We start from the raw sequence: 63,392 nt of genomic DNA, 5'->3' as shown, positions 1-63,392 counted from the left end.
CAGGATTGTGTCAAGGCACAGATCTGAGGAAGTGTACCAAAACATTTCTGCAGCATTGAAGGTCCCCAAGAACACAGTAGCCTCCATCATTCTTAAATGGAAGAAGTTTGGAACCACCAAGACTCTTCCTAGAGCTTACCACCTGGTCAAACTGAGCAATCGGGGGAGAAGGGCCTTGGTCAGGGAGGTGACCAAAAACCTGATTGTAACGGTTTTCTTGTGTTGAAGGAGAGGCGGACCAAAATGCAGCGTGGTTATTATTCATGGTTCTTTAATAAAGAAACTATACATGAATAGACTAACAAAACCAAGAAATGTGAAAAACCAAAACAGTCCTATCTTGTGCAAACACAGAGACAGGAACAATCACCCACAAACGCTAACACCAAACAGGCTACCTAAATATGGTTCCCAATCAGAGACAATGACTAACACCTGCCTCTGATTGAGAACCATATCAGGCCAAACACAGAAACAGACAAACTAGACACACAACATAGAATGCCCACTCAGATCACACCCTGACCAAACAAAACATAGAAACATACAAAGCAAACTATGGTCAGGGTGTGACACTGATGGTCTCTCTGACAGAGCTCCAGAGTTCCTTTGTGGAGATGGGAGAACCGTCCAGAAGGACAACAATCTCTGAAGCACTCCACCAATCAGGCCTCTACGGTAGAGTGGCCAGACGGCAGCCATTACTCAGTAAAAGGTACATGACAGCCCGCTTGGCACCTAAAGGACTCGCAGAGCATGAGAAACAAGATTGAACTCTGAATGCCAAGCGTCATGTCTGGAGGAAACCTGGCACCGTCCCTACGGTGAAGCATGATGTGAGGATGTTTTTCAGCAGCAAGGAATGGAATACCAGTCAGGATCAAGTGACAGATGAAAGGAGCAAAGGACAGAGAGATCCTTGATGAAAACCTGCTTCAGAGTACTCAGGACCTCAGACTAAGGCAAAGGTTCACCTTCCAACAGAACAATGACCCTAAGCACACAGCCAAGACGATGCAGGACTGGCTTCGGGACAAGTGAATGTCCTTGAGTGGCCCAGCCAGAGCCCTGACTTGAACACGATTGAGCATCTCTGGATTGACCTGGAAATAGCTGTGCAGTGACGCTCCCCATCCAACCTGACAGAGTGTGAGAGAATCTGCAGAGAAGAATGGGAGAAAATCCCCAAATACAGGTGTGCCAAGCTTGTAGTTTCATAACCAAGAAGACTCGAGGCTGTAATCACTGCCAAAGGTGCTTCAACAAAGTACTGAGTAAAGCTTCTGAATACTTATGTAAATGAGGTATTTCAGTTTTTGCTTATTCGTTATGGGATATTGTGTGTAGATTGATGGGGTAAAAAAACATTTTAGAATATTGCTGTAATTGATCAAAATATGGAAAAAGTCAAGGGGTCTGAATACTTTCCGAATGCACTGTATCCTGAACAAAAATATAAACGCAACATGCAACAATTTCAACAAAGCCGGTTGTGGATGTCCTGGGCTTGCGTAGTTACAAGTGGTCTGCGGTTGTGAGGCCGGTTGTACGTACTGCCAAATTCTCTAAAATGATGTTGGAGGCGGCTTATGGTAGAGAAAGTAACATTCAATCCTCTGGCAACAGCCTTGGTTTCTCAAATGATTGCCTCGCCTGGTTCACCAACTACTTCTCTGATAGATTTCAGTGTGTCAAATCAGAGGGCCTCTTGTCCGGGCCTCTGGCAGCCTCTATGGGTGTGCCTTAGGGTGCCTTCAATTCTTTAACCGACTCTCTTCTCTATATACACCAATGATGTCGCTCTTGCTGCTGGTGAGTCTCTGATCCACCTCTACGTAGACGACACCATTCTGTATACTTTTGGCCCTTCTTTGGACACTGTGCTAACAACCATCCAGACGATTTTCAATGCCATACAACTCTCCTTTTGTGGCCTCCAATTGCTCTTAAATTACAAGTAAAACTAAATGAATGCTCTTCAACCGATCGCTGCCTGCACATGCCCACCCGTCCAACATCACTACTCTGGACGGTTCTGACTTAGAATATGTGGACAACTACAAATACCTAGGTGTCTGGTTAGACTGTAAACTCTCCTTCCAGACTCACATCAAACATTTCTTAGTTAAATCTAGAATTGGCTTCCTATTTTGCAACAAAGCATCCTTCACTCATGCTGCCAAACATACCGTTGTAAAACTGACCATCCTACTGATCCTCGACTTCAGCAATGTCATTTACAAAATAGCCTCCAATACCCTACTCAATAAATTGGATACAGTCTATCACAGTGCCATCCGTTTTGTCACCAAAACCCCATATACACTGCTCAAAAAAATAAAGGGAACACTTAAACAACACAATGTAACTCCAAGTCAATCACACTTCTGTGAAATCAAACTGTCCACTTAGGAAGCAACAAAGATTGATAATAAATGGCACATGCTGTTGTGCAAATGGTATAGACAACAGGTGGAAATTATAGGCAATTAGCAAGACACCCCCAATAAAGGAGTGGTTCTGCAGGTGGGGACCACAGAACACTTCTCAGTTCCTATGCTTCCTGGCTGATGTTTTGGTCACGTTTGAATGCTGGCGGTGCTTTCACTCTAGTGGTAGCATGAGACGAAGTCTACAACCCACACAAGTGGCTCAGGTAGTGCAGCTCATCCAGGATGACACATCAATGCGAGCTGTGGCAAGAAGGTTTGCTGTGTCTGTCAGCATAGTGTACAGTGGGTCAATCATGGTGTGGGGTGGCATTTCTTTTGGTGGCCGCACAGCCCTCCATGTGCTCGCCAGAGGTAGCCTGACTGACATTAGGTACCGAGATGAGATCCTCAGACCCCTTGTGAGACCATATGCTGGTGCGGTTGGCCCTGGTTTCCTCCTAATGCAAGACAATGCTAGACCTCATGTGGCTGGAGTGTGTCAGGAGTTCCTGCAAGAGGAAGGCATTGATGCTATGGACTGGCCCGCCCGTTCCCCAGACCTGGATCCAATTGAGCACATCTGGGACATCATGTCTCGCTCCATCCGGATGCTTTAGTCCAGGTCTGGGAGGAGATCCCTCAGGAGACCATCCGCCACCTCATCAGGAGCATGCCCAGGCGTTGTAGGGAGGTCATACAGGCACGTGGAGGCCACACACACTACTGAGCCTAATTTTGACTTGTTTTAAGGACATTACATCAAATTTGGATCAGCCTGTAGTGTGGTTTTCCACTTTAATTTTGAGTGTGACTCCAAAACCAGACCTCCATGGGTTGATAAATTTGATTTCCATTGATCATTTTTGTGTGATTTTGTTGTCAGCACATTCAACTATGTAAAGAAAAAAGTATTTAATAAGAATATTTCATTCATTCAGATCTAGGATGTGTTATTTTAGTGTTCCCTTTATTTTTTTTGAGCAGTGTACTACACACCAATGCGACCTGTACGCTCTCGTTGGCTGGCCCTCGCTTCATACTCGTCGCCAAACCCACTGGCTCCAGGTCATCTATAAGACCCTGCTAGATAAAGTCCCCCCTTATCTCAGCTCGCTGGTCACCATAGAAGCACCCACCTGTAGCACGCGCTCCAGCAGGTATATCTCTCTGGTCACCCCCAAAACCAATTCTTCCTTTGGCTGACTCTCCTTCCAGTTCTCTGCTGCCAATGACTGGAGCGAACTAAAAAAATCTCTGAAACTGGAAACACTTATCTCCCTCACTTGCTTTAAGCACCAACTGTCAGCGCATCTCACAGATTACTGCACCTGTACATTGCCCGTCTATAATTTAGCCCAAACAACTACCTCTTTCCCTACTGTATTTATTTACCTCCTTTGCACACCATTATTTCTCTCTCTACTTTGCACATTCTTCCAATGTTTTACTTGCTGTGTTGTATTTACTTCGCCACCATGGCCTTTTTTTTGCCTTTACCTCCCTTATCTCACCTCATTTGATTCACATTGTATATAGACTATTTTTTTCTACTGTATTATTGACTGTATGTTTGTTTTACTCCATGTGTAACTCTGTGTTGTTGTATGTGTCGAACTGCTTTGCTTTATCTTGACCAGGTCGCAATTGTAAATGACTATTGTTCTCAACTTGCCTACCTGGTTAAATAAAGGTGAAAAAAAAAAAAAAAAAAAACAGCTCTGGTGGACAATCCTGCAGTCAGCATGCCAATGGCACGCTCCCTCAAAAATTGAGACGTCTGAGGCATTGTGTTGTGTGACAAAACTGCCTATTTTAGAGTGTGCTTTTATTATCCTGAGCACAAGATGCACCTGTGTAACGATCATGCTGTTTAATCAGCGTCTAGATATGCCACATCTGTCAGGTGGTTGGATGATCTTGGCAGAAGAAGAAATGTTCACGAACAGGGATGTAGACAAATTTGTGCACACAATTTGAGAGAAATTAGCTTTTTGTGGGTGTTGTTAGCAGTTGATGTTATTCTTCAATAACACAGACACCAAAGCAAATCAAGGGGAGGAAAATAGGTTTATTCAAAGAGAACAAATCATGCAGGGCAGTAGCTGTTCATGCTCCCCTGTCCTCAGTGACTCTCTCCACAGAACAAAGGAACCGGATGTAGTTTTATAACCCAGCCATAGCCTGTGGTTGACCAATTACAATTCCTTGCAATAAAACTGGGCCAGTGGCCAAATAACAAGTATCCTATTTCAGGTTCAATGTATAAACAATTTGGACCAATGAGAACTTGCCATGTAGCTATGAGTCCCGGTCTGAAATTACTCACATGTCTCTGACCCATTGATATTACAGAAAAAACACTATTTCCATTGATTAGTACTCTATTGACCTCACGTCCTCTGCGTTGTGTATTTATCCTCAAAATATTCTTACAGTGTGGACAAATTCTGATTTCAAATTCTGATTCTGATATTTGATTTCAGCTCCTGAGACAAGGGACCAACACTTTATATTGTTGTTCAGTATATTTGCACATTCTGATCACTGTTGGTTTGGGGATCATTAACCTACCTTTACATCCCCCCCTATACAAGAATAAAGACAGTACTGAAATCTGATATTAAAATGTAATTGTCAATGCATTGCTCAAAAGAACAGCAAACCTGGTTTCAAAAAACAGATTAAGCAACACCTCAAGGCATAACACCTCTCCCCTATTTGACCTAGATAGTTTGTGTGTATGTATTGGTATTGATATGTAGGCTACGTGTGCCTTGTTTTTTAGTTGATGTAGTTCTGTCCTTGAGTTGTTCTTGTCTAATAATGTTCTTTATTATGTAATGTTTTATGTGTCCCCGGAAAGAGTAGCTTCTGCTTTTGCAACAGCTAATGGGATCCTAATAAAATGCCAAATACCATCCAAGTCAAGTGCATTAGGTTTGCTTTTACTACATCAAAGTCGAAATAGTTGAAGAACTAGGATTGTGAACTTGGTCAAGGAAATAGGAATTATACATAAACACAAGGACCGAAACTGCACGAGCAAAGGCAGTATTGTAAATGCTACTGTACAATGATCGAAGTGGGAAGAACTATATTGCCGCACAGTGGGCGGCGGAAAGATATACCAAATAAACATTGCAAGTTTGAAATGCGGTCTTCCTGTGTGGGCGGGGTTAAGATTTGTATACGTAGACATTTGCGCTGCTGTTATTCTTCCTTTTTAAAAAGTGGGCACTCTAGACTAGAGCCAGCAGTACATAACTGAGCCATAATAACCATATCACTCACATTCCAAACTTATTGTAAAAATAATTAATAACCTACTTATTTGGAAGATGGTCGCCAAACAGAGGATTCGTATGGCCAACGAAAAACACAGCAAGAATATCACGCAAAGAGGCAACGTATCCAAATCCACGGTAACATTTTTTTTAACTATTTAAAAAAAATGTATTTCGGTTTGCGAACGAGTTAAGGAATATGTTAACGCTGCGTAAATTAGTCAAAGGCAAACGCTTAATTGTTTGATTGTTTGCTAGCGTTTTATTTTTATATTCACATATATCAATGTTTCTAACCCAGGTATCAACAGCTCATGCTGTCAATCTTTGGTCAGCTGTAACGTTAATAGTATCCATGAAAGTACATTTTTACATCATGCCAAATTGAGTTACATTTTTATTTAAACCGCTGTATGTTTCTGATTACGGTTTTTAGAGGTATGCATGTTTGACCAATATGATACAGTAGAGTGACTGCAGCCAAAGTGCAGTTTAACAGCAGTATGCTGCAAATATATATTTTTAATACTGTCATTTTGTAGTGTTACAGTTACAGTGTAGTACAACTGCAGTTACTACGTCCAAAATACCACAGTCGACTGCAGTTACTGCACTTTTACTGCAGTTTCAAAACGTTTTTGTAATGATTACTTTTGACACGATAGCATGACGTGTACTGTATTTGGTTCCACAGAGAAACCCTCAGGATGATAAGGTAGCGGTGGGACCCTGGCTGTTGGCGCTCTTCATCTTTGTTGTGTGTGGATCAGGTGAGTTGTGTTGACTTTTACTAATTTGCCAGTGAAAATGAATAGCTCTGAAATTGATCCCCATATTTTCCCCCTGTCCCACATTGCAAACAAAACATTTGAATGGCTCCCCTCTCTTGACAGCGGAGAGGAATTTGGGGTGTAGAGAAGATTGAAGTTTTAAATAATCTATGCTGCAATTCTACACATTTTGCCATAGGGTGGAGAGCTGTTTTTAATATGATATCTGAGTGAGACTGACTAACAAAATCAATGAGGACCTGCCACGATAACAAGTATAGATAGCTGGTTCAAAACTAACTTGGCAATCTAAAAAAAAAGTGTAGCTGACATGGGCTAATTGACTGACTTATCAGTGACTGATTTAACAAGAGAGAAACTGCTGATACACAACCAAATTTGAAATTGCACCGTGGGCCGCCATTTGCCCATCCCATGTCCTAGACACATTTGTTGATCTAAAAGGATTGGATGGGTGTATCCAACATTTTACTGAGCTTGTCATAAGGCCAGATGAAACCCTATTGCTTACCTATCTGATCCTTGTAGTCCCCAAATCTTTCTGAGATTAGATGACTTTCTGAGTCAAAATGAAGGCAGAGATCTACCGCTCAGATCTTTTTATTTATTTATTTATTTATTTTTTACACATGACTTAAACACAAGCCTATGTAACAGTAACCTATTAAAAACAGTTATGTAGCAATGAGGTTGTTTGCGGCTATATGCCCAATACATTATTGGCTATGCTTGAATTCTTCTTCTCAAATAATTTAAAAAAATTGTATTTCAACTTGAGGTATAGGATCATTTGTTGTATTACTTGTGAGGCACAGCTGAGAGTGCATAAATTAAATTAATGTGTTTTCTTTATTTTACTGGACTGACTGTGCCAGCATCTGATGATCAGTCTCAGCGGAGGGAGAGCATCGGAGGGCCCGCTTCTCACTGTCGGACCATCCCTCAGCTCTGCCCCCTCCGCTAAGAGTAAAACTGACCAAAAAGGTGACACCATCTTCGAGCTGATGGCGAGTCTAAAAAAAGATTTAATAACTTTACTGTACAAAGTTTTTGCAGTATTTAAACCAAGAAGTGGTCCCTTGAGGGGTTTGTTAGTCTCTTGTAACAGCCCTAGGGTTTTGTCAGCCTTTTTACACATCATTTTGTCAATGTTTGCCTTTAAAAGGCAATATCAACGTGCTTGTTGCCCACCTCTGCTAATAATGGGAAAGGACACAAGTTTTGATAAGTGTTCTAGGACCTCTGCCAGCTCACTGTTGAAGACTGTTTCTCTTTTATCCTGGGTCAGATAATCTGTTTGTTCTGTTTCTGTGTGGTCCGGTTTGACATTTTGCTTTACTACCTCCCACTGTTTGTCCAATCCAAGCTTTTAGTAGTCAGTGGGTTTGGCAACCCTTTCAGAGATTCCATCAGAACATAATTGAGCAATTGCATTAGTCACCTTGGAAATCTAAATTAATACGTTGCAGGAAAGGAGAGATATAGTCACACTGGCGAGTTAGAAGAAAATGGGTGAAGTAGACAATTCTGGTGGAACATTCTGGTCACTTCCCAACTGTGTTCTGAGCTACAATAACGACTGCTGTCATCAGTGAATTAAAACCCATTAAAACACTTTTTTTCCAGGTCAGGGTTTTCCAGTGTCATTCAAGAGATTCTTTGACTCGCCAAGTTTCTTTGACCATGAACTCCAGTGATTTTATTTTCTTAACATTTCAATTTCTCTCCACAGCTATCTTCCAGATCATTCAGAGCATTCGGATGGGCATGTAGAATGACATGTCCAACCCATCCATTCCACTCAGTATCTGGCCAACCAAGAAACACCTCTTGTCTCTGCTCTGTGACATCCCATTATCCTTCACTCAACATTCTCAGTCTTCTTAAGCTGCACAAAGCTAGGCCAAGGAGGATGAGCCACTATCTTGCACTTTTTGTGACTTTTTGTTCTTAATTTCTCTTATTTTATTTGGCCTTTTCTATATTATTTGTCTCGCTGGTTACTTTTGGCAAGCTCTATCAAGTCATTCCTTCCTTGTGCCTTAAATGATAAAGGTGAAAACTTTACAGCACACAAAAGCCATAAGCTGCATTCCAGTAGTGGGTTTTCTGAAATAATAAGGTAATGTGTTCTGTCAATCTCAGACAAGTTGACCATCTTGTGGAATCATGAGCTTTGTTTCTGTTTTCGGTTGTCCTTTTTGGAAGTCTTATTTGCCTCCACTTTATTATAATTTTTGTGTAATATGAACTATACAATTTCCACTTTAATTTAGTATGTTGAAAGAAATGTTGTGTTTGCTTTGAAAATGTTCCGTTTTGGTAGTACGACCAAATGCCTTGGTTGGACTGGGAAGACGTTCAACACAAGTCTAGGCAACAGATATGAAACCGGATATAATTCTCATGGCAAAAGAATAACTCAATAGTAGAAACTAGTGGTACATAATGATAATAAGCAGTCCTATTTTTTGCATCTTCAGTTTGCTGTCTAGTCCTCATCTACTTTATCTCAATTGTGTGTCTATTGATTTGCCCTGCCTTTTCTTGAGGCTTTGGTGTCATCTGGTCCACAGTTTAATATGGATCAGAAAAAGTTAGATGAGGTCATCTTCATACTTAGATAGTTGATCTGACATTGTCCTGTCCTCAAGTTGACAGAAATTAATAAGGCTCACGCTTACTGGATAAAATGTAATTATCTTTGCTAAACCAGTGTTTTAGAAGTAAAGATTAAGGGATGGATGTAAATGACCACCTGGTTGCTTGACTGCATAAAATATGCTGGCAATGTATGAGAGAAATTAATAAAAGATAATTGGTACATTATTTTGTGTTCATTTCTTATGCATGATACATATCACCCAGAATAAATGCACATCTTTGCATGTGTGTAGTATACTAGCTAGTGTAGTGTCCTGAAAATGTATTTGCCTGAGTAGAGAATAAACTCTTTAGCCTCATCCACTCCCAGTTCGTTGCCACCAGTAATGTGTATAAACCCTGGATTGTATCCATGTATTGGCCATATTGGCATGAATGGAATTCTTGCATCAATTAAATGTTTAAAAGACCAAATTAAATATAAATTATTTATTTGTTGTAGTGGGGACCGTAACATTAGTAATCTATACAAACTGTAAATGTTTTATATTTTTTGTTTAGCTGACATAATATAGTTTAAAAGTATGCATTAAGGTGTCTGTACATTAATAAATGCATTTCTAATAAATGCATTTCTATAGCTTTCAAAATATTGTTTTAAACACATCACAACTCGGGTCTAGTGTGTACAAATCATTGGTTGCTACACGGTGGTCCGTTCTCTACACCGCAGAGGGAGAGTTCGTTTTTCATGGCCTGTTGTCCCGGGTGAGTGGAGTTGAATTATTTTAGACCATTATGTTGTTCATTAAGCGAAATCTTCACTCAACCGGGGCATCGGGCCATGCAAAAAAATAAACAGAAATCTGTATATAATGACGAGATGCTGATGTCTCCGCCCCAACATTGGGAGTCGTCCCAAAGGCAGAAAGATAAGGGAGTAAGTGCGTCCCAATCTATACCTCAGTGGTCCCCATTTGGCGACCGGAGTATGGGCACAGATAGAACAATGAGAAATATTTCACCGGATGTATAAATGTGAAGCATCCGCTTGGCGTTTCCATTCACTATCCAAATGTGGTAGTGAGAGGAAGGCCGGTTGCCGGCAGTGGGAGAATTCTACTAAATTGTCTCATCGATAAAACATTTAATCTCAATAAAGTTATCTGTTCCCCAAACTAGTATCTGTTACGAACAGAGTGACTGAGGTTTTGTATAATTTCCCTTATGCCAAGGTGTTAAAAAAGTGCGTTGTTTAGAAAGAGTGTAAAGGCAAATTGAGTTTATTGCACACGCGCACTTCACAGAGTAGGCGTTAACTGACGGAAACATGTAAATGCAGCTAGAACGCGCCAGTAGGATCTCGCTAATTCGTATTTAACTCTGCCCACTAGGACTAATTTGTTCTCATTTGAAATGACAGGCTGTGGTCTAGCAAATTCAATTGTATTTGTCACATGCGACGAATACCACAGGTGTAGACCTTAACAGTGAAACACTTATTCACAAGCTGTTAATTAACCAACAATGCAGTTTTAAGGAAAGAAAAGTGTTAAAGTATTTACTCAAATAAACGGAAGTAAATAAATATATGAGTTTAGTTGTAAATGGGTGTATGGAAATGGGAATGGTTGTATGGAAAGGAGTTGGCGTTTCGAAATCAAGCAGCACCCCCTTTGACACACTCACTAATCTGAGACCAGTCTGGTCTGGGACGCTTTTACCTATATTTGGGCGGGAAGGCAGGCGACAAGTTTAGGTTAATAAAAAAAAGCCCATGTAGGCATTGGGCTTATTTTTGCCAGGTTTTGGCGAGAGTAACATCTCGCTTCGCATCTTCCTCTCTGACTGAAGAGATTTTACCGGAAATGTCAGGCACCCTTTAAAATTTACGTCATTTCCTGGAAACGTGTCCCGGTTGTTGTAGTTCCTGTGGAGTAAACTGTCATTCCGAGGACTGCATTAGTTAGCTAGAAATACTCTGTTGATAATCCATCTGTTAGTCTACTCCCTAACCAATGCGCGTCCTCTTCCTATCGAGCTGGTGGCACAGTTCGAGACATTGGACTAACATTACCTGAGTGTTAGGTGCACTGTTCTAGCTAGCTAGTTCATGAATTTAGCGTTATTAACCAACAGTTAGCAAGCAACAGAGAACAAACCAACTTGGCAGTAACGTTAGGTAGCTATAAAATATTTCCTTAGCACATTGTCTATGAGCTAGATAGCTTTCAGCAGTAACGTTAGCTACTTCTACACTGCAAATCCCAAGCACAGAAGGGTAAGTACGTGAATGATGTCTTTTTTAGTTATCTGAGTATAATGCCGCGTTCAAAATAACTGGGAACTTGGAAATCTCTGATTTCAGTGCGTTCACGACAACCGGGAACTCGGGAAAAAAACGAACTCCGAATGGGAAGAATAGTTTAAACTGTCACCCAACGCGTAATTCCTAGTCGGGAACCCGGGCCTACTTTTTAGGACAGATTTTCCGTCCTGAAGATCACTGACGTCATGATTGGTATTTTTTTCTCCCGGTTGTCTTGAAAGCACCATGACTGTTGGGCCCGCACGCCCTCTTTTGCTCGTTCACGTTACGGGCAATGGAGCAGTGCCCCGCTCCTCAGCATAATCGAATCCGCCCACTGATTTAGTTTCCAGAGGGTTGTACTTGTCAAGTACAGCTGGTTACTTATCTGCATACTTTGTTGGCTTGTCAAATCTGAGTCAGAGAAGGAATCTGTCTGCATGGTGAATCATGGCAACCTAAGAGATGAACGTCTGTTTGCTAAGACTACAGCTGCCCTATGAGGTCACTATCAGCTAAACTAAAGCTTCGTGTGAAAACCCCTAGCCACCTTTCTCTCTTGTATCACTGACAATCAATTGGTGTAGATCAGTGAGCCTTCCATGGGATCAGTTAGTAGCTAGTGGTTAGTGACTTAACAAACATTATTTCCCAGTCTACAGACCAGAGACCATCTTCTACCAAAGTGTGTGAAACAGATGAAGGTAACTGCCAAAATAAAGGGAACACTAACAGTGCCTTAATAGGGTGTTAAGCCACCAGAACGGGCGGTCTTTCTATAAAAAACCCAATGAAGCCTTGCGGTTCTATTTTTTTTTTATTAGTCTCGGGCTGTTGGTGGTAGGTGTAGCCAATTCAGCTGCCCTGGATGCCGGGTAGGCAAGCTGTTGCCATTTCATGTGTCTGAAGGTACAAACTCTGCCTTCCCAGTGGGCCTGGAGAGGATATCAAGTGCACTATGCTACCGCTGGCCAATTGGATTGTTCAGATGACTGAGTCTGCAGTAATGTAGCAGGCATAAAAGAAAGCTATGGCAAAATGGATACTGGGAGATTTCAAAACGTTTAAACCATGACTAGAGAGCGACTGTCAATGAATACAGCAAAGAGCTGTTGCTTTTATGAGGTGAGGGAGGGAGTTTGTGAGAGTTCTTACTCAGCACTGTCAACACTTTGTATTCAAGCCATAAAATGCAAGTTCTTCCTATTTCCACTCAGCGCTACAACAAGCACAGTAAACAGTAACGAATGAGTAGGAAAGTGTATCGATAGGCTTGCGTTGTTATTATTAGCAGCTTGGGTCTTTAAAAAAAATATTGAACAATATTTCACTTTCTCTGTTCATAGGAGTAAAAACATGAATTTGTGCATGAGGCAGAAATAATGCAGTGCGACTAGAGTTTCGCCATCAGCTGGAAGACCGTGTCCCTTTTTGGTCAGTGTCAGTGGAGGAAAGGGAGAGTGTAGGGATGTTGAGACGGACACTCAGTCTGCTGTTCTCTCCCTCCGCTAAGACTGACCATCAGATGCAGGCACCATCAGCCCAGTAAAATAAAAAGCAAATAATTTAAATGTATGCTCACTCAGCTGTGCCTAACAAGTAATACAACAATGGATCTATTACCGGTGTGATCATATAGCCTACCTCAAATTTTGGAATATATATATTTTAAATGTCCCCGAACAACAATGCATTGGCAGGTAAATTCAAGCAAAGCCAGTATGCAGTAATAATGTATTGGGCATATAGCTTACTGCACAAACCTCATTGCTACAGTACTGTTTTTAATTGGTTAATGTTGCATAGGCTTACATTTTAAGTCATTTTAATAAAATAAATCAGAGCGGCAGATCTCGGCATGCATTTTGACTCAAAAGGTTGGTGACCACTGATATAGAGTCTACAAGTGCCTGTAACTCCATTGGAGGGATGCAACACCATTCTTCCATGAGAAATGACACAATTTGGTGTTTTGTTGATGGTGGTGCGACACGTTGTCTCAGGCACTGCTCCAGAATCTCCCATGAGTGTTCAATTGAGATCTGGTGACTGACACACGTTTAACACCCCCCTCTTCCCCTGAGATCTCTTCTTCTAGCCAAAAACAATGGGCAACTGGGCATTTTTAGACATGATCCTAAGCATGAAGGGATGTGAATTGTTTAATTAACTCTAGGACTACACCTGTGTGTGTACACATACAGCGTGACACACACACACACTTTGCTAGAAGATAATGTCTGTAGACTGGAATAGAATAATACTAGTACTCCAAAGTAACTGAATCCGTGGAAGACACACACGGGTAAAGAGTTATGGGAACATTGTGTTTAAGCCATTGCAGCTTGGCACCAGCTAACATTACAAATAGCCTATGACTTTTGCAAACTGCATGTGGGGATTTCAATCTGAAAGGATCCATGAGCACCAACATGTGAACTTCATAAAAGCATGTCAAATTGGGTGTCAAATGAAAGATGAGTCTCTTTAATTAAGGCATATTATATACATTTTTCAATAAGCAATGGCTTTGATTTCTGGTATAACAGATTGAAAATGGGTCTTAGAAAACATCTACCAGAAAAAGTCTTACACGGTATTAGAAATGCATCATAACACAATCATGTTGAAGTAAAGACCCCTGCCCACTAATATTGTCACATTTTGTTTGAGAAATGATTTGCTTTCTGTAAGTTTAAGAAACTTTTCCTTGTAATTTTGTTACCAAAAAAACCCACATACTGTATCTTTAAGATATTTTATAATTTCTGAAATGAAAGTTTATAAAGTAACAAGTAAAGGTAGCTCTACCAATTAGTTTGTGTTTTTACTGATTTCAAGTTTGTTTATTAATTAGTAACATAATTACTGCAATTTAATTGGCAACAATGATTTCCCATAGTTCACCTTCTTTACTGTCCTCCCTTCCACTGGCATACTGTTATGTTCAGCTCAGAACTGTTTTTGTTCTTTTCTTCTTCTGACTGTTGTCTGGTGGTCAAAGCATAACTGAACAGTCTGGACAACCCCTCCCTCTCCTTCTTCCCCTCTCTCTCTCCAGTTCAGTTAATGTCACCTCTCCCGGCTCTTACTGACATTTACCATGACACCTACCCTCTTTCCATTTACTGTAACCAGCATCCTCACCCACTGAGCACCGAGCGACACCGAACCTCCATGGAAGTTGAAAAGTAGCTGAAATTTGGTCAGTCCGCCCTGACCGGGCCAAATCGTAACCAATCATAGATGTCTGTTTCACAAGTTTGGACAGTACAGTAAAAAAAAGGTAGAGTACAGTATACTGTACTGAACATACAATATCTACTATGCTGAACATATTTACTGTACTCCTACTCTACTGAGCTGTATACTGAGCTATGCTGTGATGTCCAAACTTGTGAAACATAGACATCTATGATTGTTTCAGATTTGGTCTGGTCGGTACCAACCAAATGTGATCTTGTTTGGAGGCGGAACTCATTACAATGATAGCAAGTGTGTAGAATAATACTCAAATATGCAAAATAAGGATATTGCATATTTTTATGTTCTGTGTAGCTATGTAGAATAGTGAAATTCATATCCATAATAACTCATTTTTGTATAGTACAGATTAGGGACAAATGATGGAATTCCGTTACCAGATGTAAATCAATTTCAATTGACAAAATATTTGTCATGTCATAGCTGACACCCCATTCTTTCTGCAGACAACTTTAAATCATCATTTGGAGCAGATATTTGGAAAACGTGGTTCCAGATTTTTTCCGCGGGATATTTTACCTTAATTGTTTTACCAAATGTTGCATCTGCACAGTTCTTCCAGTAAATATGTTTTTGTGAACTATTATGTTTAAATCGTTCGAAGTAGTCCTTGTTAATAGTTTTATGATTAAAAAAAAACAACAACTTTGAAATCAATGTTTTTTTGTTTGGCATACATCTCAAAGTGAAACGTCGGAGTGAAAGCGTACTTCCGGTACCATGGAATTGCCAGAGTATCGCCCTTGATCAAATAGCTACTAATTTCAGACATGACATGCAAATGTAAATCTCTGAAACACTGTGCCAGCTATCCAGTAAAGGTTGAGCCGCAAAGGTATGCAACCACACTGTTGATTGTGAAACTATAGCCTAATACATGCACACCAGCTACCTAATCCAGCAGTACTTTTTGACTAAAGATTATTAAAGCCGACGGTCAAACTTTTTTTTTAACCCTCAAATGTTATTGCGAAGGAATTTCCGGAATGAGGAGGGGCTAAGCTATTTCCTTTAAAAAAAGTCATTTCTTATTTCAACATAAATCCGAGCATTAAACCTGAACAGAGGCAAGTGTCGATTTGAAAGTGTGGTGATTTTAAATCCAAGTGAATGTGTTCACCGACAACATGCACAGGTTATTAGGTAACGGTACCATTCGATGCGGCAAACGCAGAAACACACCACCTGACCTGCCTGCCCCCGGGTCGTGGATTAACGCCGCCCTGTGGCCAATAATTTAATGGAATTCACCAAAGTAATTCGATGAAGACTCGCTGCAGAAAGAATAGTCTATTTTATAATTTGTACGAAATAAGCCTATGTGACCTTCAGTAGAGTCAAGATGACTTATTTGCACATCCTGGTACTGGTTGATGTTGTTCTTCCACGTAGACAACTCATTCTGTTTGAGAGTATCAAAACGGCAAGTGATTACTTTTGCTCTCTAAGCAAGATGATGGTTGGTGTGTGACCGTGACTTTTGCCCTTTCAGCCCTTGGATGGAGGCCCACAGCTCAAGCCGGTCAAGCCTGTCCAGGAAGAGGAGGAGAGATGGATCCAAGGGAGAATCCGAGGAGGTAGAGCGGCCAGGGAAAGTCCCAAAATCCACCGTGGTGAGTGAGGAAGAGGCTTTGGGTCTGTGTGTGTGCGCACAGACTTTGTTTATGGGGAGTTGCTATGTGTTGGGTAAGAGAGGCAAGTGAGTCAAATGATTCGTATGAAGGAAAACCTCATTGTAGTAATGTGTGTTCCTATACTAGGGTTTAAAAGATCCCGCCTCCTTTGCTGATGAGCTGGAGTCGGCTGAGGACACTCCATACCTGCGAGTCAGCATGGAGGAGGCCAAGAGGGGAACTCCATGTGAGTCGTGCGCACACTCACGGTCTTATACTCACTCAAAAACAACCTCTCACCCCAAATGTACCGTTCCGAAAATGTAGGGGTATTCAACTCTTACAGGAGTATTCAACTCTTACCCCACGGGGTCGGGAGCCTGCTGCTTTTCTGTTCCCAGTGGTGTAAAGTATTCAAGTAGTACTTTTAATTTTGGGGGAATCTGTACTTTACTATTTATTTTTGACTACTTTTACTTCACTACATTCCTAAAGAAAATGATGTACTTTTTACTCCATACATTTTCCCTGACACCCAAAAGTACTTGTTATATTTTGAATGCTTAGCAGGAAAATATTCAAATTAACACACTTATCAAGAGAACATCCCTAGTCATCCCTACTTCCTCTGATCTGGCGGACTCGTTTGTAAATCACGTGTTGAGTTTTGGAGCGTGCTTCAGGCTATCCGTAAATACATTTGAAAAAAGAAAGAAAATGGTGCCATCTGGTTTGCTTATGTAAGGAATTAGAAAAAGTGTACTTTTACTTTTAATACTTAATTACATTTAATTTTGATACAAGTATATTTAAAATCAAATACTTTGACTTTTACTCAAGTAGGATTACACTGGGTGACTTTCACCTCTACTTGAGTCATTTTCTATTAAGCTACTTTTTCCTCCACTGTCTGTTCTGCTGGATAATTAATTGCATACACCTGGTCTCCCAGGTCTAAATCAGTCCCTGATTAGAAGGGAACAATGAAAAAAATGTAGTGGAACTGGCTTCAAGGTCCAGACTCAAGTTGAGTTTGAGGGGTATAGAATGTTGCGCTAATGAAGTGACTTGTGATTGACTGTCATCACCAGCACATCCCTCCTTTCTCCCACAGTTCATAGGCCAGTGCGGGTCTATGCAGATGGCATCTTTGATGTGTTCCACTCAGGCCACGCCCGGGCACTCATGCAGGCCAAGGGCCTCTTCCCCAACACGTACCTCATTGTGGGCGGTGAGTGTCTCACTCTGGCTGTGTGCGTGTCAACCTTTCCTTTTAACATGTCACTGTCTGTCCATTTGGTTCTTCAGCATAATTTCTTTTTCAGATAATTAACTTTACATAGATGGTGCTTAATTAAGTACTAGGACTAATTGTGTATTTGATTTCCCTGAACCTCTGTGCTTCTCTTCAACCCGTCTCAGTGTGTAGTGACGACCTGACGCACAAGTTCAAGGGGTTCACAGTGATGAACGAGGATGAGCGCTACGATGCAGTCAGCCACTGCCGCTACGTGGACGAAGTCGTCAGGAACGCGCCCTGGACGCTAACGCCCGAATTCCTCGCCAAGCACCGAGTGAGTGAGCACGAGAGAGGGAAAAAAAGTTAGAGGGATGGAGGGGAGAATGGAAAGCATTGACATGCTGATTGGTCTGAGAGTATGTACACTGACCAAAAATATATTATGCAACAATTTCAATGATTTTACTGAGTTACAGTTCATAAATTCAAATGAAATAAATTCATTAGGCCCTAATCTATGGATTTCACATGACTGGAAATACAGATTATGTATCTGTTTGTCACAGATACATAAACGGTAGGGGCGTGGATCAGAGAACCAGTCAGTATCTGGTGTGACCACCATTTGCCTCATGCAGCATCTCCTTCACATAGAGTTGATCAGGCTGCTGATTGTGGCCTGTGGAATGTTGTCTCACTCCTCCTCTGGCTGTGCGAAGTTGCTGGATATTGGTGGTAACTGGAACATGCTGTCGTACACGTTGACCCAGAGCATCCCAAACAGGCTCAATGGGTTACATGTCTGGTGAGTATGCAGGCAGAGGATGAACCGGGACATTTTCAGCTTCCAGGAATTGCGTACAGCTCCTTAGGACATGGGGCCATGCATTATCATGCTGAAAAATGAGGTGATGGCGGCAGATGAATGGCACGACACTGCCCCTCAGGAATTTGTCACAGTATCTCTGTGCATTAAAATTGCCATCGATAAAATGCAATTGTGTTCGTTGTCCGCAGCTTATACCTGCACATACCATAACCCCACCACCACGATGGACAAACAACTCGCCCACGCGACACCATACATACTGTCTGCCAGGTACAATTGAAACCGGGATTCATCCGTGAAGAGCACACTTCTCCAATGTGCCAGTGGCCATTGAAGGTGAGCATGTGCCCACTGAAGTCGGCTTTGACACCAAACTGCAGTCAGGTCAAGACCCTGGTGAGTACAACGAGCACGCAGATGAGCTTCTCTGAGACGGTTTCTGACAGTTTGTACAGAAATTATTTGGTTGTGCAAACCCATCAGCTGTCCGGGTGGCTTCTTCTGAGACTATCCTGCAGGTGAAGAAGCTGGATGTGGAGGTCCTGGGCTGGTGTGGTTGCACGTGGTCGGTCTGCAGTTGAGGCCGGTTGGACATACTGACAAATTCTCTAAAACAACTTTTGGAGGTGGGTTATGGTAGAGAAACTAACATTCAACTCTGGCCACAGCTCTGGTGTTCCTGCGGTTAGCATGCCAGATGCACGCTCCCTCAACTGGAGACGTATGTGGTATTGTGATGCACATTTTAGTGGACTTTTTCCCCCAGCACAAGATGCACCTGTGTAATGATCATGTTTAATCAGCTTCTTCATATGCCACACCAGTCAGGGTGGATGGATTATCTTGGCAAAGGCTCACTAACAGGAATGTAAACATTTGTGCACAAAATTTGAGAAGCTTTTTGTGCGTATGGAACATTTTGGAGATCTTTTTATTTTAGCTCATGAAACATGGGACCAACATGTTAACTGTGGTTTATATTTTTTCTGTGTATATTTGTGTGTGTGATGTCATCCGTCTCTCATTCATCCCGATAACCCACCAGATCGACTTTGTTGCCCATGACGACATCCCATATACATCAGCAGGCCAGGATGACGTTTACAAGCACATCAAGGAGGCGGGTGGGTACCATAACAACCAGCAGGAATGACAAACATGAACGTCCTGGTACCCTGTGTCTGTCACGATGACCCTTTTGACCCCTTGTGCCTACAGGCATGTTTGCGCCCACCCAGCGGACGGAGGGCATCTCCACCTCGGACATCATCACACGCATCGTCCGCGACTACGACGTGTACGTGAGACGCAACCTGCAACGCGGCTACACTGCAAAAGAGCTCAACGTCAGCTTCATAAATGTGCGTTAACACTTCATGTTGCTATCATTCTTATTAGTTGTGATCATGTGATAACTATTGCTAGTTATGACTCAAGTTGAGGTAGACATCGGTCTATTTGTCAGAGGACAGTAGAAGCAGAATTAATGTAAGTAGTTGAATGAAAGCTGCTAAGACATTTTTACTAGTCTAGTGCAGCCTTGCTCGCCAAGGTCTGGATTTGACACTGTGCCCCTGTTTTTCAGGAGAAGAAGTACCACCTGCAGGAGCGTGTGGACAAGGTGAAGAGGAAGGTGCGTGACGTGGAGGAGAAGAGTAAAGAGTTTGTGCAGAAGGTGGAGAACAAGAGCATCGACCTCATCCAGAGGTGGGAGGAGAAGTCCCGGGAGTTTATCGGCAACTTCCTGCAGATGTTCGGCCCCGAGGGAGCACTGGTGAGAGAGCTTCTGTTCTCTCTCTGTGTGGTGTAAAGTAGACTGGTGTATTTTGTGGCAATCCTAATTTCCTGCTCTGGGCAATAATATAGTGATGAGTGTGGTTTTCCATGGAAGATTTTGTATCGTGCTATAGATCAGTGTGCACGGCCTAATTTGTTCTATAGCCTAAGAACAACCAATGAACTTGTAATGTTGACTGACATGCCACCTTCTCTTTCTCTGTAGAAGCACATGTTGAAGGAGGGCAGGGGCCGGATGCTGCAGGCCATCAGCCCAAGACAGAGTCCCAGCAGCAGTCCCACCCGTGAGCGCTCTCCCTCCCCCGTCTTCCGCATGCCCTTCTTAAACAAGGCCTTGGCCTCACCCCACCACAGTGCTGCACGGGGATATACCGTCAGTGAGGATGATGACGAGTCCTACGAAGGTTAGGGCTCCCATTTCTCACGTTTGTTAATCCTGCTCTTCGGTCCACCGACAGTATCAGCGTTCAAGCCCCTCCAACCAATCATCAGTATAGCGTTGTCCCTCACTTCATTTTTTCACTCCTTTTAAATTGCTGGTGTCCATTTAATTTGTACTGTACCACATCAGTCAGAGGGGGGTTAATGCAGAATTATTTTTTGACAGCCGATGTTGCATTTCTCACCGATAGGAACATTTTATAGATATTATTTTGATGCACGCTTCCTACTCAGGATGTTATAACCTTAGTGGGTAGATTTTTAGTTACCCATGAGTTTAGTGGGATATTCAGTGTTGTCTTCGGTGCACTGTTGCATTCCTCCACAGATTATCTGAATATAGTAACCATCAGTCCCTTGAGGATTCCCCCTCTGAGTGTTTGTTTGCTTCTGTGAGTGTGTAAACTGCAGGTATGTGTAGGCATTTCAATGTCCTCCATCCATGGACTCAGCTTGACCTTTTTGCACATTATAATAATACTAATAGTTGGTCTCACTCGAGGTCAGTCGTTGGACAGAGGTTTTCAAAGCATAGTGTCCAGCATTTAACTAAAGAACTGGATCTTGTTCAGTAGGGCTCAAGATAACTTGTTTTCAGGAGGTTCTAGCTGAACCCAAACACTTGTGTGCAATAACGAGACCTCGTTTTAAAAATGACTACATACGTAATACAATTTTATCCGTTACATATCTCCCTCCTGTAGTTGGGATCCCTTGATTTTGGCTGTTGACCCAACCCTTGCTAGTCTTTGTGGCAGCAAAGCAGGTAGTTTTATTTCCTATATAATTATTTTAAGCATATTATTGTAACCATGTTGGATTGTCTATACAGTATAAGGGATTATATAATCCATTAAAATACTGCTTCTCATTAGGGCATGTCTATATATATATCTCTCTTGGTAGCAAGAGTTTTCTGAAGCCAGTACTAACCTTTAACATCTGTCAGATACAAAATGTACCTGGCTTTAAGTACATTGTTTTAAACATTTGATTGTTTGGGTTGAGTTTGTTTAGCTCCTGAATGTGCAGGCATGAGATCCCAGGGAACATGTCAATGGAATAAAAAAATAAAAAACTTTCAACCATAACCTTGTGGAATTTGTCAAATCCATGGATGATATTAATCTTAAATTCTGTTTCTTCTCAAATCGAACAGTAATCGCCGTCGCCAGGTTGTTAACAAGGCGGCATGGTGCCTTTTCCATAATGTATACAAACATTTCCTAGGGAAGGCAGATGCAGCACTTGGTGGGTCAAAAAAGTATTTAGTCAGCCACCAATTGTGCAAGTTCTCCCACTTAAAGAGGCCTGTAATTTATCATAGGTACACTTCAACTATGACAGACACGAGGGAAAAAAATCCAGAAAATCACATTGTAGGATTTTTAATGAATTTATTTGCAAATTATGGTGGAAAATAAGTATTTGGTCACCTACAAGCAAGATTTCTGGCTCTCACAGACCTGTAACTTCTTTAAGATGCTCCTCTGTCCTCCACTTGTTAATGGCACCTGTTTGAACTTATCAGTATAAAAGACACCTGTCCACAACCTCAAACAGTCACACTCCAAACTCCACTATGGCCAAGACCAAAGAGCTGTCAAACGACACCAGAAACAAAATTGTAGACCTACACCAGGCTGGGAAGACTGAATCTGCAATAGATAAGCAGCTTGGTTTGAAGAAATCAACTGTGGGAGCAATTATTAGGAAATGGAAGACATACAAGACCACTGATAATCTCCCTCGATCTGGGGCTCCACGCAAAATCTCACCCCGTGGGGTCAAAATGATCACAAGAACTGTGAGTAAAAATCCCAGAACCACACGGGGGGACCTAGTGAATGACCTGCAAAGAGCTGGGCAACGAAGGAGTGGCTTCATAAGAAGCATTTCAAGGTCCTGGAGTGGCCTAGCCAGTCTCCAGATCTCAACCCCATAGAAAATCTTTGGAGGGAGTTGAAAGTAGTCAGTGTTGCCCAGCAACAGCCCCAAAACGTCACTGCTCTAGAGGAGATCTGCATGGAGGAATGGGCCAAAATACCAGCGGTGTGTGAAAACCTTAAGACATACAGAAAACGTTTGACCTCTGTCATTGCCAACAAAGGGTATATAGTTAGTTTCAACTGACCTGAGCCCTAGGACCATGCCCCAGGACTACCTGACATGACTCCTTGCTGTCCCCAGTCCACGTGACTGTGCTGCTGCTCCAGTTTAAACTGTTCTGCCTTATATGACCATCTTGGCCATGTTCTGTTATCTCCACCTGGCACAGCCAGAAGAGGACTGGCCACCCCACAGCCTGGTTCCTTTCTAGGTTTGTTCCTAGGATTTTGCCTTTCTAGGGAGTTTCCTAGCCACCGTGCTTCTACACCTGCATTGCTTGCTGTTTGGGGTTTTAGGCTGGGTTTCTGTACAGCACTTTGAGATATCAGCTGATGTACAAAGGGCTATACTTGTATATCAAATCAAATTTGAGAAACTTGACCAAATACTTATTTTCCATCAATTTGCAAATAAATTCATTAAATCCTACAATATGATTTTCATTGTCTGTCATAGTTGAAGTGTACCTATGATGAAAATTACAGGCCTCATCTTTAAGTGGGAGAACTTGCACAATTGGTGGCTGACTAAATACTTTTGCCCCACTGTATATCAAGGTTTCTCATAAGTCATTACTCAAAGTGCTTGACATACGTCGCTTTGAACGGGGCACCCGGTGCCAGCTTAATCAGATCCCCTCATGGCTTGATTTCACATGCCTAGATAGGTGTTTATCACCTCCGGTAACCACATATAGCAATCTGATCCGACTGCGCATGACATGGCATAACCTTTGGTTGATGCAATGCAACGACAACAATGCAGTCGGCCTGGAACACAACCAATCCTTCACTAGCACGTGTTCATGTACATTGCAACCCAACAGAGAAAGTGCGTGTACAAATCCCAAGTAGTCAAGTGAAAACAAAGATGAGAGGTGGTGCTCGTTACATGATCGGATTTGACAAACAAGGAGCCAGTTAAGGCAAGGTGACCTTACCACAAGGGCAGGTCAGAGCTAAGCCACTTGTGGTCAGGATGAGTCCCACTCACCGAAACAGTGAATTCTCAATAAGCTCACATGCGATCAGACAGAGCAGTTCAAAGGAGAGAAAGGAACTAGTTAGCTAAAAGAAGATGGACCCGAAAAACAACAGGTCACTTCAAAGACCTTGACCCTATAACTGCAGACTGGACCTTAACACGGACCTGGCGAAGATCTGTTTCAGAGCAATACGCTGTCATTAAAGCAGTGAAATGGGAGCATAGACAGTGTGCAGGTCTTTCTGTATTATGTGTGTATGACCACAAACTGACAGGACCACTTAGTTTTAAAAAAACAACGTTTCACATCTGTGCGTTATAAAAACATTTTTATTCATCCCCAACATTGAGTGGAGGACAGAGGAACAGAGGGAGATTGTTTGGTATACCGCTTGCTAACATTAGCAGCGAGTCTCGTAGATGCCACTTCGGCCAATGTAGCGCACCCATTTGATAACATCATGGTCACTGTAGTTCAGCTTGGACTCAAACACCTTCAAGTAGCGCACCTTCAGCCCAGAGGGGGCAAAAGGAACCTGAGGGGGACAAAGATATCCAGGTTAGGAGTTGTATGCAACTGCAATTTTAATACGGTAAGCTGAAATGCTCAAAAGTATCATTGCGTGTGCCTGCAGCCATACCTCAAAGTTCATGGAGATGGGAGGACGAGCCCACTTCTTCTTATCGTTGGTGGGCAGCAGCTCGATTTCAGCACTGATCTGAGACTCCTTCATCCCAGCCATGTGCTTAATCCTCCATGTAGGAAACAGACATTCAACATCGGAAGGGGCCATTCAAAATTGAAAAGGGTGTACTGTGATGGAGATGATTGACATAACTCACTTCCATACGATGGCGTTCTCGCTGGCCTTGTACTTGGCCTTACCCTTCATGCAGATCACCTGGACACCGCTGGTGTTGAGCGGCGTGGGAATGCGCACCTGGAGCAACGGTAAACAAGTCATAACATGATAAAGTCTCATGCAGCAGACTAAACGTGAACTTGTAAGAACAACTACAATTAACAGACCGAACATAAACAAAGGGTTGATACAAAACATACTAACTTAAAAAAAAAAATTAAAAAAAAGAGTACAATTTACCCCAAGATCGCATGAAAGACCAGTTTCAAACAAAGTGACAGAACACCACAATCAAAAAATAATAATTGAAGAGGCCGAATAACTACCTCAATTTTCTGGGCCAGTAGCGAGGGTTTGAAGTTGGACTTGATGACCACTTTGACCTCCAGCTTGGTGCGGCCCACCTCCCGGACCAGCGGAATGACTCGGAAAGGTAGGATGATGTCTTTAGTGGTTCGGTATCTAGACACAGGGGTAAAACCACACAAATTGTGTCAAACAGACACACGCAGGGGGGAATGGCTCAATCATTGGACACAATGCATACAGACAAATACAAAACATGTGAGCACATGCACAGGGTCAATATAGTTTTGAAGCTTAGCCTGTGACACACTTACCTCATGAGCTCATACTCTCCATCCGGAGGGATGAAGCTGATGCTGCGCTCAGAGTCAAACTTACTGAGACGCACACACTGGTTGAACGTACAGTCGTCGATGGCTATAGATTGCTTTCCACTGGTACTACAGGGGCAGAGGGAGAAGAGAGTTGAACGTCTATCCACGCATACCCACCCGGTCATACTGACACACTCAAACGAACACACAAACCAAACATAAATGCACTGCTCTACATGCCCCACATCCTAATACAACACCACAGAAACACACACATAAAAAGGGACACCGTGGCTACCACAACACAGCAACCCTGTGGATGCTAACCATTTCCATCACTGTCAAAGACGGGTTAAGGGTCAAGCGGGTAAACAAACAACACTCTCAGTAATGACTAAGAAATAAACAACCAATTGAGCAGTCCACTAAAGATTTGAAGAGGCGAGTCAGATTTGTATCAATTAGCAGTCACACGAGTTGACTGCCGAAGCACAAATGAATATAGTAATACCAGTAAATATTGGAGCCTCCTCAAATGCTTAATAAAGCAGTCACCATAAATGACACGATAGCCAAGACAGCGGAACATATGGAGGTAAGGCTAGACATCAATACAGTACCTTCCTCCTCCCTCTAAATCACTGAGGTACAGCACAGAAAGAGAAAGAAAGGAGACACACTGAAAGGAAAACTAATTGTAAGCCTCAAGCAAAGCTGTAAATAGAAGTCTTAGTCCAGGGACTGACAGTTTGGGCAGTAAACTGTCTGAAACAACATTCTACTGTACACAGAAGGTTAAGTCAGAATCAACACAATTGCCCATCAGTCTGAGTTGAAAAAGTTGAAACTCAATACAAGACATTCTTTATCCAATTCTGCAGCACAAGTCTTATATTTAGCCCCAGCCCTTTAATGTCAAGCTCTGTCCAGGGTTGGAGTGAATTGCTTTTCAACTCAGAAACTAAAGCAAATTTCTAATTCTCCTCATGAAATGTGCAATTTCAGTATACTTCCTGAAACTAAATGGAATCTACCCCCAACCCTGGCTGTCCAAACAGCCACTCTTACCTCTTTCCCGCCTCATTAGTGACCCCGCCTTTACCCGCCTTATCAATTATAATTTTGTCGTTCATGCCAAATTTGCACTCTGGCATTCCGCTCAGGTAGCTCTTCATTACCACACGGCCGGACACGTGGGCGCTCAGGACCTGACCTGGATGGGGTACAATTGAAAGGGTCAATCACGAGGAAACAACATTACTCCTACAACTAGATACTTTTCCTCTTAGCATATTCAACAGGACAACTGTGTAGGCCGTTTACGTTCAAGCGTTATGACCATCATTCACCTTGAGGCGACATGAGCAGGTTGACACTTTCCAGCACATCCAAGAAGAGCTCATTGCGTCGATACTTGATGCCTTCGCGACGCCAGCCAATCTGCCCGGTCACCTGACTAGTGATCTGAGACTGCTCTTCCTTTGTCTGGAAAAGGAGAGAGAAAGATCAACAGGATATCAAGTGAAAGAAAACAGTGTATGGTTGCAACCAGGCCTAATGTCCCAAATAGAACAGCCCAAACCAAATGAGGCTCATCATTACCTGATGCTGCATCCAGCCCGTGTCCACAATCCCAGAGAAAGAAAAAGAAGAGAGTCAAAAAACAGATGGCCCACAGTTCTGCTAAAGAGCCCATCGCAGAGCGTTACGGCAGTGACACGGAGATACTCGTCATCCTCACCTGGCCTTTGATGCCCTGCTGAGTGATGAAGGTCTTCAGTGATCCCGTCTCAGAGTTCTGGGGATACCCGAAATCCAGGATCTCTGCACAAAACAAAGAAACCAAATGATGAAGAGGGTAAGAGAGGAACCGAACAGGAAAAATAGATATCAAATGGCATAAGAGTAAGAAATTTGGTCAGCCACAGTTACCGTCGAGCAGCTCGTAGATCAGCACAAAGTTGTTCTTGATGTTCTCCTCGCTGATCTTGCCAAAGTAGGAAGCCATGACATCGCACATCTTGTAGAGGAACTCAAACACCATGGCGGCGTTGACGTTCTGCTTGGTAACCGCTGCCAGCCAGATGTTGGAACGCTTGACATGGAAGAAGCTGGTACGTGCAATGTTGGTCACTGGAGAGCGCACCTGCTGCCGGGCATGGATCACATTCACACGGAACGCGTCCACCGCGTTGCGCCTGAGAAAAGAATGTAGAGCAAGTTGTGATGCCAATTTAGCAATTTTGTTGATAGATTTTGCAACTTTTGAAAAGTGACTCAAATGCTAAAATGCACGCATTCTCCGTCTAAATGACACAAAAACGTTTCTCTGTCACAACACACGTGCCTGGCTGCAAAAATGTGTTGCGAGTGACGTCAGCAGCAGGCGCTCAGCTCGTGCACAGGCAGCAGCAGGCCAGCAGCAATTTCAGCAAATTGCAAATCATTGTTGGCTGACTGCAGCAGTAGTACGGGTTCGACGAGCCAAACCTAATGAATATAGATGGTCACGAATGTTTGATCTTAAACAGAACTTACAACATCAATCAACATGTCTCAATCAATATTGTACAGCCAGAAGTACAGAAAAGAGTGGGAGTCTGTACCTGAACAAATGTCAAATCATATTTTTTGCAGAGATGGCCAGTCAATTTGCGTAACGTTATTGTGTATTCTACGTAATGACGCAGTTTTACGTTATCACGTAATGACATCACAAAGTAATTTAGCAACAAATCAACCTGCCTCTAGCAACTTACCCTGAAAATTTGTTGGCAACGCAGAGCAAGGAAGAGAAGCAGTGCTTTCATGTTATGAGTAAATGTGGAAGAGGATGTACCTCCATCTGCAGTTGATCACAACAAAAGCAAACTCAATACGCTCTTGGTTAATAGTACACACACACACACCAGTAGTGTGTATAAAGTACAACTGTCTCCCTGGGACTTTCAGAGGAATAGTCAACTGTCAAACATTTGTCAACTACACTACCTAACATATTCTTTATTCCAGACCTTCTACTTGACATTCAAGTTCCTGGTAGAATATTAAAGACTATTGCCCCCCCACCCTCCCAAAAAAACTAGTAACCCTCCGAACATCCTAATATTACGCTTTGCTGAGGCCAGCACATATGAACTTGTCTGTGGCGCGATGGGTAACGATGCTTCGTGGGTGACTGTTGTCTGTGTGCAGAGGTTCCCTGGTTCAAGCCCGGGTAGCTATGCTGTTACAGTTAGAGTGCTTTAGAGATCTGGTGTGGATGTATAAATAACTGAAGGGTTTACTACAGATGAGGCAGCATGTCCAGACAAGACTGCGGAGTCCCAATCAGTGATGTTCAAGATTCAGGAATACACTCCCAGGTGCAGGGTCCACAACTTCTGTGAGCTTGACAGTGAAACTGACATTGATCATAAAGCTACTGCCTCGTAGTTTATCATACCTTTATTCATTTGAAACCAGTACAGATTCTGAGAACTAGTTCCCAGAAATACAAATCTCTAGAAACAATTTTAGATGAGGGACTCTGCAGCCAGACTCAGCACTAGCCAGCCTCTCCCCGTGAGAGTGGACAAAGAGAGATAGAGATAGGGACGGAAGGGTCACTGGTACCATACATGATCATTTAACAGGATCTGTTTTTTAGAAAGCAATGTCGAGTAAGGAGGGAAGAGATACTAGTGGGTATGGGGAGGACAGTAGATGCACATCAGAGGCATTAGTTGGTTGCAGTAATTGAGTTTGTGTTCTTTGGTCACTGATATGTCAAGTGACATGATGAAAGGGTCATCAGGTAGTTGCTGTGGGTCAGAGGACATGCATTGGGAGTCACTGATTGGTTGCCTTGGGTCAGGGGACATGCTTGATAGGCTGGTGCATCGCTTACCTATTTCTACAGTGGCCAAGATGGAGGAAAATGACAGAAGGATAAAGAGGTAGAGGGATGATATAAAGGAGAGGAAAGAGACAAAAATGTACAAAGACATTTGTGCATGTACACAGATAGAGTAACATGGTGTTTAAAAGGCCATACCACTGTAGTAAACCGACAAATGCAGTCTAAATGAGTTAAATTAATTACTTTTCCCACCAATAGTGGTTGAATTTAAGAGAGTGTGGAGTCTAATCTAAGGCAATTTGAATGCGTCAACAAATCTTGTGTCTGGAAAATCTTGGCATTATTTTTGTAGTGCCAAGCAAGATCATCAACCCGAGATGTATTGGTGGGGTTAGATAGCTGGGTGAGAAAATCTAATCAAATGTTCAAATATGCTTCCTAAACTGACAGTGAAATGCTTACTTACTGGCCCTTCCCAACAACAGAGGGGGAAAAAGGGGAAATGATTATAACGAGATGAATAAATACACAACGACTAACCATAACTTGTCTAAATACACAGGGTACCAGTACCAAGTTGATGTGCAGGGGTACGAGGTAATTGAGATATATGTACATACTGTATCTAGGTAGGGATATAAAGTGACTAGGCAACAGTATAGACAAACAGTAACAGCAGCGTATATGATGAGTCAAAAGAGTTCATGCAAAAAAGGGTTCACTCATTGGCTACTGCAGAAATATTGCATTGTCTAAGACCTGATACAACAGCCATTATCTCCAAGATGATTATAGCCTAGCTATTAGCTCAGTAATTTTGTTTGGTGCACTGTGCTAATGACCTAAGGAGTAAGTTCAATACCTACGTAGTTTTTTATTTTAATTTTACCTTTATTTTACTAGGCAAGTCAGTTAAGAACAAATTCTTATTTTCAATGACGGCTTGGGTTAACTGCCTGTTCAGGGGCAGAACGACAGATATGTACCTTGTTAGCTCGGGGATTACATTGAACCCCTAACAGAATCATCTCCAACTTACTTCAGGCCAACCAGGTGGACACCACCTCCCATCTCAGTCTTCCCTTATGAACCTCCTTAAAAACTCCCCAAACCAGTTACCACCTCACTTACCCTATATCATCGCGGTAGACACGGGAGATAAGGACCTCCCCTTTGTGGTTGTAAATGAACAGTCCTCCGATCATCGTGGCTGTTCCTTAGTCCAAACTGGCCATGGTGAAAACGAACTCCGTCTGATTGAGAGGGTCCTATTACATTCCACCGGGTCAAATTCCCAGTACATGCAAATGTAGAATAAAGAGGATTCTGAATTACCCAGATATCAAGGATCCCACAGTAGTGAATAAGTTAGTCACAGCAGTGATGTACACACACAAATCCTAAAGTAGTCATGCTGGGTAGGTTAGATGTATAATTGTAACTATTAAAGCTAGTAAATGTTACAAAACTCCAGTAGTAGCTAGCTATGACTATGGGTGTGGTTTCAGGTTCATTGTGGAGGGTTTCTGGTATTGGGAAAATGAATAGACAATGTCCTGATTATGCCAAATAATGTATTATTCATTTGTTATAGTTTATAATATGATGAGGCGTATTAACACTATGAAATGAAAGACATGCCTGGAATTCTATCTGTGTGTGACTTCCTGGTATAGAACAGTAGAACAGAAAGCAAGAGTTTCCCTATTCCAGCACAACATGGCTTTACTTATTAACTGGACACACACATAGCTGGATTAGCAAATTCATTTCCCATCCACGAGAGTGGAATGTTGTTGGTGTTCCCTGACATAGTCTGTCACTTAACAGGTTTAATTGCTATTTTATTGCCCCAAGATGTCTGCCTGCCTGACCGGAAAAGATAGCTAACCATCTTGACAAGTTCATACATTGTTGCTATTCTCCTTAACGTTAGTTATGGTTTCAGAAGTAACTTTGATGGGTGGTTGACTTTCGCCCTGGGGCAAAAAATACGATGGGGAGCTAACCAACTATTGAGCTGCAGAACTAGGAGAACTAGTTAGCAAGGTAATTAACTAGCAAAATAGACAGAACCTAGTCAGCCTAATTGGCTAACTATTGCCTAGCTTGTATAAACACTCAACTAGTTATACCGTTTTTACTGTTAAATATGCTGAGAATTGTCTTCAATATAATTATCATCTTACCGGAGTCTTCTCTCACACCTAGGTTCACGGCCCTTTATTCTCGGAGATATTTCTGGGTCACACACACCAGGTAATTCTGCTGTTCACACTCATCTACATCAGCTGACCACCGTCTAGGAACATACAGAAAAGGATCTGATAATAGCCCGGAAGTAAATCCGCACTTAACAGCCACATTTCAAAATGTTGCACATTGAATACATGGAGCAGGGAGGGAAAACGCATTAAAAAACTATTTAAATCACCTTTCGTTATGGCTGTGGTCGCAACCATTCAATAAATGTGTCTCATTAAAGTGGGTACCTAATTGTTTTATCACAGGTCCAATTCCCCCCCATTTATGTCACTCTTACAGCAACCATATTATTGGCAGCCCTGGTGTGAAGGGGAGGAATGACCGTAATATGACGCTAACTATTTTGATGTGTAACTTGGCATCCCATGTTAAATAAACGGAAATAAAAGATCGCAGAAATGTTCCATATGCACAAAAAACGTATTTCGCTCACATTTGCTTACTTCCCAGTTAGTGAGCATGTCTCATTTGCCACGATAATCCATCCACTTGACAGGTGTGGCATATTAAGAAACTGATGAAAGAGCATAATCATACACAGGTGCACCTTGTGCTGGGGACACAAAAACGCTACTAGCATGTGCAGTTGTAACAAAATATCCCAAGTTTTGAGGGGGCATGCTGACTGCAGGAATGTCAACCAAACTGTTGCAAGAAAAATTCATGTTTATCACTCTACCATAAGCAGCATCCAATGTCGTTTTAGAGAATTCGGAAGTATGCCTAACCGGCCTCAACCGCAGATCACGTGTAACCACACCAGCTCATGACCTCAACATCTGGCTTCTTCACCTGCGGGATCGTCTGAGACCAGCTGATGAAACTGGGTTTGCATAACCGAAGTGTTTCTGCACAAACTGTCAGAAACCGTCTCAGGGAAACTCATCTTTATGCTTGTCTTCCTCACAAGGGTCTCGACCTGCGGTTCAGGGTCGTAACCGACTTCAGTGGGCCAATGTTCACCTTCGATGGCCACTGGCATGCTGGAGAAGTGTGGTCTTCATGTGTGAATCCTGGTTTCAACTGTACGGTGCAGATGGCAGACAGTGTGTATGGCGTAGTGTGGGCGAGCGGTTTGCTGATGTCAATGTTGTGAACAGAGTGCCCAATGGTGGGGTTATGGTATGGGCAGACTTAAGCTACGACAACGAACAATTGAATTTTAGCAATGACAATTTGAATGCACAGAGATACCGTGGCGAGATATAGTGAGACCCACTGTCGTGCCATTCATCCGCCGCCACCACCTCCACATAATGCAAGGATCTGTACACAATTCCTGGAAGCAGTCCCAGTTCTTCCATGGCCTGCATACTCACCAAACATGTCACCCATTGAGCATGTTTGGAATACTCTGAGACAGCGTGTTCCAGTTCCCACCAATATCCAGCAACTTTGCACAGTGGGACAACATTTACACAGGCCACGATCAACACTTTTTATCAACTATGTGAAGGTGATGTGTCGTGCTGCATGAGGCAAATTGAGGTCACACCAGATACTGACTAGTTCTTATACACACCCCTACTTTTTTCTTTCTATTTTCCCTAAAGTATCTGTGACCAACAAATATTCCCAGTCATGTGAAATCCATAGATTAGGGCCTAATGAATTTAATTGACTAATTTTCATTATACAATCTAAGTAAAATGTGAAATTGTTGCATGTTACGTTTGTTTTTGTTCAGTGTACAATTTAAGAGTATACTTCGATTGGATCCCCCTCATCTACTGTACGAACGTTCTACACAGCGATAAAAAACGCAACAATCTCCAACCCCAGACCCCCCACCACTGCTTTGATCTCCCATCAGGTCAGAGAAAGCAGACAATGAAATGCCTCGCACTTCGGGAGGAGTTTATTTATTATTATGGACAACTCCTTCTTTATATGTTCCTAGACCACTGTCACGACTGACAAAAGTCAGGGTCGAAACAAGGAAAAAGGCTAGTTTATGTAGGATTCCTGGCAATGTAAAAAGTTTGTATGTACGCATTCCTCTGTTTGTTAATAAAATAAAAGATATGGTGGGTGGGTTTAAACTGAACTGGGAATGGGCAGACCGCACCCTGAAGATAAGCACATTGGTCATTTATTTTTGCCTACTGCAGCAGGATATCAACAAATATTTCATTTCCTGCACATTCAATTGTATCTCTACATAATATAGGAATTCCACATCAGATTCATGTATGATGCACACCTACCAAATTAATCTCAAAATACTTCAAGTTATGCTCCCATATCATATTCCCCTCATTAAAAAAAATGTCCTCAAATCTAGAGCTCTACATTTGGGAACTTTTTGATGATGCAGCAGGTCACCCAGTTCAAAGGAAGCTTGAACATACAAAAAAATAATAGACATGGTCAGGTCAAGCCTACGCACACATCTGCAAGCTATATTGCCTTCACATTCCTTCTCAGACTGAAATTCCTTGCTTGTGCAAATAATGTCCCTACGCCCACCTGGAAAACTCCAGGTTTCTTACGCGTACACACACACAAAAACACAACAACCAACTTAAAGTCATAAAACTATATTTATAAATAAAAATACATTTTCTCATAGTAGTGCAGTGTTTCCCAAACTCAATCCTGGGGACCCCCAAGTGGTGCAGTGTTTTTGCCGTAGCACTACACTGCTGATTCAAATGATCAAAGCTCGATGATACATTGATTATTTGAATCAGCTGTGTACTGCTAGGGCAAAAAGCTAATTGTGCACCCTTTAGGGCCCTCAGGACCGAGTTTGGGAAACACTGGAGTAGTGTGAAAGAGTTGGTAAGAAAACTTAAGACGAAAATGTACTTTTAAAATCAGTCTAAGCTGGAAGCTCATGTTAAGTGTTGAAAAAGAAACTACATGTATCGGCGACCAGCTATGATAAAAACATAAGAACAGAAAGGGCCTCAATTCTTTTGCACTACATTATTTAACTTTTCATTCTTTTTCATAGTCATACAAACAAACAAACAAAAGTACACGTAAGGTTCAAAGGTTAGTGTTCATTTTCAAATTTTAGGTGAAAGGATGTATGGAGAGGAGTTTTTTTAATACATTTTTTTACTTTGTCTCTGGCGGACTAAGGTTGGGGAGGACAGGACGTGGAGCTAGAGAAAAGAACAAATGAAAAACATCCACGTAGAAAAGCGCCAAGTCATCCCCAGCTGTTCCCCAGGCCTCCCTCCCTGTCACGACCCAAGCACAACTCGTCTCACAGGGAGGAAACTGAGAAAAGGCGCTTTGATTCCATCTGTGAGGGTGGGGGTTCTTCACTGAAGAAAGTATAGCGAATCAGATACACCCTCAGGAGCACAAGAGCAAGAGGACATTTCTAGCAGGGTTGGGCTCAATTCCATTTCAATTCTGGCAATTCAAAAGGAAATGACATTGACCCCAACTGTGATTTTCTAGAGACTTCCTCCTCCTGTCTGTCCCCCTCAGCACTAAACAAAAAAAATCCCTAACCACCATTATGTGGTGCGCCTATGACATAACCTGCGTCACATGACGTCGACAAAGAACTCGCCGCGGTTGCCTACGGCCATGCGCAGGGACTGGCGGGAGCCGGTGAGCTCTGGGGGAGCGTTGGCCAGCTGTCGGCCTGGTGGGGCTCCTGGAGCAGCTGTGGCCAGGTGGGGGGGGTTAGGAGGCAGGCCTGGGGGGGCCGTAGACCAAGCCAGGGCTGTAGGCCAGTGAGTGGGACGAGTGTGCGCTTCGATGACTGTAGGAACTGCGGATGCTGCGCTCGCTAGGGGCCGCAGAGCGCTCGCTGGGGACCCGATGGCTCCTGATCTCTGATTCGCTGCCACTCCCACCAGACTTGTTGGAGCCCCCGGCACCGCCTCGGCCCTCAGTCTTACTGCAGTTGGAGCCGCTGCTCCCTGGAGACGGGAGCAAAACAAAGAAAGTGTGTTAGTATCCAACTACACTGCATAACCAAAAGTAGCTCGTCAGACATCTCATTCCAAAATCAAGGGCATTATGCTATAACAGCCTTTACTCTTCTGGTTTACTTTTATGGTAAGGCTTTCCACTAGATGGTGGAACATTGCTGCAAGACTTGCTTTCATTCAGCCACAAGAGCATTAGTGAGGAGATGTTGGGTGATTAGGCCTAGCTTGCAGTCTGCGTTCCAATTCATCCCAAAGGATTTCGATGGGGTCGAGGTCAGGGCTCTGTGCAAGTTCTTCCACACCGATCTCAATAAACCATTTCTGTATGGACCTCATTTGTGCACAGGGGCATTGTCATGCTGAAACAGGAAATGCTTTCCCCAAACTGTTGCCACAAAGTTGGAAGCACAGAATCGTCTAGAATGTCATTGTATGCTGTATCATTAGATTTCCCTTCACTGGAACTAAGAGGCCTAGCCCAAACCATGAAAAAACAGCCCCAGACCATTATTCCTCCTCCACTAAACTTTACAGTTGGGACTATGCATTGGGGCAGGTAGTGTTCTCTTGGCATCCGCCACACCCAGATTCGTCTGTCGGACTGCCAAATGGTGAAGCGTGATTCATCACTCCAGAGAACGCGTTTCCACTGCTCCAATGGCGGCGAGCTTTACACCACTCCAGCCGAAGCTTGGCATGGCGCATGGTAATCTTAGGCTTGTGTGAGGCTGCTCGGCCATGGAAACACATTTCATGAAGCTCCTGTCAAAATGTATTGTGCTGACGTGGCTTCCAGAGGCAGTTTGGAATGCTGTAGTGAGTGTTGCAACTGAGGACAGATGATTTTTACGAGCTACGCCCTTCAGCACTCGGCAGTCCCGTTCTGTGAGCTTGTGTGGCCTACCACTTCGCGCCTGAGCCATTGTTATGCCTAGACGTTTTCACTTCACTATAACAGCACTTACAGTTGACTGGGGAAGCTCTAGCAGGGCAGAAATTTGAAGAACTGACTTGTTGGAAAGGTAGCATACTATGACGGTGCCACATTGAAAGTCAGAGCTCTTCAGTAAGGCCATTCCACTGCCAATGTTTGTCTATGGAGATTGCATGGCGGCGTGCTAGATTTTATACACCCGTCAGCAACGGGTGTTGGCTGAAATAGCTGGATACACTAATTTGAAGGGGTGTCCACATATATATATATACACATACATACACACACACACACACACACACACACACACACACACACACACACACACACACACACACACACACACACACACACACTAAAGTATTTATCCTTCATACATAACTGCAAGTGTTTTATGAATGACTGGGTGTATGTTCTGGCTTTGCTGTGTGCATTACTGTACATGTTGAGTGAAGACAAACATTAAAATTACATAATCTATTACTGCAATTCTCCTGTCATTAATCTTATCTTTTTCTATATCATCATTTTACACTGTGAGCTCTGTCAGGCATGCTAGTGCAGTGATGTAAGAAGCAGTGACTCCGTTTTGGGGTAGGCTCATGGGAGAGATTTATGATTTATGCCTGGGCCAACAGATTCATTGATATTTACTGGCCAACAAATTAGAAAATATTGTTACAATAGTATTATGATAGATTTTTTTTGTTAAAAAAAAAATCATTTTATACTTTCTTTTTACAAAGTGGCAGTGGTGTTGGTTAATTCAAACTAGTTCCCCCTCTCTTAATGTCTGGGTATGATTGAATACCGCTGGTGAGTCCCAGCTCTCCTCACCTTCGCTGTGTTGGCTGCCAGCACTGCCCGCCCCTACTCCTGGGAAGCCCTGGGGCAGGTCGTGTTGGGGCTGGGGGTTGTAGGGCTGGGCGAGGGAAAACTGGTAGGGCAGGGACATGGGCCAGGGGGCAGCACCAGGGTGGGGCAGAGGGGGCAGGGTGTCCTGGTCCGACGCCCCGCCGCTGGAGCCATCATGGTCGTGCAGAGAGAGGTGGGTCATGTCTGAGAGAGAGAGAGAGAGAGAGAGAGATCGAGTTATCATGAATATCAATGTTGCCGTTTTGTCTGCAAACACAGAAGGGCTAGGGACTGGGCTTTTGTTTTCAAACCATGAAATACAATGAGGATCTAGTGAAAACGCTCACTGCCACAGAGGTCTCCGAAGGTGTAGTAGCATTGCTCAGAGAAGGTGATCTTGTTGACGGTGTGGCGGATGTAGCCGGCCTTGAGCAGGTTACTGGCGTACTTCCTTGCCTCCCGTCGGTCCGAGAATCCCTCCATGTGATGAAAGAGCCAGTCCACCACATCTGAGCCTTTGGATACAGAAACACAAAACATACGAGTCTAGACACAAAATACACATTCCATGGCAATTAACTCACAAACTAGGTAGAAAAGGCAAAGACAGGCATAAAATGGGGGCATTATAGAAAGACAACTAGACAAAAAGGAGAAAGTGAAAAACCAGAGGACAGGAAGACAGACGTGAGAGAGAGGTAGAGCGAGACCGAGAGGAAAAGGAGAGTGAGCATACCTATGAAGGCGTTGGCGATGGTGATCTTCAGCCACATCCTGTCTCGCACCTCCAGGCCTGACTCAGGGGAAGCCATGGCCTTGGCAACAGTTGACATGTCACTGTGGATGGACAGGTGGAAATCGTCGAAGCCTGCGAGGAGCAAAATCGGGAGGTGGGTTACTGGGCTTAGCGAAGGTAGGTATCGTGGTTTACAACGGGACAGTGCGGCAGTTTTGATAGGATGGAGGTCTTCCAGTGTATGACAGTTTTGTGGGACTTTCAAATATTAGCTGAACTTGTGACAGACATTATATCATGTGCTCCGTCGCATACTAGCCTGTCCTCAACTGTAGATTTCATGGCACAATAAAGCAAGATTGAGTGTTTTAAATACAGTTTAACTGGGTCAGTTTTGACAGGACCCAGGTGTGGGACTCACGTTCAGTCTCGGGGACGGAGCTGCCGATGGAGGAGCTGGTGGAGGTGACCGTGCTCATCGATGGGCTCATGCCATAAGCAGGGTACACCCCTGTCATTGCCGCAGTGTGGGACACCCAGGCAGCAGGGTCAATGGGCCGGATCGGCTCACCTGTAGGGGGAGAAAAAAAACGGGGGGTTTGACATAGTACATCGACTTCACAAAACACACACATAAAAATAAAATAAAAAGTCTTACATTTGTGGGTGTGTTGTGAAGAAGCACGGCAGGTGAATACTCACTTCTTGGCAGAGCAAAGCAGCTCCGAGGGTTAGGGTCCCAGCACTTAGCCACAGTCAGAGTGATGGGGCTGTAAACAGAGTTTACACACACAGTTAACACAGAGCTGGCAATGCTCACAATGCCATGTTTATACAGCTTAGGCAAAGTGGCAAAACTTGCACCTGTCTTTTTACAGATGAAATACAACACCAAAAGATAGTGAAAGCTAAAAAGGTTTAATAAGTCCTAAGACTTGTGGCAACTTGAGTGTGTTTGCTGGTGTGTGACTCACCCTGGCTTGTGTACGATGTCTCTCAGCACTCGAACCGCGTCGTCGTTGTTCATGTTCTCAAAGTTGATGTCGTTCACCTGTTAGGAGGGCGGAGAGAGTCTCTCAGTCAATCTATGGCATTGTTCTGGGTAATTGTGGGCTGTTCTGGGTGCTGAAATCAGTCGTTTTTGATAATAACGTCATTTTATGTGACGTCAGCGCTCCAGTCCGCCCACAGTAGTTGCCCGCTCAACTCCATCGTAAATTGTGGGGTCGAGTTTAGCCGGGCTAAAGTGGGTCGTATTCACTAGGGTTCACCATAGAAAAATGCTTTGAAACTGGAAACAAAAACAAGCATTTTCTTATTGGACATATTTAGGTAGATTCCTTCGTTTCAGTCGATTTTCTTCCATTTGGTACTTCGTGAACACAACCCTGCTGTTATGTCCAATGAGGGCCACTTAATTCACTCTGGTTTCAAGGCTGCGACAAAGAGTCCCAAACCCTCAAACATACGAGCACGCACCTGCAGTAGCATGTCTCCAGGCTCAATGCGGCCATCTGCGGCCACCGCCCCTCCCTTCATGATGGAGCCGATGTAGATGCCCCCGTCGCCCCTCTCATTGCTCTGCCCCACGATGCTGATGCCCAGGAAGTTATACTTCTCTACAGAGGGGGGAGAGAGATACAGAGAGAGGAAGAGGAAGAGAGAGAGGGGCAGAGCGAGAGCGAAAGACAATGAAAAAGAATGCGTGGTCAGGAGGTCTATGTAAAGCTTTATTGCAAGTTACCAGGAAACAGAGACCGCAGAATCGAGGGAGCGAGAAAGACAGCCACAGAGAAATACTTACCCATGTTCAGAGTGACAGTGATGATGTTCAGAGACATGGTGGAGTCTGTGACGCTGCTGAATGATGACGACTAGAAAGAGGGAAAGGGGGGCGAGACAGGTAAGAAAGTGTGTGTGGCACCGGACAACGTGACCGGGGAGACCTTAATTTACAGGCCATTTGAGAAATAGATACCCATAGACTTCCAGTCATTACGCTAACTTCATAGTGGACACAGAGCAAGGGACGCACTGATAGCCTGCCTACAGTTGTTTTGTTCTCCCGGTCAATTTGGCAGGCAACAATTATATCTATTGCAGTTTCATTTTATTTGGCCACGGAAACCCTGGCGCGTGTCTGCCCATCTCACCCTTTCCATGTTGGACGTCTTGGGTTTCCGGCGGCGCCGGCGGTGTCGCCTCATCAGGCGAGAGGAGCTCTGTTCCGTGGAACTGCTGAACCTGGGGGACAAAGTTCAATAGGGTTACGGTTTGGAGAACCTGCGAGAACTAAAGGTATTAAATATACAGGAGGCAAGAAAGTGAAGGTTGGCGGAACGTTGCGTAATGGTTATCTGGGAAGTTCTCACCGGCTGGTGGCGTCGTCATCCTCAGAGTCGAAGCAGCTGGTAGACTCCAGCTCGCTGCTCATGAAGGACGAGCAGCTGTCGTATTGGCCCAGCTCCGCCCCTCGGCCCACCCGCGAGTAGCCATTCCTCCCACCTGCAGAGGGTGAGAGAGGAGGTGACAAGAGTTAAACAGGGGAGGGGCTCACAGTGCTATATGCCCAGTTCCTAATTAGCCTCTGGGAACTTCATGTAGTTTGGATAGGTATAAAGTGATGGTAATAGCTCCACATTGCCCCTTGTTAGTCTGGGTGGAATATGGCTGTACAGCTCATACACCTATCCAACAACTAGGCTAGATCCCGTGTCAGGCGGGGAACTGGACAGTATAGTTGAGAAATTCTGAGTGAGAGGAAATGGAGGGCGCCAACTGCTCTCTGACCATGCTCGCGAGTGTGTTTCCGGCGCGGTCGCTCCCTCGCTCTTCTCTGGGACACCATCGAGCCCGTCTCCGTCTCGTTGTCCAACGAGTCTCGTCCACCTGTGGCCTTCCCGCTGCAGTGAGAAATGGAGAGGGGGAGGTCACAGAGATCATTATTTCCACATTGAGAAAATGTTGTCGTGCTCAGTGTTGTCATGGTTATTCAGCATATTAGAAACACAATGGAGATTATTCATCAAGACTAAGCCTATAAAGACACTCGGAGACAAACCCACTTACTCACACGCACAACATCTCTCACACACAGCCAAACAGAAATGCAAACTAATTCAAAATGTGTGCGCACAGCTAAACACACACAATCTAGAGAGAACTGACTGATAAGAGGGGGGTCTGGACTCCCCGATGCCCCCAGTCCTCTCCAAGGGGGGTGGCGGCAACTCGGACAAACTCTCGACCACAGAGCCACCATCTGAATGAGCACCATCCCCCGACACCAGCTGAGGACACAGAGGTGGACAGACCAACTTTGAGACCCTAAGAATCACATCCTCAATCTAAGAATCATTCAAATTTGATTCACATGCACTATGCAGCTTTTTTCTTTTTTTTCTTTTCTTTTTTTCCAAATACATTTTACAGCAAGCCAGGTCTGTAACCTAGGTCACAGACAGACGCACTGGATACCAAACATTTCACTAGAACTTCACTAGCTTAATCAGATAGGCAGAGACAGAGGCAAGGCCAATCACACATCCAGACAGATTTTTGTTCTACCTAATGTTCTTTTCAGCACTACATTGATGTCGATTACTGAACTGTTGGATATAGAGCTTGCCAGAAAGGCATTTCACTGCACTTGTGCACGTGGCATTAAAACTGAGATAAACGTACAGAGACGACTGTCCTTTCCTGACCACGCACTGTACGGAATAAAGCCAATAACTAGGGCCCAGAGATTTCCATAGTTATAGTAACAAGGTTGGCCTCCTCCCCCCACACAAACCATTTCCTTCTTAAACAAACCCCTCCTTCATTTCCCCGCTCTGTGACTTGTGATTCAATCTCCTCATTAGGCGCAGTGAAGCCCTTTATTTTAGAGTGATGTCTACGATCCTGTGATTTCAGTTTCTCTTAATCAGATCTCAAAACAGAGAAACCGAGTATAAAGAGGCAGAGCAAAGAACCAGATGGCTCAGTCATGGAGAGATTGGAATCATTGGTCCGTGTGTGAGATGAGAAATGTAGGAGTTTTACAAAGACATAAATAACTAGTGTATTTGGAAGGGAGTTAGAAAGATTGACGAGATACAGAATGCGTAAGAGAAAGTGTGTGTGTGTGTGTGTGTGTGTGTGTGTGTGTGTGTGTGTGTGTGTGTCACTGTTATTCCTAACATCATTATGTAGTAATGATATTATCAGACAGATGGGCGGGGCTTCTCTCTAGGGACAGAATGCTGTTTGGGGTCAAAGGATCCCCAACAGATGGTTGTCATTGACAAACACTTAAGACAAAGATGAAGTGTGTGTGCGCGCGCGCTTACCCAAGATACCACACGGCCATTAAAACAAGGTAGTTTGGCATTGTCATCAGATATCTCTTCTTTCACTACCCTGCAAGGGAAAGAGAGAACAACATTGACTCACCATGTGTACACAAATGCTGGTAAGGAATGCAAAAACACAGAAATACTCCCGGTCCCAACAATAGGAAAACAGTCTAAAATCCCTGCTTTGTTACATTACTGTGCTAGCTAGTTAAGTTACCACATTGAACAAAAAATATAAAACGCAAAGTGAAGTGTTGGTCCCATGTTTCATGAGCTGAAATAAAAGATCCCAGAAGTGTTCCATACGTACAAACTGTGCACAAATTTGTTTACATCCCTCCATTGTGAAGACATGCCACACCTGTCACCTATCAAGAAGCTGATTAAACAGCAGGATAATTACACAAGTGGACCTTGTGCTGGGTACAATAAAAAGCAACTAAAAACGTGCAATGCCACAGATGTCTCAAGTTTTGATGGAGCATGCAATTGGCATGCAGACCACAGGAATGTCGACCAGAGCAGTTGCCAGAAAATGGAATGTTCACTTCTCTACCATAAGCCGCCACGCCAAAGTCTTTTGAGAATTTGGAAGTACGTCCAACCGGCCTCACGACTGCAGACCACGTGTAACCACACCAGCCCAGGACCTCCACATCCGGTTTCTTCACCTGCGGGATGGTCTGAGATCAGTCACCCAGACAGCTGATGATACTATGGGTTTGCACATCCAAAGAATTGACCTGACTTCAGTGGGCAAATGTTCACATTCGATGGCCAATGGCACTCTGGAGAAGTGCACTTCACGGATTCATTTGGGATTCAATTGTACTGGGCAATTGGCAGACAGTGTACGGCGTTGTTTAGGCGAGCGGCTTGCTGATGTCAAAGTTGTGAACAGAGTGCCCCATGGTGGTGGTGGGGTTGTGTTATGGGCAGCCATAAGCTACGAACACAATTGCATTTTATTGATGTCAATATGAAAGCACAGAGATACAGCGACGAGATCCTGAGGACCATCGTCGTGCCATTCATCCACCACCATCACCTCATGTTTCAGCATAATGCAAGACCGCATGTCACAAGGTTCTGTACACAATTCCCAGAAGCTGAAAATGTCCCAGTTCTTCCATGGTTTTCATACTTACCAGACATGTCACCCATTGGGCATATTTGGTATCCTATGGATCGACGTGTACGACAGCGTGTTACAGATTCCACCAATATCAAGCAAGTTCGCACAGCCATTGAAGAGGAGTGGGACTACATTCCTTGATCAACTCTATGCTAAGGAGATATGTCATGCTGCATGAGAAAAATGGTGGTCACAGGTACTGACTGGCTTTCTGGTTCTGATCCACGCCCCTATATTTAAAAAATGTTTTTAAAAAAGGCATATGTGACCAACAGATACATATCTGTATTCCCAGTCTCATGAAATCCATAGATTTGGGCCTAATTTATTTATTTCATTTGACCAATTACCTTATTGGAACTGACATTCAGTAAATTATTTGAAATTGTTGCATATACATTTTTGTTCAACACAAAAACAAACCTGCAGTCTCAAATTCCAATCTAACACGATGTCAATAGTTCTTCAGTGCAATTTGCAGACCGGTTTGAAATCAAATACAGTACCAGTCAAAGGTTTGGACACACCTACTCATTCAAGGGTTTTTATTTTTTACTCTACTGTAGGATAATAGTGAAGCCATCAAAACTATGAAATAACACACAATGGAATCATGTAGTAACCCCCAAAAACAGTGTTAAACAAACCAAAATATATTTTATATTTGAGAATCTTCAAAGTAGCTACCCTTGATGACAGCTTCGCACAATCTTGGCATTCTCTCAACCAGCTTCGTGAGGTAGTCACCTGGAATGCATTTCAATTAACAGGTGTGCCTTCTTAAATGTTAATTTGTGGAATTTCTTTCCTACATCATGTGTTTGAGCCAACGCTGTGACTAGGTTGGGGGTTATACAGAAGAGCCCTGTTTGACTGTGCATCATTACTTTAAGACATGAAGATCAGTCAATATGGAACATTTCAAGAACTTTGAAAGTTTATTCAAGTGCCAGATGACCATCAAGCGCTATGATGAAACTGGCTCACGAGGACCACCACTGGAAAAGACCCAGAGTTACATTACAGTTAACTGCACCTCAGATTGCAGGCTAAATAAATGCTACAGAGTTCAAGTAACAGACATCTCAACATCAACCGTTCAGAGGAGACTGCGTGAATCAGGCCTTCATGGTCGAATTGCTAAAGAGAAACCACTACTAAAAGGACACCAATAAGACGACACTTGCCAAGAAACACAAGCAACGGACATTAGACCGGTAGAAATCTGTCCTTCGGTCTGATGAGTCCAAATTTGCGATTTTTGGTTCTAATGATAGTGTCTTTGTGAGACGCAGAGTAGGTGAACGGATGATATCTGCATGTGTGGTTCCCAACATGAAGCATGGAGGTGGTGTGATGGTGCTTTGCATGTGATTTATTTAGAATTCAAGGCACACTTAACCAGCATGGCTACCACAGCATTCTGCAGTGATAGACCATCCCATCTGGTTTGTGCCTAGTGGGACTATCATTTGTTTTTCAACAAGACAATTACCCAAAACAAACATATTTGACCAAGAAGGAGAGTGATGGCGTGCTGCATCAGATGACCTGCACAATCACCCAACCTCAACCCAATTGAGATGGTTTGGGATTACTTAGTTTGGGCCTGCAGAGTGAAGGAAAAGCAGTCCACAAGTGCTCAGCATATGTGGGAACTCCTCCAAGACTGTTGGAAAAGCATTCCTCATGAAGCTGGTTGAGAGAATGCCAAGAGTGTGCAAAGCTGTCATCAAGGGAAAGGGTGGCTACTTTGAAGAATCAAAAATATATTTAGATTTGTTTAACACTTTTTGTTACTACATGATTCCATGTGTAATTTCATAGTTGATGTCTTCACTAAAATGTAGAAAATAGTACAAATAAAAGTAAAACCCTGGAATGAGTAGGTGTATCTAAACTTTTCACCGGTACTGTATATGAACCTCTCAATCTTGACCCTCAGAGGAGTTGGAATTCTACCAGGAGCTCAATCTGGCAAAAATACTTTGTATTTCTCCACTGTCTTGCTAGACAGCTAGGCATAAAGGCGTTAACAAGCTTCAGCTAGGCTGGCGCCTAACCATACTCAGACAAGCAAAACAAATGAGTGTGCTTGCATATTCCCTTAAAAACAGCTTCGCCTGAAAAACAAAAAAAATGGCAATAGTACCGTTTGCCAATTTTGAAACACTTCCCCAAGAGTCAGAATTAATTGAAGATGACTCAAGAAATCTTAGACGTGCAATTTTACATCTAACGAAGATGTGTGGAGCAGTATTTCTCAAGTCAAAAAAATATGTGCATATGCGATTTGTCTCTCGTTGAATGACAACAAACCCTTAATTGAATAATCCCTACTGTTGACCAATCACCGGAGCTACGACTTTGACCGACATCGGGCTTGCCATGATAAAAAATGTGCGCACAAAACAAAAAAACCTTGCCGAACACCAAAAACAAACAAAAATATCACTAAATGTTTCAGCTAGGAAGCATGTGGAAGCCTTAAGCCATTCTCCAAAACAGACCATTGAAGTGTTTCACTTCACTAAAATGGTCAACACTGAGAAACTATTTCTGACACGGATCTGATACATAGTCTTCTGTATTTTAAAACACCCAAACACTTTATCAAAAGCACATTCCTGATGTTAAAGTGATAGTTCACTCAACAATCTAAGTGAAAACATTTCCTGTGATAGGATGGGAGATGGACTCATTTTGAGACTAGAGGTTCCTTTCCCATTTCAGACATGTTTCATGCGTAAGGGCTGGCTTGTACCAGCCAGTGAAAAACATGGCATTCCAGAGTAAGTGACCAACCATTGGGTCCAACCAGTCTGCATTCCATTTTGACAACAGAAAGAAAGAGGAGACAGTTATTTTGGTCCTTTCTCCCTTAATGCATGTGTCAAACAAGTGTAAACTTGGACAAAATGTCGATACCATATGCCGGTTTTCAACGTATTGGACAGCTATGAAGAAGCAAGAAGCTGAAAACTGTTTCATTAGAACTACAACTCCCACCAACTGCATACTGCATGTCTCACTTTCGACAGCTTGCCGGGCTACACATTTATAAAAATAAACATAAAAAAAAAAAAAGCCACAGCATGTTCTAATATAATACACCGTCCTGTGAGTCAACTCGGGCAGGTACGCTTGAGCATGCTAACAAGGCTGCAGGAGTTGTGGTTGAAAATATACTTTTCTAACTTTCACAAATATTTCTAAAGTGTTTCCCCTATATTCACACTGCTTCTAAATCGTTGCAACCACTCCCAAAAAAATATGATTAAAAAAACAGATATAAAAGTATGTCAAACTGCCTGGAAGCAACGTCAGCACAATAACGGTTCGTCGGGATCTTCATGAAATGGGTTGCCAAGACCAAGCAGCCGTATACAAACCTAAGATCACCATGCACAATGCCTAGTTTCGGCTAGAGTGGCGTAAAGCTCGCCGCCATTGGACACTGGAGCAGTGGAAACTTGTTCACTGGAGTGATGAATCACACTTCACCATCTGGCAGTACAATGGCCGGATCTGGATTAGGCAGATGCCAGGAGAACGTTACCTGCCCGAATGCATAGTGCCAACTGTAAAGTTTGGTGGAGGAGGAATAATAGTCTGGGGCTGTTTATTCATGGTTTGGGTTAGGCCCCTTAGTTCCAGTGAAGGGAAATCTCCACGCTACAGCATACAATGACTTTCCAGACGATTCTGTGCTTCCAACTTTTTGTCAACAGTTTGGGGAAAGCCCTTCCCTGTTTCAGCATGACAATGCCCCTGTGCACAAAGCGAGGTCCATACAGAACTGGTTTGTCGAGATCGGTGTGGAAGAACTTGACTGGCCTGCACAGAGCCATGACCTCAACCCCTTCAAACAACTAATCACACCAACCACCCGTCAAACCAAACACTGCATTCCACAATAAAAAACCTCATACCAACGTCTCGGTCAAGCATGGTGGTAGTGTGATGGTTTGGGGATGCTTTGCTGACAACTTGCTTTAAGAGAAGGAACCAATAATTCTGCTCTCCATCAGAGAATTATACAGGAGAATGTCATGGCATCCATCCGTGAGCTGAAACGCAGCCGGGTCATGCAGCAAGACAATCCAGAACACACAATCAAGTCTACATGAAAATGGTTAAAAAGGAACGAACTTGACATTTTGGAATGGCCTTGTCAATGTCCAGATCTAATCCCAATTGAGATGTGGCAGGACTTGAAATGAGCAGTTCATGCTTGACAACCCACAAATGTCGCTGAGTTAAAGCAGTTCTGCATGCAAGAGTGGGCCAGAACCACCCTACAGCGACGTGAGAGTCTGATTAACAACAGCATGGTTGCAGTCATTACAGCTAAAGGTGGCACAACCAGTTATTGAGTGTAAGGGGGCAATTTCTTTTTCACAAAGGGGAATTGGGTGTTGCATAAATTAGTTAACTAAATAAATAAAATATGTACTTTTTTGTTATTAGTAAACTCATGTTCCCTTTATATACATTCTTTTGGTTGAAGATCTGATAACATTCCGTATCAAAAATATGCAATATATCAAAAAACAGATACGGTACCTCTAGCTTAAAATCACTGGATTTTTGATAGGCATTTTATATTATGTTAGTTAGATTGATGCACCGGTGCGTCAATCGCCTCTAAGGAGTAAAACAGCAACATTTTACCACTGCGGCCAAGAGGTTGGCCTCTAAAATGTCAGTTGGAAACAGAGCCATTGTCCCCACCCCCCATTCTGCCCCCAGAACAGCCTCAATTCGTCAGGGCATGGACTCTACAAAGTGTCGTAAGAGTTCCACAGGGATGCTGCCACATGCTGACTCCAATGCTTCCCACAGCTGTGTCAAGTTGGCTGGTTATTCTTTTTTTTTTAAATCCAAGTTGGCGGACCATTCTTGATACACACAGGAATCCGTTGAGCATGAAAAACCCATCAGCTTTGCAGTTCTTTAGACAAACCGGTGCTGGCACCTACTACCATACCCCATTCAAAAGGCACTTAAATCTTTTGTCTTGCCCATTCACCCTCACTCTGAATGACACACATACACAATCAACGTCTCAATTAAAAGGCTTAAAAACGCTGATTTGTAATTGAAGCAAACAAAAACAAACGTGACTTTCAATATAAAACGCGACCCTTGTCAATAGACAGCTCCCGCTTTCTCACGTTGTGCTATTTACAAACGAACACTTGACTGGCTCAACTGTTCGGGGGAACTAATATAATCTTTATTATGTAATTAATGTGACAGGTGAAATGAACAACGCAATCTGCTTTTATCTCCTAACGTATTACACAAGTTGACTGCAGGAATTAACCTAAAAAAGTATCAACAAATATTAATTTATTAAAAAACTTAAGAAATTGTTAACGATATTGAAAAAACAAACATCCAGTGACTATTTACAAATACCCCGGTATAGGGTATATACGGTATACCACCCAAGTCTATTAGGAGAGTGTTCCTAATATTTTGTACACTCAGTATTTACAGTGGCTTGGCATTTTTCCTATTTTGTTTCCTTACAACCTGGAATTAAAATAGATTTTTTTGGGGGGGGGGGGTTGTATAATTTGATTTACACAACATGCCTACCACTTTGAAGATGCAAAATATTTTTTACTGTGAAACAAAAAACAAGACACAAAAAAAACAGAAAACTTGAGCATGCATAACTATTCACCCCCCCCCAAAGTCAATACTTTGTAGAGCCACATTTTGCAGCAATTACAGCTGCAAGTCTCTTGGGGTCTCTCTATAAGCTTGGCACATCTAGCCACTGGGATTTTTGCCCATTCTTCAAAGCAAAAGCTCCTTCAAGTTGGATGGGTTCCGCTGGTGTACAGCAATCTTTAAATCATACCACAGATTCTCAATTGGATTGAGGTCTGGGCTTTGACTAGGCCATTCCAAGACATTTAAATGTTTCCCCTTAAACCACTCGAGTGTTGCTTTAGCAGTATTCTTAGGGTCATTGTCCTGCTGGAAGGCAAATCTCTGTCCCAGTCTCAAACCTCTTGAAGAATGAAACAGGTGTCCCTCAAGAATTTCCCTGTATTTAGCGCCATCCATCATTCCTTCAATTCTGACCAGTTTCCCAGTCCCTGCCAATGAAAAACATCCCCACAGCATGATGCTGCCACCACTATTCTTCATGGGATGGTGTTCTCGGGGTGATGATAGGTGTTGGTATTGCGCCAGACATAACGTTTTCCTTGATGGCCAAAAAGCTTAATTTTAGTCTCTCACATGCCCTTTGGTGAACACCAAATGGTGAACACCAAATGTGTTTGCTTATTATTTTCTTTAAGTAATGGCTTTTTTCTGGCCACTCTTCCATAAAGACCAGTGTGGAGTGTATGGCTTAAAGTGATCCTATGGACAGATACTCCAATCTCCGCTGTGGAGCTTTGCAGCTCCTTCAGGGTTATCTTTGGTCTCTTTGTTGCCTCTCCGATTAATGCCCTCCTTGCCTGGTCCGTGAATTTTGGTGGGCGGCCCTCTCTTGGAAGGTTTGCTGTGTTGCCATGTTCTTTGCATTTTTTAATAACGTATTTAATGGTGATCCATAGGATATTTTATAACCCAACACTGATCTGTACTTCTCCACAACTTTGTGCCTGACCTGTTTGGTGCCCCTTGCTTGGTGGTGTTGCAGACTCTGGGGCCTTTCAGAACAGGTGTATATATACTGAGATCATGTGAAACTTAAATGAAGTCCACCTGTGTTCAATCTACTTTTACTTTTGTGACTTTGAAAGTAATTGGTTGCACCAGATCTTATTTAGGGGCTTCATAGCAAAGGGGGTGAATACATATGCACGCACCACTCTGATGAAGCAAGCTAAATGACACATTGTTTTCTTAGCTAACTCGCTACATTTCAAATGGATGGGCTAATGTTACACTCAATTATATGAAATGACATGATCAATTTATGTTTGGAGATCATGAAAAGCATGCAGTTCTTGCTGTATAACTCTGATAAAGCCAAATGTGGAATAATCTGAAAAGTTGTGGAGATAGTTCTGTCTACCCCTTGATCATGACTCAGTTCCATTACACATAAGAGTCATAGGACGATGGAGTCTTTATTACTGGGAGTTCTGTTAAGAGCCCCGAAGCTCAGTCTGAACATTAACACGCATCGCTTGCGGTAAGGTTTTGGAAGCATATGGACCTTAATCTTTCATATCAGTGAGAAATAATTATAAAAAAACATGAAATTGATACACACCTTTATAGGGTTAAGATAGTGTATTTTGCATTTGCAAAATAATTTAGATTTATTTTTCTAGAACTGTATCGCAATGAGAATCAATCACATTTAAAATGTAACCCTCTGCACCATAGAGTACGGTTACATTAATATTGTGGATAGTTAGATTAATATAATAGTTTGATTAAAACATGTACATGCTTTGCAAGAAGAACAATTCATAATAATCCTGTTTACACGGACAGATCTGAAATCAGGCTACCGGATGGCACTCTGATAAATGAAGAAAAATCGCCAATCATAATAAATGTTTTACCACAGCAACCATGTTATTTTTGGGAAGCATATTTGATTCAGAGTTCAGACATATAGCTTGCATGTGAAAACTACTTCTAAGACACACAGATTAAGTTGTTTCGAACTTACTTCACTCGTGCTAAAGAGGGAGGCTTGCTCGGTGGGTGCTAGCACATGCACAGATCAAATACACAGCTGGAACTCCGATTAAGACGTTTACACGTCTTCATAATTTGAAAGATTGCTCAGAAAACCATGTGTTTTAATCAACGTATGCTTACTTAGATTTTGAACTTACGCCGATTAGCCCCATAGAGTTGATGTCCGGGCCCCCGTGCAAATATAATTAGCATAATAATAAAATCTGTCCATTTAAGCTAGAGATAGTTTTTTTTGCTTTGAAAGGGTCTCAATTCACCACATCTGCCGATGTCACACTTCCGCATCTGTGGTGAAAGGTCAGAGTTAGAGCTGTGTTTGTCAGACCATGAGACATCCCGAAAAATCAGTCTTCCAACAAAATCTGTAGCGTCCAAAATGGTTTGGCCTACCCCTCTATGGGAAAATGTGACTCTCACGAACACCATGGTGTTTTCCGTTTTGCTCTACGACCCCCACACGCATCTTGGGACTCGTTTGAAGTCGGTACAGCCGATCTGCCAAATGCTGTCTGTAGAGTCCGAAAAGTTTGGGCTACACACTAATGGAACACACCCTCTGTGGAGTTTTGTTCTAGGAAACCCATGGGCCTCACAAGACTCATCTGAAGGTCCCCTGGTATTAGATGAACAAAAAATGAATGGAAGTATATATGGAGAGTATATCTATCTCTCAGATAGATATAGGACAGACACTTCAGAACAAACTTCCTTTCGATTTTTAGGGGGGGGGGGGGGGGTAATCGGTTCCATGTAACAAATCTGTTATTCAATGCGTTTGTTTGTGCTAATTGCAGTAAGGTCAAAGAAAGGTTATCAAATACATTTTTATATATTTTTTAAATTATAATTCAAGTGGTCTTAAAATTCGAAATCAAATAGCTAAATACATTTACATTACATTTACATTTAAGTCATTTAGCAGACGCTCTTATCCAGAGCGACTTACAAATTGGTGCATTCACCTTATGACATCCAGTGGGACAGTCACTTAACAATAGAGCATCTAAAACTTAGGGGGGGGGTGGGGTGAGAGGGATTACTTAACCTATCCTAGGTATTCCTTAAAGAGGTGATGATACTTGGTATGACCTTAAAACAATTCCATATAGCTTAGTAGAACCACCCTTCCCCTAGACTGCAATGGGTTTTAAAATAAGCAAAGTAAGATGACTATTGCATAATCTGCCTACTTTATTTGTATTTATTTTACCTTTATTTAACCAGGCAAGTCAGTTAAGAACAAATTCTTATTTTCAATGACGGCCTAGGAACAGTGGGTTAACTGCCTGTTCAGGGGCAGAACGACAGATTTGTACCTTGTCAGCTTGGGGATTTGAACTTGCAACCTTTCGGTTACTAGTCCAACACTAACCACTAGGCTACCCTGCCATAATCAGTTTAGTATTGAATTATTACTGTAAATGTAAACGTACTCATTGTGATGTTTTATTTACTAACCAACTATGTAAGAACTATGTGCAGGTGTTTAAGTTGCACCCATCAGTAAATTGAAAACATGCACCTTTTCTTGCAAAAAAACGATTCAATGTTTCGGTTGCTTGTGAGTGCTTATTTACACTTTTTTTTAAAGTACATACAGGCCTTAAAGGCAGTAAATGATGATAGTTGCTGGTGTATTTGTTGAGTAAAGAATGTATTTTTGACATAATGCTTGCAGAGCTGGTGAATGGTAGCTTGAATTGTAGTTTTCTGGGCAGAGAAGATATCATCATCTCCTTTGTCCCATACTGGTTTCACGATTATTGGGAATTTTGACTGTGTATGGCTGTAACGATTACGATTATGGAACATTAATTGTCATGCAAATAGCCACGGTTATTGTCAAATGTATAATTTTTATTCCAAAATGTTTTGAGCTTGTTGTAATGCATCTTTTAAAAATACAACACAGCTTTAACGACAGCTCGAAAATTAATGTTTATGACCCCTGGGAACTTTTGGAAATTACTTTAACGTTAGTTTATCATTGCCTGCAGTTCTACTCCTAAAAGTATGTACAGTAAAATAAGTAACTGCTATTGGGTAAATTATATTTACTTGAAAATAACGTTAAAATCCACCCCCTACTAAAATAAATGTATTAAAACGTTTACATTATTTTTGTCATGGCTATTACCCATAATTGTCGGTTACACGATTATGTATTCACGTTAATTCTGCCAGGCCTAACTTTGGCTGTTGTAATGTCAGCTAACTTACGTTAGTCACAAGCAAAAAAGAAATAGAACAGAGAGACGAATAATGCTAAACAAAGGAATAAAACGCAAGCCATGATCATCATTCAAGATGAGAAACATTGAGACGTTGGTTAGTTGACTATAGTAACAGTTTTGAAAAATATTATGATTATTTCATCTGTGGTTTAGACTGAAAGTATAGCTAGCTACATACAGTAGTTAACTACCATAATACGCTGCTTGCTAATAATGCTCACCCAAAATCGTCATCCATAGATTTGAAGAAGAACTTGTAGTTGGGTTTCTTCAGAACATTTTTGAAGTCCGCAAGTGTGACCCTGTCAGCGGGCACTGCCAATTTGACCAGGTAGGGTGTTTCCTGGTCGTCGAGGTGATATATGACTTTGGTCTCCCCCATTGTGGGCTGCTGGGGCGAGGCAGGCAGGGTACATCAAGCCGCGGGCCTGGATGGCTCCCTCTCGGGCCCCGGCTCCCCGTGGTGCTGATTCCCCCGGCTTTCTGGCTAGCCAGCAAGCTAGCTTCCAGTTGTTCTTTTGAATCCTGTTAGCTAGCTAGCTATTCAGAAGCACCTTGCTCCACAAAGGTCCAGCCAGACGACGACTGATTAGCTATGTACCCTGATATTATTTTTTACCAATTTGAAAAGGAGCCAAATGCATGTAACTACTTTCAAATCTTGGCTAAATGTGAATTTACGCAGTCGTTTTTCGAGCTAGCTTGCAGTTATTTTGCTGAATACACACGAAGAATCCTTCCTCCCGAGTTCAGAATGCAGTCTACAAAAACAAACACCAACCCCAAAAGTTCTCCCTCTATCGGAGAGGAGGGGAGAAAAATAATCGATTTGGTTTAATTAAAGGGAAATTGCGCCACGTTTGAACCTTCTTTTAATAATCTCAGGCACTAAACCAGTCTACATATGCGAAAACGGCGCGTTTTTATGATCTGTGGTTAAAAATATAAGGTCCTAATGTGTTTATCTGTGACATCACAGGGTAGGATTAAAAGTAAAAACGTTTTTAAAAAACAGTGATTTTCAAAATGTGCAAGGAGTTTCTAGCCCAAAGGAAGGTATTTTCTTGCTCCCTATTGTTAATCTTAGTTATATTTTTCTACAAAATGTAGAAATGCACAATTTTCACATTATGTTGACATTCCAGTGGAGGCTTCTCAGAGGAGAAAGGAGAGGACCATCCTCTGTGAATTTCATAAAAATAGTGATAAAACTATGCTAAATATATTCACGTCACCAAGTAATTGATTAAAACACACTTATGTATGTCTACAGTAGCCTCAGCAGCACTCTTGTAGGGTAGAATCACCCTTACAAAAATGTACCATGGTAGAAAAATGAGGGTCAACTACCATGGCAGGAAAATACCATGTTACTGGTGCAAATACCATGGTATTTACCTGCCATTGTAGTGACCAAAAAAACATGGTAGTTTTTTCATTGTACTAACATTACATTTTCCTGCCATGATAGTGAACAAAAAAAAACATTTGTTTCATTGGACTAGCTACCATGGTACACAAATCAAATATAAAGTGGTGGAAAAAGTACCCAATTGTCATACTTGAGTAAAAGTAAAGATACCTTAATAGAAAATGACTAAATAGAAAATGACTAAAAAGTGAAAGTCACCCAGTAAAATACTAATTGAGTAAAAGTTTTAAAGTATTTGGTTTTAAATATACTTAAGTATCAAAAGTAAATATAAATATAATGGATGTCATAAGGTGAATGCACCAATTTGTAAGTCGCTCTGGATAAGAGCGTCTGCTAAATGACTTAAATGTAAATGTAAATAATTGCTAAAATATACTTAAGTATCAAATGTAAAAGTATAAATAAATTACAATTCCTTATATAAAGCAAACCAGATGGCATCATTTTCTTGTATTTTTTTTTACGGATAACCAGGGGCATGCTCTAACAATCAGACATAATTTACGAACAAAGTATCTGTTTAGTGAGTCTGTCAGATAGAGATAACCAGGGATGTTCTCTTGATAAATGTGTGAATTAGGCAAGTTTCCTGTCCTGCTAAGCACTCAAAATTCAAGAGTACTTTTAAGTGTAAGGGAAAATGTATGGAGTAAAAAGTACATGATTTTCTTTAGGAATGTTGTGAAGTAAAAGTAAAAGTTCAAAAATATTAATAGTAAAGTACAGATACCCCAAAAAAACACTAATAATAATAATATAATAATAATAATATATGCCATTTAGCAGACATTTACATTTACATTTAAGTCATTTAGCAGACGCTCTTATCCAGAGCGACTTACAGTCATGTGTGCATACATTCTACGTATGGGTGGTCCCGGGGATCGAACCCACTACCCTGGCGTTACTGGAACCATGGATTTGCAAAGGGTAAATAAAGGTTAAATGTAAATAAATGTTTTCCAAAAATGGTAGTACAATAAAAACAATATACCATGGTTTTGTACTAGCAGCATGTAGTGAAACATGAATACATGGTAGTTGTTTACCATGCTTTTTGGGGTAGTGAAATGTATGATACTCACATAATGCAACATTAACTTCTCGCTCTGCAATGGCAAAGCATAGGCCTAGTACCATGTTATATCCCTTTAGTTTATAGTGAAAAACCACAACACACATGGTCTAGTAGTGTAGTGTACCCTCTTAAACCTTGGGACCTGGATAGCATATGGTGAGAAGAATGAAGGGAGTCTTAAACCTTGGAAGATTTAGAATAGCTAGATAGTTTATCTGGTGCATCTCTCTTCAAAACAGTTTTCAGTTTTCAGTTGGCTCTCTCACATTCAACAGACTTGGCTACTCTTATAGTACAATTCTAAATAGCCAACACACTATTCTAAATAGCCAACACACTAAACAAACCATTTGTAAAATGGTAAAATTGCATCTTCTCATAGATACATTTTCATCATGTAATTCTCAACATATCCCTAAAAACAGCAAGTTACAATGTTTCCCTTTTTTTTAAAGAATGTGTGAACGTTCATTGGTCCTTTAGATGCACTATTGTAAAGTGACTGTTCTACTGGATGTCATAAGGTGAATGCACCAACTTGTAAGTCGCTCTGGATAAGAGCGTCTGCTAAATGACTTAAATGTAAATGTAAATGTCTGTCACCATGACTAGGACAGGCTAGCTTGACTGGAGCTATCTTTAGTCTTCTATGCTAACAGACTTTTAATAATTAAACTATCAAAACATTATCAAAAAATGACAATTATATCATTACACTCCACTTAACTTGGTGTTTCATATTCTATGCTTTATAACTCGCCCACCATGATGAAAACGTTTTTAAATATTTTGTTTATCTGGTGCTTCTCTCTTTAGTTTTCAGTTGGCTTGGCTCTCTCATTCAAGTGACTCACCCGAGCAGTGTTGCCAACTCCTCAGTAAGGAAAGTAGCTATTGGCTGTCCTAAAAGTCCCTAAATGACGTCATCCCCTAATTTGCATAATTGGTCAGGTGCATGTAATTGTGATGGACGCTGAAGGTGAGAGGAATAACATCTTGGGAGAGACAAAAAGTGAGTAAAAAACACCCTAAATATGTTTAGAACTACAAATGAACTTTCTTCTGTCGATTCTTGTTTTTTTTTATGTCAGAATTCCAACCCTCCTCCTTTTTCCGGGGCAGGGACCGGCAAAAGTGACCCAAAAGAGACACTCTGGCGGAGTTACTTATTTAAAAATAATAATAATAATAATAATAATATATATATATATATATATATATATATATATTTTTTTTTTTTTTACATTTCTTAATTTGGTTTGGTTTTTAACCTTATGGTCCACTTAGGAGCCTACAACAAGTCACAGTAAAACATGAACATTTTTAACCATAACATTTTTTTACATTTCTTTGTATACAATCTACATTTAATAATCTAAATGGACCAAAAAGAGACAATAGAAAAAACTGTCAATGGCAATGTGAGAACTATGGTAACTAGTCTGGCCCTAATTCAGGTTAATAGTTAAAAAATAAAATGTAAGCCAGGGTGGGATCAGCCAGCCATGCGCTATTCATTTGCAGTCTGGATGCAGAGGGGTGAACATCTCCTGCTCTGACTGCAGCTGGGAGGGACTGCTGCGCGAGGACTGGGCCGCCTGTGAGTGCTTTGGGACAGGGTGGGGCCCACAGCAGCACATGCTGCTCTGAGAAGAGTAAAAACAATGTGCTTTCACGTCAGTCTCCAAAAGTCTCCAATAACACCAGAAAAAGTCGCTAGATTTGTCACTAGTCGCTTTTTTGAAAATGTGTCGCTAGAAGGGTCTGAATACTTGCTAAATATAGCGACAATGTCGCTAAGTTGGCAACACTGCCGAAAAGGCAGGCTTGCGCGAGAGACACTGTAGAGTGAGAGTGCGTGAAGCAACCACTAGAGGCTCCGTCTGCTGGCCGAAATAAGCACAACACCCTTTAATTATAAATACTGTAAATGATTACAAAATGCCAAAGATTAGGCTACAATACATTATATATACACAAGTATGTGGACACCCTTCAAATGAGTGAATTTAGCTATTTCAGCCGCACCCATTGCTGACAGGTGTATACAATTGAGCACACAGCCATGCAATCTTCATAGACAGACATTGGCAGTAGAATGGCCTTACTGAAGAGCTCAGTGACTTTCAAGGTTGCACCGTCACAGCATGCCACCTTTCCAACAAGTCAGTTTTTCAAATTTCTGCCCTGCAAGAGCTGCCCCGGGCAACTGTAAGTGCTGTTATTGTGAAGTGGAAATGTCTAGGCCACACAAGCGCACAGAATGGGACCGCTGAAGCTCGTAGCGCATAAATATCATCTGTCCTCAGTTGTAATACTCACCACCGAGTTCCAAACTGCCTCTGGAAGCAACATCTGCACAAGAACTGTTAGTTGGGAGCTTCATGAAGTGGGTTTCCATGGCCAAGCACACAAGCCTAAGATTACTATGCGCAATGCCAAGCGTCGGCTGGAGTGGTGTAAACTTGCCGCCATTGGATGATCTGGCAGTCTGACGGACAAATCTGGGTTTGGTGGATGCCAGGAGAACACTTCCTGCCCGAATGCATAGTGCCAACTGTAAAGTTTGGTGTATGAGGAATAATGGTTTGGGCTAGGCCCCTTAGTTCCAATGAAGGGAAATCTTAATGCTACAGCATACAATGACATTCTAGATGATTCTGTGCTTCCAACTTTGTATAAACAGTTTGGGGAAGGCCCTATCATTCCTCTGTGCATAATGCAAGGTCCATACAGAAATGCTTTGTCAAGATCGGTGTGGAAGAACTTGACTGGCCTGCACAGAGCCCTGATCTCAACTCTATCTAACTCCTTTGGGATGAATTGGAACGCCGACTGCGAGCCATGCCTAATCGCCTAACATCGGTGCCCGACCTCACTAATGCTCTTGTGGCTGAATGGAATCAAGTCCTTGAAGCAATGTTCCTACATCTATAGCGGAAAGCCTTCCCAGAAGAGTGGAAGTTGTTACAGCAGCAAAGGGGGGACCAATTCTACATTAATGCCCATGGTTTTGGATGAGATGTTTGACGAGCAAGTGTGTACATTCTTTTGGCCATGAAGTGTATATCTCACATTCTCCCACATTTCACAAATATGAGAAAAAAACCAATACTGTTAATACAGAAAGTATTACCCATTTTTCATAGCAACTATTTCCATTTTTCTTTGATGTTACAGACAAACTAGGACCAACAATTGTAGCCTGCCCCTGACTTTATCAGAAACTTGCCCATGCTGGTATATCATTTCATCAATATAATACCAATCAACCTCTTTTGAGGTTTGTTTATTTAATGCATTGTACTGTCATTGTACTATGATTACGCACAATTAATAAATTACTTTTTGGTACCATTTATCATAATTGTGCGTTACCATGGTAGAATGTATAATGCACGTTAAAACTGTGGTATTTCCATTATCCACATCTATACCATGGTAAAAATGAGACAATAGCATTGTATTATTTAAGTGCATGGCACTACCATCATACTTCAAAGCTAAAATCATGGTACATTTCCATGATTCAGATCTATACCATGGTAATATTTAGGTACAATGGCAGTACCATGGTATTACCATCATACTTCAAGGCTAAAACCATGGTACATTTCCATGATTCAGACTATACAACGGTATAATTGAAACTACCACAGTAGTACCATGGTATGAATGAAAGTACTGTAGCAGTACCATGGTACATTTTTGTAAGGGCATGGTGTAGCCGGAGGATATCTAGCTTCTGTCCTCCTCTGTGTACATTGACTTCAATACAAAACCTAGGAGACTCATGGTTCTCACTCCCCTCCACAGACTTCCACAGTAATTATTAGAAACTACCGGAGGACATCCTCCAACCTATCAGAGCTTTTGCAGCATGAACTGACATTTGTCCACCCAATCAAAGGATCAGATAATAAGTCTAGTATTGACAGCATATGCTAACACTAGCTAGCACTGCAGTGCATAAAATGTGGTGAGTAGTTCACTCAAAGAGAAAGACAATGGTTGAACAGTTTTGAACAAATGAATTTCTTCCAAAATGAAGGAGAAGCAAGAGAGACAGAGAGAGCTAGCTATATTTTGTACTATGTATATACATATTAGACTTTCACTTACTTAGCTAGCGAATGCAGCTAACTAGTTTAACCTACTCAAACACCCGGTTCAAACAGGTAAGGATGCTATGTTATGGCTATCCAACACTGGAACTCTTCCAAGTCAAGGTAAGCGTTTGGTTTTATTAATTTATTGCCACCGAGGCCTGCCAGTGTAACTGCTAAACTGCTTGCTGTACACTGTACTGCATGATTGTAGTGGGTTTACTAACGCGTTAGTTCTAGTAGCTATGTTGACTATGACGTTAATTTGGTGAAAACGATGTAGGCTGTGTATAGCGGTTAGTGGTTATGGTACGAAAGTTTGCTTGGAATGTTTTTGTTGCCTGGTCACAGACAGCAGTTGTATTCTACACTGAAGTCCACAAGCGAAGGGAAAAGGTGAGAGGAAAAGAGGGCGTAGACGCAAGAAGGAATTATATATGCAACAAGCTGTAACGCTCAGGATGGTTGGACCAAGATGCAGCGTGGGGTAAGTTAATCATTTTTTATTTATGATAACCGGCACAAAACAAGAAAGAGTAACAAACGAAACATACAGCTTTGTAGGGCTAAAAAGCAACAATACAAAATCAAGATCCCACAAACAACAGGTGGTAAAAGGCTGCCTAAATATGATCCCCAATCAGAGACAACGAGAGACAATCAGCTGCCTCTGATTGGGAACCATACCAGGCCAACATAGAAAATAAAAAACTAGTCTACCCACCCTAGTCACACCGGGACCTAACCAAAATAGAGAAATATAAGGTTCTCTAAGGTCGGGGCATGACACAAGCAAAGTGATCATGCGGTTTTTATGTGGCGGATAGTTCTGTGTTTCGTGTGATCAGGGGTGTATTCATTCCGCCGATTCTGTTGAAAAAAAATTCTTAAATAGAAGCAAACAGAACGCAACAGGGATAAATATACCTGAATTTGTCCAATAGAAACTCTCGTTTGCAACGGGATCAGATTACAACCTAGATCAGCTAGATGTAGGCAAGAGGGTGCAAGACGGTATTGAATATGTCACTGTCTGTCACCTTGATTACTCTAATTTCTCTCGGCCTTTGCACCTTTGTTGTAAACTTTCATTCTTGGCTAGGTTGTAGCAACCTCATGATGGGTGTAAGGAAAATATGAGTATCATGCCGTAGCCTAAACCTATTGATGGTACGTTGAGCTGGGTGAATGGAATATGAATGACATTCATCCAATATGCTGTAATAGAAATAAGGCCATGCTCATAAAACACAAAAAAATGGAAAGGGCAGTGACCATGCTGACAGCGTTCCCTAACTCACCCCCTCCCGTTATTTCAACTGGTCGTTCAGTACAGCACCGTTTCTGTTCAATTGAACGTTCCAGAACATAAAAACTTACTGAATGCAGCCATGATGCCAAAAATGGATAACGTGCAGCAAGAGTTGAGTGGGGATGAATGGATTTAGCTTAATGAGCCTTCCCCAACTAGCTAGTTTATGCTTCCGGCTAGAAACTTCAGCAAGAATTTGATACTTGTCTGCTGAAGTTGGGACTTGTGAGTGTTCAGAACTTTTCCATTTTCATCGGAATACAAAGGCAATACATTTGCTTTAGCTGTCACCCTGATATTAGCTACACTATCTAGCTACTTCCCTCTAAGTTACTGCTGGACCTACGATGTCACCCTACACCCACTACTCTGTTCCGCCATCTCTGGTCTCTTGGCCCTCCGAACCCTACGCTCAGCCCAGTCAAAGCTCTTCTATGTCCTGGCACCCCAATGGTGAAACCAGCTTCCCCCTGAAGCTAGGACAGAAGAGTCCCTACCCATCTTCCGAAAACATCTGAAACCCTACCTCTTCAATGAGTGCTTTAAATAATGCCTGTATGAATCTGTATTGGACATAGGCTGCACAACTCAGGATGTAGTCATCTTGCTAGCTACCAAAGGTGAGTGATGTAAAGTACTTAAGTAAAAATACTTCAAGTACTATTTAAGTACGTTTTGGCACAATCAGGTCCTCAAGAGCCTGGCTGCAGCACTTGAGACCAAGAGGAGTGCAACCAATTCATTACCTCCAAAAACAAGCAATCCCGTCAAAACAACAACATTCATCCGGGAGGGACAGAAAAGGCCCAAGTATCCTCCTACAAAGCCAGAAACTGGACACCTAGCCATGGCCCGGGACTGGAAGATGCTTGTCGATATTGGCCAGCAACTCATTTTTCCACCTGAGATTGCTTCTACCAACCTTAGGCCAGACATGGTACTCTGGTCCCCTTCACGAAAGACTGTGTACATCATAGAGCTCACAGTCCCGTGGGAAAACTCTGTTGAAGAGGCCTACGAGTGTAAGAAACTGCGTTACACAGAGTTGGCAGCAGACGCAACTCAGCGTGGCTGGAATGCAAAAGTCTGGCCAGTTGAAGTGGGATGCAGAGGATTCGTGGCTTCTTCCATCATCAGGTTGCTGAAAGAACTTGGAATCCATGGACAGGCTCTGCGGCAGACCATCAGAGCAGTTTCTCAAGCAGCTGAAAGAGGCAGCCAGTGGATCTGGATCAAACGGAAGGACCCTTGCTGGGCTATAACTTCATGACCCCTCACCCCCACCTGAGAACTCAATTCAGATCCCTCCAACTTGAGGAGGGCATATGAGGTATGCGGTCAGCTGTATGGCTGGCTCAGGGAAGAGGACGCCCCTGCCTTGCACAGTCCTGTGGGACATCTTAATTGGGCATGGGACACAAGCTAAGGCTTGATCACCCTTTAGCTGGCCACCTTTGATGAGGGTGTTTAGTGATTAAAGGCCGAAACACCCACTGATTCGAAGGCACACTACTGAGGATGTGTCCCAAAAATTGACATCTTACCCCAGTCTAAGAAATAAACCTCCCATGCCACTCTGTCAACATCACGGCAAATCTCATGCGAGTGCATTCCATCTATTGGCACAATGGACAGTTTTTAACATCTCATCCCGTGTTTTATGATTCTGGGGGGTATCTGTACTTTGCTTTACTATTTATATTTTTGACTACTTTTACTCTACTACATTTCCCCTGACTCCCAAAAGTCCAGAGAGTCTTAGCTTTCAGGATTGCGGTCACAATAGCTCATAGCCAAAGTGGTTAAAATGCTAGATATACATTCATAGGAAGGAAATAAATTCAACAAGTCACATTGGCTTTAGAAACCGCCAGACGTTTATGTTTACCAGAGTGAGCGTTTCATTCTGTCAAGGATTGCCTCGGTACTGCTGTTCATTCCGTGCACCAGTTCCAAAGGTCTACGTCACTGAACTGTTTCATTAAGCACACCTGGTTCCCATTCCTTCTGATTAGTAATTGTATAAATGTGCTCTCTGTTCACCATTGTCTTGTCGGGTATTGTTTCCATGTCCGCTGGTCCAGTGCTTTGTTTCAGCTTTCGTGCTGCGTGTTTTGTGTACTCGTTATTACTGGTCTCATCCTGTGTATTGTTGTGCACTTGTTATGACGGGTCCCGTGTATTTATTCAAGGTTTTGTTTGGGTTTCATCCCTGTGTTTTTGTATACTTGTTGTTTTTGGGCTTTGTCCCCGTGCCTTTTCATGGTCTGTCGTATTTTTGGGTGAAGTATTAAAACCCCCTATTACGTATTACTGCCCCTGTCTCCAATTATTTATACGTGACAGATTCTATC

General features: G+C 42.4%; 4 protein-coding genes across 8 annotated transcripts; 2 read left to right on the top strand and 2 right to left on the bottom strand.

Annotated features, from left to right (window-relative positions):
- Positions 1–5,619: 5,619 nt before the first annotated feature.
- On the top strand, positions 5,620–9,336 carry LOC124009560 (stress-associated endoplasmic reticulum protein 1-like). Its single transcript, XM_046321450.1, has 3 exons — positions 5,620–5,854; positions 6,411–6,486; positions 8,240–9,336. Exons 1-3 carry the CDS (start codon positions 5,771–5,773, stop codon positions 8,278–8,280), a joined length of 201 nt encoding a protein of 66 aa, XP_046177406.1. The 5' UTR covers positions 5,620–5,770; the 3' UTR covers positions 8,281–9,336.
- A 1,683-nt stretch (positions 9,337–11,019) lies between these two features.
- LOC124010026 (choline-phosphate cytidylyltransferase A-like) lies at positions 11,020–21,694 on the top strand. Of its 2 annotated transcripts, XM_046322330.1 has the most exons (10): positions 11,020–11,392; positions 14,558–14,624; positions 16,176–16,296; positions 16,444–16,543; positions 17,411–17,527; positions 17,719–17,870; positions 19,411–19,489; positions 19,584–19,726; positions 19,951–20,139; positions 20,368–21,694. In XM_046322330.1, exons 3-10 carry the CDS (start codon positions 16,183–16,185, stop codon positions 20,569–20,571), a joined length of 1,098 nt encoding a protein of 365 aa, XP_046178286.1. In that variant the 5' UTR covers positions 11,020–11,392; positions 14,558–14,624; positions 16,176–16,182; the 3' UTR covers positions 20,572–21,694. The 2 variants fall into 2 exon arrangements, with proteins under 2 accessions (XP_046178286.1, XP_046178285.1); XM_046322329.1 differs by lacking the exon at positions 14,558–14,624 and having other exon boundaries at positions 11,021–11,392.
- A 2,314-nt stretch (positions 21,695–24,008) lies between these two features.
- Positions 24,009–31,593, bottom strand: LOC124009665 (AP-2 complex subunit mu-A-like). 4 transcript variants are annotated; one of them, XM_046321695.1, is made up of 14 exons: positions 31,455–31,593; positions 31,210–31,322; positions 30,152–30,321; positions 27,112–27,377; positions 26,921–27,003; positions 26,782–26,787; positions 26,529–26,664; positions 26,248–26,392; positions 25,800–25,820; positions 25,180–25,305; positions 24,886–25,021; positions 24,540–24,637; positions 24,338–24,449; positions 24,009–24,232 (listed from the first exon to the last, which is right to left on the bottom strand). In XM_046321695.1, the coding sequence occupies exons 3-14, from the start codon at positions 30,223–30,225 to the stop codon at positions 24,098–24,100; spliced, it is 1,338 nt and encodes a 445-aa protein (XP_046177651.1). In that variant the 5' UTR covers positions 30,226–30,321; positions 31,210–31,322; positions 31,455–31,593; the 3' UTR covers positions 24,009–24,097. The 4 variants fall into 4 exon arrangements, with proteins under 4 accessions (XP_046177651.1, XP_046177650.1, XP_046177649.1 ...); XM_046321694.1 differs by having other exon boundaries at positions 30,152–30,288; positions 31,455–31,592; XM_046321693.1 differs by lacking the exon at positions 31,455–31,593 and having other exon boundaries at positions 30,152–30,288; positions 31,210–31,360.
- Positions 31,594–33,125: 1,532 nt separating this feature from the next.
- Positions 33,126–53,897, bottom strand: LOC124009757 (segment polarity protein dishevelled homolog DVL-3-like). Its single transcript, XM_046321901.1, has 15 exons — positions 53,329–53,897; positions 42,044–42,113; positions 40,860–40,999; positions 40,500–40,612; positions 40,082–40,214; positions 39,863–39,953; positions 39,514–39,583; positions 39,189–39,328; positions 38,684–38,760; positions 38,412–38,479; positions 38,131–38,280; positions 37,710–37,841; positions 37,321–37,488; positions 36,956–37,177; positions 33,126–35,172 (listed from the first exon to the last, which is right to left on the bottom strand). Exons 1-15 carry the CDS (start codon positions 53,487–53,489, stop codon positions 34,934–34,936), a joined length of 1,974 nt encoding a protein of 657 aa, XP_046177857.1. The 5' UTR covers positions 53,490–53,897; the 3' UTR covers positions 33,126–34,933.
- Between the last annotated feature and the right edge of the window lie 9,495 nt (positions 53,898–63,392).

Source organism: Oncorhynchus gorbuscha, linkage group LG22 (genome assembly GCF_021184085.1).
Source record: "Oncorhynchus gorbuscha isolate QuinsamMale2020 ecotype Even-year linkage group LG22, OgorEven_v1.0, whole genome shotgun sequence".
In the NCBI taxonomy this organism is placed as follows: domain Eukaryota; kingdom Metazoa; phylum Chordata; class Actinopteri; order Salmoniformes; family Salmonidae; genus Oncorhynchus; species Oncorhynchus gorbuscha.
The sequence above is the reverse complement of the archived record's forward strand: the minus strand, read 5'-3'. Positions and strand labels throughout refer to the sequence as shown.

Coding starts and splice junctions, on each gene's coding strand:
- LOC124009560 (XM_046321450.1), top strand. CDS start 5,771: ATGGTCGCCAAACAGAGGATTCGTATGGCCAACGAAAAACACAGCAAG. Junction 5,855..6,410: donor GCAACGTATCCAAATCCACG/GTAACATTTTTT, acceptor TTGGTTCCACAG/AGAAACCCTCAGGATGATAA. Junction 6,487..8,239: donor CTTTGTTGTGTGTGGATCAG/GTGAGTTGTGTT, acceptor TTCTCTCCACAG/CTATCTTCCAGATCATTCAG.
- LOC124010026 (XM_046322330.1), top strand. CDS start 16,183: ATGGAGGCCCACAGCTCAAGCCGGTCAAGCCTGTCCAGGAAGAGGAGG. Junction 17,528..17,718: donor CACGTACCTCATTGTGGGCG/GTGAGTGTCTCA, acceptor AACCCGTCTCAG/TGTGTAGTGACGACCTGACG. Junction 19,727..19,950: donor TCAACGTCAGCTTCATAAAT/GTGCGTTAACAC, acceptor CCTGTTTTTCAG/GAGAAGAAGTACCACCTGCA.
- LOC124009665 (XM_046321695.1), bottom strand. CDS start 30,225: ATGATCGGAGGACTGTTCATTTACAACCACAAAGGGGAGGTCCTTATC. Junction 25,821..26,247: donor ACTAATGAGGCGGGAAAGAG/GTAAGAGTGGCT, acceptor GCTGTACCTCAG/TGATTTAGAGGGAGGAGGAA. Junction 24,450..24,539: donor GAGAACGCCATCGTATGGAA/GTGAGTTATGTC, acceptor TCCTACATGGAG/GATTAAGCACATGGCTGGGA.
- LOC124009757 (XM_046321901.1), bottom strand. CDS start 53,489: ATGGGGGAGACCAAAGTCATATATCACCTCGACGACCAGGAAACACCC. Junction 38,761..39,188: donor CTGGAGACATGCTACTGCAG/GTGCGTGCTCGT, acceptor CCCTCCTAACAG/GTGAACGACATCAACTTTGA. Junction 35,173..36,955: donor TGGCAGCCAACACAGCGAAG/GTGAGGAGAGCT, acceptor TCCCGTCTCCAG/GGAGCAGCGGCTCCAACTGC.